At 45.3% G+C, this 72,089-nt stretch overlaps 2 protein-coding genes, 1 non-coding gene and 1 pseudogene across 7 annotated transcripts; 1 reads left to right on the forward strand and 3 right to left on the reverse strand.

The window, feature by feature from the left end:
• The first annotated feature begins 23,115 nt into the window (after window positions 1–23,115).
• On the forward strand, window positions 23,116–33,485 carry LOC125551377 (vacuolar protein sorting-associated protein 9A-like). 5 transcript variants are annotated; one of them, XM_048714578.1, is made up of 8 exons: window positions 23,116–23,316; window positions 23,385–23,532; window positions 23,636–23,806; window positions 23,995–24,174; window positions 24,892–25,171; window positions 25,428–26,117; window positions 32,277–32,351; window positions 33,061–33,485. In XM_048714578.1, the coding sequence occupies exons 1-6, from the start codon at window positions 23,216–23,218 to the stop codon at window positions 25,601–25,603; spliced, it is 1,056 nt and encodes a 351-aa protein (XP_048570535.1). In that variant the 5' UTR covers window positions 23,116–23,215; the 3' UTR covers window positions 25,604–26,117; window positions 32,277–32,351; window positions 33,061–33,485. The 5 variants fall into 5 exon arrangements, with proteins under 5 accessions (XP_048570535.1, XP_048570534.1, XP_048570533.1 ...); XM_048714577.1 differs by having other exon boundaries at window positions 32,324–32,351; XM_048714576.1 differs by lacking the exon at window positions 32,277–32,351.
• LOC125551378 lies at window positions 26,124–27,877 on the reverse strand (annotated as a pseudogene).
• Window positions 33,486–40,687: 7,202 nt separating the features above from the next.
• Window positions 40,688–40,769, reverse strand: TRNAS-AGA. The gene has a single exon. It is a non-coding gene; the product is annotated as a tRNA-Ser (tRNA).
• A 505-nt stretch (window positions 40,770–41,274) lies between these two features.
• Window positions 41,275–43,144, reverse strand: LOC125553782 (11-beta-hydroxysteroid dehydrogenase B-like). Its single transcript, XM_048717487.1, has 4 exons — window positions 42,659–43,144; window positions 42,383–42,575; window positions 42,088–42,305; window positions 41,275–42,007 (listed from the first exon to the last, which is right to left on the reverse strand). Exons 1-4 carry the CDS (start codon window positions 42,842–42,844, stop codon window positions 41,441–41,443), a joined length of 1,164 nt encoding a protein of 387 aa, XP_048573444.1. The 5' UTR covers window positions 42,845–43,144; the 3' UTR covers window positions 41,275–41,440.
• Between the last annotated feature and the right edge of the window lie 28,945 nt (window positions 43,145–72,089).

Genomic DNA, 72,089 nt, shown 5'->3' on the forward strand with positions numbered 1-72,089 from the left:
GTGTAGGATTTGAGTTGAGCATCACATGGAAGTTTTTCCTTAGTATTTCCTCGACCCCCTTTAATAGTATGGTGTTTCCTGTGACTCAAGAAAGAGAAAATTAAATTACAAAAACAAAAGTCCTCATGCTCCATGTTCCTCGAATGAATACCAAGTCTTCATGGTCACACCAATTTCTTCACTTTCAAAATCTTCAGAAAGTCTTCAGAAATCGAAGGTCTTCAGTCAAAGAACTTCATATTTAGGGGTCGACTTTCACTGTAAATATCAAACTCCTCATAGACTTATAGACCTGTGTACACTCACAAACGCATCAGTCCCTTAACCTATAAGTCTTCAATACACCAAAATCACTAAGGGGCACTAGATGCACTTACAATCTCCCCCTTTTTGGTGATTGATGACAATATAGGTTAAGTTTTCAATGGGGATAAACATATGAAGTGTAAATACTGGAATTGAGGAATTTGATTGCAACATATAGAAGAACTCCCCCTAAAGATGTGCATAGTGAGGAATTTGCTTTTGAAGCATGATACGTCTCCAACGTATCTATAATTTTTTATTGTTCCATGCTATATTATATTCTGTTTTGGACATTATTGGGCTTTATTATACACTTTTATATTATTTTTGGGACTAACCTATTAACCGGAGGCCCAGCCCAGAATTGCTGTTTTTTTGCCTATTTTAGGGTTCTGCAGAAAAAGAATATCAAACGGAGTCCAAACGGAATGAAACCTTCGGGAACGTGATTTTTGGAACGAACATGACCCAAAGGACTTGGACCCTACGTCAAGACATCAACTAGGAGGCCACGAGGTAGGGGGGCGCGCCTACCCCCCTGGGCACGCCCTCCACCCTCGTGGGCCCCTGTTGCTCCACCGACGTACTCCTTCCTCCTATAATACCTACGTACCCCCAAACTACGAGATATGGAGCCAAAACCCTAATTCCACCACCGTAACTTTCTGTATCCATGAGATCCCATCTTGGGGCCTGTTCCAGAGCTCCGCCGGAGGGGGCATCGATCATGGAGGGCTTCTACATCAACACCATAGCCCTTCCGATGAAGTGTGAGTAGTATACCTCAGACCTACGGGTCCATAGTTATTAGCTAGATGGCTTCTTCTCTCTTTTTGGATCTCAATACAAAGTTCTCCCCCTCTCTTGTGGAGATCTATTCGATGTAATCTTCTTCTGCGGTGTGTTTGTTGAGACCGATGAATTGTGGGTTTATGATCAAGTTTATATATGAACAATATTTGAATATTCTCTGAATTCTTTTATGTATGATTGGTTATCTTTGCAAGTCTCTTCAAATTATCAGTTTGGTTTGGCCTACTAGATTGATCTTTCTTGCAATGGGAGAAGTGCTTAGCTTTTGGTTCAATCTTGCGTTGTCCTTTCCCAGTGACAGTAGGGGCAGCAAGGCACGTATTGTATTGTTTCCATCGAGGATAACAAAATGGGGTTTATTTCATATTGCATGAGTTTATCCCTCTACATCATGTCATCTTTCTTAAAGCGTTACTTTGTTCTCTTGAACTTAATACTCTAGATGCATGCTGGATAGCGGTCGATGTGTGGAGTAATAGTACTAGATGCAGGCAGGAGTCGGTCTACTTGTTTAGGACGTGATGCCTATATACATGATCATACCTAGATATTCTCATAATATGATGTAACGCCCTCGATGCGGCTATATCTCCTACTTGTCGAAGCACGACTTAGAGGCATCACTGCATTGAAAGAAATGTCGCAAGTAAGGTAATCTTCACAACAACCCATGTAAATAGATAAAAGGGGAAAAGGTACATAGTTGGCTTACACTCGCCACGTCACACAAATACATGAATAACATTACAATCATCCAATACACTCATGGTCCGACTACGGTACCAAAATAAAAGATCTGCCCCCACATGCGACACGGTCCCCGATCTCCCCAACTGGGCACCACTACTGATCATCTGGGAAAGACACATAGTAACAACAAGAGTCTTCATTGAACTCCAACTTGAGCTCAAGTGCATCGTTTGGAACGGTAACATCGGTCCCTGCATCTGGTTTGGAAGTAATCTGTGAGTCACAGGGACTCAGCAATCTCGCACCCTCGCGATCAAGACTATTTAAGCTTATAGGTAAGGCAAGGTAATATGTGGAGATGCAGCAAGCGACTAGCATATATGGTGGCTAACATACGCAAAAGAGAGTGAGAAGAGAAGGCAAAAGCATGGTCGAACAACTAATGATCAAGAAGTGATCCTAGAACAACCTTCGTCAAGCATTACTCCAACATCGTGTTCACTTCCCGGACTCCGCCGAGAAGAGACCATCACGGTTACACACGCGGTTGATTCATTTTAATTAAGTTAAGTTTCATGTTATCTACAACCGGACATTAACAAATTCCCATCTGCCCATAACCGCGGGCGCGGCTTTCGAAAGTTCAAATCCCTGCAGGGGAGTCCCAACTTAGCCCATCACAAGTTCTCACGGTCAACAAAGATATTCCTTCTAGCGGGAAGACCCGATCAGACTCGGCATCCCGGTTACAAGACATCCTCGACAATGGTAAAACATGTCCAGCAACACCGCCCGAATGTGCCGACAAATCCCGATAGGAGCTGCACATATCTCGTTCTCAGGGCACACTCAGATAAGCAATCCGTACAACTAAAACCAGCCCTCGAGTTTCCTTGAGGTGGCGCTGCAAGGGGCTCTAGTTTGGACCAGCACTCAGAGGAGCACTGGCCCCAGGGGGGTTAAATAAAGATGACCCTTGGGCTCCAGAAACCCAAGGAAAAAAGAGGCTCGGTGGCAAATGGTAAAACCAATGTTGGGCATTGCTGGAGGAGTTTTATTCAAGGCGAACTGTCAAGGGGTTCCCATTATAACCCAACCGCGTAAGGAACGCAAAATCCGGGAACGTAACTCCGATATGATGGAAACTAGGGCGGCAAGAGTGGAACAAAACACTAGGCAAAAGGCCGAGCATTCCACCCTTTACCAAGTATATATATGCATTAAGATAACAATATAATATAGTGATATCCCAATAATAAACAATGTCCCAACAAGGAACGATCTCCAATCTTCACATGCAACTAGCAACGCCATAAGAGGGCTGAGAAAAGCGGTAACATAGCCAATCAATAGGTTTCTAGGACATGTAGGGTTAGAGGTTTGACATGGAAATTTGGGAGGCATGATAAGCAAGTGGTAGGCATCGTAGCTGTAAGTGCATCTAGTGCCACCCCTAGTTGGTTTTGGAGTATTGACGACAAACCTAGCTGAGGGACTAATGTGTTTGTGAGAATTGCAGGAAAACACAGGTAGAAGTCCCTCATTGATTCGGTTTACTACCAGAGATGACCCCTAAAAATGTACGAAGACATTGAAGACAATGGTGGTTTATGAAGATATTCATATTGAAGACAATGACATGAGAAGACTCCATATGAAGCTTTTGGAACTCGAAGACCTAGATCCTTCGTAGTTTTATTTCATTCATGTTGTGTCATAGGAACCACCGTACTGTTAAGTGGGGTCGAAGAGAACCAGTCAGAATGACTGAAGTGATGCCTAATTCAAATCCTATGTCTTCGAGCGAAGCCTATGAGAGAAAATCTTGTCCAGAGTCAGACAAGTCAGCTTTACTTGTAGCCCAAGTAAAGTTGCCGTGTGAGTTCGAAATCCGACCGTTGGTACACGTGTCAGTTCCTTAGTGACCCAGGGTCATTTTGGACAGATCAGGTCGGGTTGCCAAGTGGCTATAAATAGTCCACCCCCCACAACCTTAAACGGTTGGCTGCTCAGATTTCAGTGCACGGCTTTTGTCGTTTGAGAGCAACCCACCTCGAAGCCTTTGAAAGAAAAATTCCCAGTGAGGAGAAAAGCCCTAACCACCCAGAGCCAGAGTAAATTGGGCATCACTTAAGTCTTCGTGTCTGTGTGATTTGAAGACTTATTACACTTGAGGACTGTCCATCCTCCAGACGGTTAGGCGTCGCGTTCAGAGCATCCAAGAGAAATTGTGGATTGCCAGTGAACGAAGTCTGTGAAGGTTTGGGAGTCTACCTTGAAGACTTACCTGAGTGATTGGGCGAGGTCTGTGTGACCTTAGCTCAAGGAGAAAACGGTGAGGACTGGGTGTCTTGGACTAAGTGTCCTTGACTGGGTGTCCGGGACTGTGTGTCCTTTGGTTTAAATACCTAGCCGCTCCAACCAGACGTACAGTTGTCACAGCAACTGGAACTGGTCCAACAAATCATTGTCTTCAACGTGTCACTGGTTTCATCTTCACTTCCTTTCGCTTACAGTTATTCATTGTGAAGCCATTGCATGCTTGCTTTATCTTTTGTCTTCACAACATGAATGTATGATCTGTTCGGCTTCATAACTTCTTCCTACCTGATCCTTATTACACTGAAGCTGTTTGTCACTGCGCTTTCACTCTATTGAATACATGACCATGGCTGGACTAGTGTAATCTAACTTCCGCTGCATAGTAATAGGCATAATCTTCACTGTTTGTCTTCATAACTCTCACGTTTTGAAGACTTTCATAAAAATCGCCTATTCACCCCCCCTCTATTCGATATAACGCACTTTCAATTGGTATCAGAGCAAGGTGCTCCCTTGTTCTATGTGATTCGGTTTAACCACCTGGAGTTTTAGCTATGTCGACTGCAGGGATAATCAAAGTCTCCGCTGCTTGTCCCGTCTTCGATGGAACTGAATATCCCTACTGGAAGAATAAGATGCGCATGCATCTTGAAGCCATTGACGTCGACCTATGGTATGTCGTCGAAAACGGCGTTCCCAAGACTGGAGAAGGTGTCACTGCTGCTGATGTCAAGAAGTTCGTTCAACTGGACTCTATTGCCAAGAATATCATCTGTGGTCATCTGACCAAAGGACAGTATGGCCGTGTGAGTGCCTTGAAGACATCCAAACTGGTCTGGGATTGGCTCTCCAAAGTTAATGAAGGCATATCAACCCAGAGAGATCAAAGAATCAGTGTCCTTCGCAATCTCTTCAACCGCTTCAAACGAAATGACAATGAGAATGTCCAGCACACCTTTGATCGGCTCACTGACATCACAAATGAGCTTCAAGCCCTCGGCGCTACTGAGATCACCAAACATGAAATCGTCAAGACGCTGCTGAGATCACTTGATAGTTCGTTTGACATTCTGGCCCTGATGATTCAAGAACGTCCTGATTTCAAGACACTCGATCCGTCTGACATACTTGAGAGGCTCAACACACATGAGTTTCAGCTTTCTGAGAAAAGAGATATCTACGGTCCAAACTATGGGCGAACTCGTGCCTTGAAGGCAAAAGCTGTCTCCTCATCTGAAGAAGAATCTGACTGCAGTTCTGATGATCCTGAAGACATTGGAAGAGAACTTGCAATGCTAGTGAAGAAGTTTCAAAAATTCACCAGGAAGAAAGGCTTCAGAAAATCTTCACGATCAAGCTCAAGGAATGATGAAGCTTCTGCTCATGACTACAAGAAGAAAACATGTCACAAGTGCAAGAAAACTGGGCACTTCATCTCTGAGTGTCCACAGTGGGACAATGAGAACAGAAGGAAGAAGAAGAGCAAGGAATATGATTCTGACGACAAGAAGAAGAAGAAATACTCAAAGTCTTCTTCCAAAACTTCATCAAGGTCTTCATCACGCAAGAAGAGCTCATCTGGCAAGGCACATGAGTTTGTTGGAAAGGAGATGGATTCAGAGGAGGAGTCCGCATCTGAGGAGGCAGAGGTGGAGTCTGAGGAGGAGTCTGATTCTGGCATTGCGAGTCTGGCTACAGCATACGTCGCCAAGTCCATCTTCAATACTGAAGACAATGACTGCATCACCGACACCGACGCAAATGACAAGAACGACTCCACTCCTACCTACTGCTTCATGGCACGCGGTGCCAAGGTAAACACACGCACAACTCGCTATGAAACATCTAGTGACGATGACTCTGAATGTGATTCAAAACCTAGCTACAAAACACTTGCTAAAATTGCAACTGAACAACAGAAAGCAATGGAACATATTCAAAAATTGTTAGACAGAAGCGATGATCTGTTGGGTGCTGAAATGACTCGATCTGAATCCTTAATTGAAGACATAAAAAACCTTCACGTTAAGTATCAGGAACTTGAAGATCGTCATGATACTCTCTCAACAACTCATGAAAAGCTTCCCTATGATTATCTTCAAAGGAAGCAAGAACTTGAGAAATTGAGGGTGGATCATGAAGATCTTCAAAAGGAAAACGAGTCACTTCGCGCTGAACAGATCAGTCCTGCTCAGGAAGGATTTGAACCACCATGTCTTAAATGCATTGAGCGTGATAATGCTGCTTCTGTTGCTGAATGTTCCACTGCTACTACTGTTTCAATATCTTCAAATGTTGATGTGGTAACTAACCCCTCTGCTGAGGATACCACTGCTATTGCTGATGAGAATGCTAGGTTGAAGACATTGCTTGAAACAGGGATGTACAAAAGTCTGAAAGGGCATCAGACATTATGTGATGTCCTTAAGAAGCAGATTCTGAACCGAAACCCTAGGAAAGAGGGTGTTGGGTTCGTGAGGAAAATTAATGCAGATGGGTCTTACTGGAAACCTGAGCAGTACCCCAAAACCACATGGGTTGCTGCAAAGGAATCCTCAGCAGATCCATCCAATCTGTCTGGCTTCACTTGTGCTAACCCAATTATCATTGATGAATCCTTTGATGCAAACTATAAACTGTTTAAGAATCAGAATGATGAAGTGTTTGCCAGGTACATTGGTACTAACTGCAGGAATGGACCGCCTATGAAGAAGATCTGGGTCCCGAAAACATGTCTGGAAAATCTTCCTGTGAATGTCTTCATGACACCTCACTTGAAGAAGACAAACCTCAGACCAAAGGCTTCATATGGTCCAAATGCTTCATACAAACAGGGGACTCACCTGAGTCGCACTAACGCAAATGTTTTGCAGGGGAACCATACTCAGGCATATGAATATGAGTGGTTCATCGAACCGTCATGTTCATATGACCAAAAATTATTCTGCTTATTCCTATGAGTATTATTGTCCACCTGCTAGACTGTTTGCTAAGGTTTCAAAGCCAAAATTCTCAGATGCTGCTCTTAGACTCATAGCTTCTAAGCCACCCTTGAAGATGTGGGTGGTTAAGAAAGCTTAACTTTTTTTTGCAGGGAAAGGTCTCCAGCACAAAAACAAAATCTTCTGATGCTATTGCTGGGGACCATAAAAATCTTGTGGGGCGCAAGATAAAATGCCCAAATGGCATCATTATGTACTTCGTTCCTGAATCGCATGCTACTCTCCCCATTAGTCCTAATCTGGATCTAAGTTTTCATAACCCACTGGTTCGTCAAATGTTTATGCTTCACAACACTCTTCGTGAAGCCTATCCCCCTAACTGCACTGTAGGGTACGATACCAGCGACTTCAAAGTCTTCAGAATGGATTATTGATAGTGGGTGTACAAATCACATGACTGGCAGAAGAAGCCTTCTTATGGACTCAACTTTACGTCCATCCGACAAGAGCCACATTACATTCGCTGACACTGGTAAAAGTAAGGTATTGGGTCTAGGTAGAGTTGCAATCTCAAAGGATCAACACATGGATAAAGTCATGCTTGTTGAATCCCTTGGCTTCAACTTAATGTCTGTCTCAATGCTTTGCGATTTGAATATGATTGTAATGTTTGGCAAATATCGCTGCCTGGTGCTAATGGAATCTGACAAATCTCTAGTGTTTGAAGGGTATAGGAAAGGTGATTTGTATGTGGTAGATTTCTCAGCAGGACCACAACTTGCAGTATGTCTTCTTGCTAAAGCTTCAGAATGCTGGCTTTGGCATCGAAGGCTTGGGCATGCTGGCATGAGGAACCTCCACACCCTTGCGAAGAAAAAGCACGTCATAGGCATCGAAGGCGTCAAGTTCAATAAAGATCACTTATGCGGTGCCTGTGAAGCAGGGAAGATGACAAGGGCAAAACATCCTTCGAAGACAGTCATGACTACTACACAACCCTTTGAACTGCTTCACATGGATCTTTTCGGTCCCACTCACTACTCAACTTTTACTACTTCTGCATGCCTCTATGGCTTCGTAATTGTTGATGATTATTCTAGATATACTTGGGTGCACATAATCCTTTACAAGACTGAAGTGCAGGATGTCTTCAGACGCTTCGCAAATCGAGCTATGAACAATTTTGGCGCCAAGATAAAGCACATCAGAAGTGACAATGGCACTGAATTCAAGAACACTAGTCTTGATACATATCTGGACACCTTGGGCATCACACATGAATTCTCAGCTCCATACACGCCACAGCAGAATGGCGTCGTCGAACGCAAGAACAGAACACTCATTGAGATGGCCAGAACAATGCTAGATGAATACAAGACTCCAAGAAAATTCTGGACTGAAGCCATTGATACTGCATGCCATACAATCAATCGTGTTTATCTTCACAAGCTCCTAAACAAGACATCTTATGAACTCCTAACTGGCAAGAAGCCAAATGTCAGTTACTTCAGAGTATTTGGCGCAAAATGCTGGATCAAGGACCCACACCACACCTCAAAGTTTGGACCAAAAGCACATGAGGGCTTCATGCTTGGATATGGAAAGGATTCGCACTCCTACAGAGTCTTCAATCTCTTCCACTACAAAGTGGTTGAAACAGTGGATGTGCGGTTTGATGAAACCAATGGATCACAAAGAGAGCAATTGCCAAATGTGCTAGATGAAGTTCCAGCAAATGAATCAATCAAGCTTATGGGAACTGGAGAAATTGTACCTTCTGAAACTCAACCTGAAGAAGAACTTATCATCTCAGCACCTGATCCACATGAAGACAATGCTCAGCCTGAAGATATACCTTCAAATGACCACATAGATCAGCAAGAGCAAAGTCTTCGCCCCACACACCCTCGTGTTGCAAATGAAGTACAAATTGACAAAATACTGGACAGCATCAATGCACCTGGTCCACTCACTCGTTCAAGGGCAACTCAGCTAACAAACTTCTGTGGGCATTTCGCATTCGTCTCAATATCAGAACCCAAGAAAGTTGAAGAAGCCTTCATGGAACCTGAATGGATTCAAGCTATGCAAGAAGAGCTTCACCAGTTTGAGCTGAATAATGTATGGGAACTGGTTAAGCGTCCTGATCCACGGAAGCACAACATAATAGGCACCAAATGGATATACCGCAACAAACAAGATGAGCATGGTCAAGTTGTCAGAAACAAAGCTCGTCTAGTTGCTCAAGGATATACTCAAGTGGAGGGCATTGACTTCGATGAAACATTTGCTCCTGTGGCTAGGCTTGAAGCCATACGCATACTGCTGGCCTATGCAAATCATCATAACATACTTCTCTATCAGATGGATGTGAAAAGTGCCTTTCTCAATGGCAAGATTGAAGAAGAAGTGTATGTTGCACAACCACCTGGCTTTGAAAATCCAAAACATCCTGATATGGTATACAAGCTCAACAAGGCACTGTATGGCCTCAAACAAGCCCCTAGGGCCTGGTATGATACACTCAAGTACTTTCTGAAAAGCAAAGGCTTCATACCTGGTTCCCTGGATCCCACTCTTTTCACGAAGACATATGATGGTGAACTGTTTGTGTGCCAAATATATGTGGATGACATTATCTTCGGCTGCACCAATCAGAAGTATAGTGAAGAGTTTGGATACATGATGCAAGAGCAATATCATATGTCCATGATGGGGGAGCTGAAGTTCTTTCTCGGTCTTCAAATACGGCAACAACGCAACGGCATCTTCATATCTCAAGAGAAATATCTTAAAGAGTGCCTGAAGAAGTTCGGTATGCAAGACTGCAAAGGCTTCACAACACCAATGCCAGCCAAGCATCATTTGGGTCCCGACGACAATGGTAAAGAGTTCGATCAAAAGGTATACCGCTCCATGATTGGGTCTTTGCTTTATTTATGTGCATCTAGGCCAGATATCATGCTTAGTGTTTGCATGTGTGCTCGATTTCAAGCGACACCAAAGGAGTCGCATCACTTAGCTGTGAAGCGAATTCTTCGATATTTGGCTCACACCCCAACTCTAGGGTTATGGTATCCAAAGGGCTCAGAGTTTGATTTAGTTGGATTTTCGGATGCTGATTATGCTGGTGACAAAGTTGATCGCAAGTCTACATCAGGCACATGTCACTTTCTGGGACGATCACTTGTATGTTGGTCTTCAAAGAAGCAGAACTGTGTATCACTCTCCACTGCTGAATCTGAATACATTGCTGCTGGATCTTGCTGCGCTCAGCTTCTGTGGATGAAGCAAACACTCAAGGATTATGGCATTCATCTGAAGCAAGTGCCACTTTACTGCGACAACGAAAGCGCCATCAAGATTGCCAACAACCCAGTTCAGCACTCGAAGACAAAGCACATTGAAATTCGTCATCACTTTCTCAGAGATCATGTTGTGAAGGAAGACATTGATATCATACACGTCAACACTGAAGAGCAATTGGCAGATATCTTCACAAAGCCCTTGGATGAGAAGAGATTTTGCAAGTTACGGTGTGAGCTAAATATCTTGGAATCCTCAAATGTCCTGTGATCAGGCACACATCCTAACACTTAAGCATATTGATGACTTAGATGTGCAACACACGAAGTAGCGTATATCTTCAAACAATGAAGACATACATTCTAAGTGTGAATACATTAATGTGGAATTTGACTTCGGAGCGCCACGATAATTGTGCGCCGTGTCTGGGTCTAGTACTTCCTATACGGTGGGTAACGCCACCACCAAACGTTCCATTTTGAAGTGTTTCTCTCATGGCGTTACCTCTCAATGTCTTCACAATTGGTTTGGTTTCATTCTCAATATGTCTTCATGATTATCTTCACTGCGTTGATTATATGGATATATATGTACTGATGTTCTGTCCTCTACAACATTCACTTATAGCTATGTCTTCTTGGTTGAATCTTTTGAACTAAGTGAATGTGATCGGACCCTAACCTCTCTATGCTTTCTATCTCAAACTCTATCTCTCCAAGTCATATGCATTCTGTTGAAACTGTCAAATGTCTTCACTGTGTCCTTGTCAGCTGAAGACATAGTGACAACCATAAAAGTCTGTTTTTAATGCTCATTCCTCCACATAAGATCCGGAGAAGAAGGAACGACCGCCCGACAATTTAGGCGTGCGTGGGACATGGAACAAATCCCAATCTTTCTCTAACTGGCCACGCGTGCCTCAAATGCGAACCGCCAGGGGTACCTGCGTAATAGCGCAGTGCCGCCTCTATCCCTATAAATACACGATTCACTGCGGTCATTATCTCCTTCTTCCACCCTCGCACGAACCCTAGCGCCACCGCTAGCACTCGACGACGCCGGCGACGAAGCGCTTCACTGCCGCAACCTCTCCGACGCCGTTTTCACGCCGACAGCGGACATCGCTCTCTCCGCCGTCGCCGTAGGTGTCTTCCGTCGCCAAGTTAGGGCACGGAGGATCGAACTGGCCTCAAATCTCACTTCGTCTAGCAGTTCCAAGTGTGGTAAATAAAACCTCTTTTTACAGCTTCTTTTGATCCTACAGTTCAGTCACTTTCTGCCATAAGAAGTTTCTCTTCACACCAGTTAAATCTCTCGCTGCATGTCATAACATGCCTAGTATATTCACTTGTGCTTCATAAAGTAGTTAGATTCCTCACTTGTACTGATCTATGGGTTCGTACAAATCTGGAACCAACTTCTTATCTATAAGTGAATGTCTTCGCATAATGAGGTCAATGTCTTCTAAACCGATTTATCTTCAAAATCTTCTGAGAATGCATATGACCTCTTCCCCTTCCCTCGCACCTTAATGCTGTCACAGGTACATGTCCGTGGGAGAATCCTTTGGTTCTCATAGTCTGCATTCATTTGCAGAGTACTTGCAGCATCACATCAACTCGCCTGAAGCCAGTTCTTGCAAAAGGAAGCCTTTGAAGCCTTTGAACATCTTGAAGCCTTCCAAGTTATTCATGGCTTCAGAAACAGCAACAAGGAAGGGAGGCAGACAGCGACGTGGTGAAACGTCCAAAGATCTGCCTGATGAATTGGTAGAGATGTACAAAACTGATCCTGAAGAAAGCTATGGTCAGCGCAAGACACGAATCCAATGGATTCGAAGATATTGGGCAGAGCAATGGTTCCACTACCGCTTCGTCACTCAGGAATATGCGGAGAAGTGCGCCATCAAGAGACCGTGAGGAGATGTATTATACAAAAATCTCGTACCCAGGTCCAGAGACGAAGCCATTGCTCAAGGCTTCTATCCATGCATGGTGAGAGGACCACAGCCAGCTGAGGCACATCCGTCATCACTTCTCTGGTGCCGCGATGATAATCTCTTCAAGCACAACTTTCAGTTTGCACAACAGTCAGCGAAGATAAACAAGAAGAAATTTGGGCTTGACTTCAACCCTGGTCCCTCCTCACCAAGGGCAGATGGCACACGCAACGCCGATCCCAATATCATCGGGCCGTATGCCAATCTTGCAGGCCTCATCACTCGCATCCTAGTCCAAGGGACTGCTGTGAATGACCCTCCAGCAGATACTGAGTCAGATGACGCCCCTGCTGCTCTGAAGCCAAAGCAGAAGAAGCCAAAAGCTCCAAAAGCTTCAAAGCCAGCCGCTTCTCCCAAGATCACAAGAGTGAAGCCTTTAGCAACTGCACCTCCTGAAGCCAGTGTGCAGTCAGAAGGCTTATCACGAGTGTCTAAGCCCCAAAAAGCCAAGAAGCCTCAGCCACACACAGGCAAAGAGCTCACAGCTGCTGACATTCTGCGCTGCGAAGCCATTGATCTCTCAAGCGATGAAGATCTTGGAGATGATGCTCTTGAGCAGCTCATCAAGAGCAAGGAGGAGGCTGAAATCTTCAACAATCTGCCTCTGTTTGATGTCGCCATCATCCACAACTTCATCGATGAATGGTTTGACACACCAGACATAAGCTTCAATGATCTGCAGCTACCCATAGGCCTCAGCGTTGCCTTTCAAGGTGCAATCGCTTCAGAACTTGCAATAGCCCAGCGAATTGTAGAACTGAAGCAGAAAATTGATCATGAAAAGGCTCAGTTCAAGAAGCACGTGGCCAAGCTCAGTGTGCAAGAAGTGAAAAACTTCAAGATCATGTTGCACGAGCTGAAAGAAAACTTCCTGAAGACGCGTGCCGAAGCTCAAGGCTCGCGAGAACGCATGAAGACTTTGGCTGATAGCTGCGTGCAAGCCTACAATGAGGCAGAAAAGTGCAAGGCGCTTGGGCGTCCCGGCATTGACCCCAGGATGGCCGCGAAGAAGAAAAAGAAGGCGGCTGTGCCCGAACCTGAAGCGCCAAGGTCAGAACCTGATGCTCCGATTGTCTTCCCTGCTGCAACGACTGGCTTGAAGCCAAAGAGTCGATCAACCGCCTCACAGCACAAGAAGACACGGACTGCAGAGGCTAAAGCTAAGAAGATAAAACATTCTGAAGCCTCTCCTTCTGAACCCATCATCAAGAAGCGCAAGACCAAGAAATCTCGGGTTGCTCCCACAGAGCCCCTGATAGTTGAACCACTCTGCGTCCGCTATCCTGACGCAGATCGTCAGATGACAGTGCATGAGCCTGCTTACATAGAGGCTCCGCACGCTGAAGACATTCCAGCAGCCAACCCCAATGCTGCTGAAGACATTGGTCCCCAAGACAATGTGCAAGGTGATGCAGCCCTTCCTCAGCTTGAGGCAATCGAACAGATCAGTATTGGTCGTCCATTGACGCCAATCACACAAGATGCGTCGTGGGCAGATCGCCCACAGGAGGAAGATGAGCCCCAACCCACTGCAACTCCACCGGCGCCTACACTCCATAGGCTTCGCAGAGGGCCAAGGGCTCAGGCTGCTGAAGACATTCCGGCTGCATCAGCCGAAGAGCAAGCTGAAATACCACAAGCTCCAACTCCCTCACACCAACAAGAAGCAGTTCTCAAGGAGAACGAGCCTGAAGCTGAAAATGTTGAGGCTGCCACAAACAACGCCGAAGCAAATGTGGAGCCCTCCCCAACAACAGCTTCAGAAGACACCGAAGCTACTGCTCCTGAACATTCTGTGCCTGAGTCTGCTGCCGGACCACAATTCAACTATCATATTGCACACAGGCCCCAGGTCCAGAAGCCGATCCCACGACTACCAAGGTTCCCAGGTCCTGCATCAGCTCCTGGTTCCTTCAACATCAACGGCTTCAGGGCAGATAACACGTTTTTCGACCGCTCCAAGAACCCTTATTCAAGGGAACGGATTGTATCAGATAGGTTCTGGAGCCATCAACAGTGCAGCTATTATTCATGCATCCTCTACAACCAAGGCCGCATCTTTCCTCACAAGCGCCTTGAGGTTGAAGCTGTTGCAGGTCTGCCTGGTCTGGAAGAAGCACTGGATTGCTTCAAGCAAGTGGGGTTGCTGCCATTTATCACTGACGAAGAGCACTGGAACGAAGAGCTTCTGCTCCAGTTCTATGCCACTTTGCATATCAAAGGCTATAACAGAGATCCGAAGACATGGATCCTGGAGTGGATGACAGGCAATATCCATCATGAAGCCAATGCTTTCGACCTAATTGAGCTTACCGGCCTTCCCACTCCTGGCGAATTCTTTGAAGAAGGGTGCCAACTCCATGCTGAAGCCATTGAGAGCATATTTCAGCGTCCTGAGCCAGATATGAGTCAGATGCTCTCAATGATGAAGCCATTTCCTCCAAATGCACCCTATCCAACTAGGTTCTTCGTTGAAGACTTAGAGTACCTGCCCAGAACAATATATCACATCATAAGGCGGACTCTCTGGCCAGTTAAGGGACACTCTCGATATGCAACGATTGATGGTGCAATGAAGACTCTCATCTTCTGCATTCTTCATGGCAAATGCTTCAATGCACAGGATCTCTTCATCCGTCAATTTGCAGCGTCTGCTTCAGAACTGTTTGGATTAAAGTTTTATGCTCCTTGGGTTATGAGGCTGATCAAGCTTCACTCTGCAATCTCCTATCAACCCTCAACCCGCAATCATAGGATATTTTTGCCAGATGTGGACACATCTGCTGAAGCAATATATCCAGAGCCGGCCAAGTAACCACTAAGTCTTCAGAATGCAGAACACCAGAGCTTCACTCAAAATATTGAAGGTGTTGAAGCTCTCTCCCGAGTGTATCCAATGGCTGGCACCACACGTGCCCCTGCATCAACTGAAGCCACCAACAGCACAGCTGCAAAGAGACCCAAGAAGCGCGCTCGTGCACTCAATGACAGAGAGCTTCTTGTGGCTCTTCACCAAAAGCAAGATAGGCATCACGACTGGCTCAAGAGGCAGATGAGAAGCATCATGCAAGACGTCAATCGCCTCAGAAATATGGCAACCAAGAATGCATTTGTCACACACGAGACCTGTCGCCGCACTTGGAAGGGCCTCACCATGATGTGCCCTGAAGCTGAACTGCATGAGGATGGCTTCACAGAGCACTTCAAATTTGACTCCACGCCTCCAAGAAGAGCGGTGATGCACAGCACACCATCACTTGAAGAGTCAGAGTTCTCTTCTTCTGCTGCCACCGTGTCTGCCCGGATTATTGAAGAAGAAGACGACGCGACATCATCTCCACCTGCTTCAACGCGCGTCGAATCTGCACCAAGCTCGTCTGCACCACCGCCAAACAACTCCACCAACCCTGCTGCGCCTGGGAACGCGTAGAAACCTCTATGTCTTCAAACCTTTTTGGTCATCACTGACAAAAGGGGGAGAAGCATATGATGGTTATAGTCTTCAAGCGGGTCACTATGGGCGGGTGCCACTATATTTTGCTACATTTTGCTTCGTGCTTACAACTCCCGTTTTTGCTACATTTGTTTCTTTGAGTTGTAACACTTAGCCTTGATGGCCGTCTGCTACCTGCTTGTCACTCCGTTATGCGAAGATAAATTCCGCATGTGCGAAGATAAATTCCGCACTCATCTCTTACTGCAGACGTCCATTTTCCATTATGCATGACATTATCTTCATATACTTTCACATGCATAGTGGATTGTCATCATAAGTTGAAGTGGATCTCCACAAGTACAACCTGCCATGTGCATTTGCATTCAAAAGGCAAATTACTTATATGCACATCTTCAGGGGGAGCCCTTGCAACTTATGAAGACAAATTCCTTTACTATTTCACAAATTATGTTCCCCGTTGAAAACTTCAACTAGTTTGTCATCAATCACCAAAAAGGGGGAGATTGTAAGTGCATCTAGTGCCCCTAGTTGGTTTTGGAGTATTGACGACAAACCTAGTTGAGGGACTAATGTGTTTGTGAGAATTGTAGGAAAACACAGGTAGAAGTCCATCATTGATTCGGTTGTACTACCAGAGATGACCCCTAAAAATGTACGAAGACATTGAAGACAATGGTGGTTTATGAAGATATTCATATTGAAGACAATGACATGAGAAGACTCCCTATGAAGCTTTTGAAACTCGAAGACCTAGATCCTTCGTAGTTTTATTTCATTCATGTTGTGTCATAGGAACCACCGTACTGTTAAGTGGGGTCGAAGAGAACCAGTCAGAATGACTAAAGTGATGCCTAATTCAAATCCTATGTCTTCGAGCGAAGCCTATGAGAGAAAATCTTGTCCAGAGTCAGACAAGTCAGCTTTACTTGTAGCCCAAGTAAAGTTGCCGTGTGAGTTCGAAATCCGACCGTTGGTACACGTGTCAATTCCTTAGTGACCCAAGGTCATTTCGGACAGATCAGGTCGGGTTGCCAAGTGGCTATAAATAGTCTACCCCCCCACAACCTTAAATGGTTGGCGGCTCAAATTTCAATGCACGGCTTTTGTCGTTTGAGAGCAACCCACCTCGAAGCCTTTGAAAGAAAAATTCCCAGTGAGGAGAGAAGCCCTAACCACCCAGAGCCAGAGTAAATTGGGCATCACTTAAGTCTTCATGTCTGTGTGATTTGAAGACTTATTACACTTGAGGACTATGCATCCTCCAGACGGTTAGGCGTCGCGTTCTGAGCATCCAAGAGAAATTGTGGATTGCCAGTGAACGAAGTCTGTGAAGGTTTGGGAGTCTACCTTGAAGACTTACCAGAGTGATTGGGCGAGGTCTGTGTGACCTTAGCTCAAGGAGAAAACGGTGAGGACTGGGTGTCTTGGACTAAGTGTCCTTGACTGGGTGTCCGGGACTGTGTGTCCTTCGGTTTAAATACCTAGCCGCTCCAACCAGACGTACAGTTGTCACAGCAACTGGAACTGGTCAAACAAATCATTGTCTTCAACGCATCGCTGGTTTCATCTTCACTTCCTCTCACTTACAGTTATTCATTGTGAAGCCATTGCATGCTCGCTTTATCTCTTGTCTTCACAACATGAATGTATGATCTGTTCGGCTTCATAACTTCTTCCTACCTGATCCTTATTACACTGAAGCTGTTTGTCACTGCGCTTTCACTCTATTGAATACATGACCATGGCTGGCCTAGTGTAATCTAACTTCCGCTGCATAGTAATAGGCATAATCTTCACTGTTTGTCTTCATAACTCTCACGTTTTGAAGACTTTCATAAAAAATCGCCTATTCACCCCCCCTCTAGTCGATATAACGCACTTTCAAGTCCGAGGAGTGTCCTCACTGCTACACAGAAGGCTTACGTCTTTGATGCACCGCTCGATGTGCAAACCCCTACAACGTCATCTATGGATGTTGTGAAAACCTGATAGACACATCCCGATGACTACTTGATAGTTTAGTGCACCATACTTTACGGCTTAGAATCGGGATTCCAATGACGTTTTTGAACGCCATAAGACATATGAGATGTTCCAAGAGCTGAAATTGGGATTTCAGGCTCATGCCTGTGTTGAGAGGTGTGATACCTCTGACAAGTTCTTTTGCCAACAAGATGGAGGAGAATAGCTCAGCTAGTGAGCATGTGCTCAGAATGTCTGGGTGCTACAATCACTTAAATCAAGTGGGAGTTAAACTTCCAGATAAGATAGTGATTGATAGAGTTCTCTAGCCACTATCACTAAGCTACTAGATCTTCGTGATAAACTATGACATGCAAGGGATGGAGTTGATCCCGGAGCTGTTCGCGGTGCTTAAGACCGCAAAAGGTAGAAATCAAGAAGGAGCATCAAGTGTTGATGGTTTAACAAGACCACTGGTTTCAAGAAGGGCAAGGGCTAGAAGGGAAACTTCATGGATGGCAAACCAGTTGCCACTCCAGTGAAGGAACCCAAGGTTGAACCTAAACCCGAGACTAAGTGCTTCTATTGTAAAGGGAACGATCACTAGTAGCGGAATTACCCCAAATGCATGGCAGATAAGAAGGCTGGCAACTTCAACAAAGTATATACGTGTTATCAATGTGTACCTCACTAGTACTCCTGGTAGAACCTGGGTATTGGATACCGGTTCAGTTGCTATTATTGGTGACTTGAAGCAAAAGCTACGGACGAAACGGAGACTGGCTAAGGGCGAGGTGACGATGTGTGTTGGAAGTGTTTCCAAAGTTGATGAGATCACCATCGCACACTCCATATGCCTTCGGGATTAGTATTGAACCTAGATAAATGTTATCAGGTGTCTACGTTGAGCATGAATATGATTAGATCATGTTCATTGCAATACGGTTATTCATTTGAGTTAGGGAATAATGGTTATTCTGATTACATGAATAATACCTTTCATGGTCATGCACCCTATGTGAATGGTTCATTGAATCTCGGTCGTGGTAATACACATGTTCACGCCAAAAGATGTAGAGTTAATAATGATAGTACCACTTTCTTGTGGCACTGCCGCTCAGGTCATATTGGCGTAAGATGCATGAAGAAACTCCATGTCGATGGATGTTTGGAGTCACTTGATTTTGAATCGCTTGACACATGCGAGCCATGCCTCATGGGCAGGATGACTAAGACCCCGTTTTCAGGTACAATGAAACGGGCAAGTGACTTGTTGGAAATCATACATGCTGATACGTGTGATCCAATGAGAATTGAAGCGTGTGGTGGATATCGCTATTTTCTCATCTTCACTGACGATTTGAGTAGATATAGGTATATTTACTTAATGAAGCACAAGTCTGAAACGTTTGAAAAGTTCAAGCGATTTCAGAGTGAAGTTAAGAACCATCATAACAAGAAGATCAAATTCCTACGATCTGATCGATGAGAATTTCTGAGTTATGAGTTTGGCAATCACTTAAGACATTGTGGAATTGTTTCACGGTTGAAGCCACCTAGAACACCACAGGGTAATGGTGTGTCCGGACGTCGTAATCGAACCTTATGAGATATGGTGCGATCTATGATGTCTCTTACCGATCTACCATTTTCATTTTGAGGTTATGCGTTAAAGACAGCTGCATTCACTTTAGATAGGACACCATCTAAGTCCGTTGAGACGACATCGTGTGAACATTGGTTTGGCAAGAAACCAAAGTTGTCGTTTCATAATGTTTGGGGCTGCGATGCTTAAGGCTTCAGCCGGAGAAGCTCGAACCCAAAGCGGACAAACACATCTTCATAGGATACCCAAAGGTGAAAGTTGGGTATACCTTCTATCTCAGATCCGAGGGCAAATTGTTTGTCGCTAAGAACGGGTCCTTTCTCGAGAAGGAGTTTCTCTCGAAAGAATTGAGTGGGAGGAAGATAGAACTTGATGAGGTTGTCGAACCTTTACTTCAACCAGAGAGTGATGCAACACAGAAGGATGTTTTCTGTGGCACCTGCGTCTGTTGAATAGGAAGTTAATGATAGTGATCATGAAGCTTCGGATCAAGTTGCTATCGAACCTCGTAGGCCGACAAGGATATGTACTACTCTTGAGTGGTACGGTAATCCCGTCTCAGATATCATGTTGTTGGACAACAATGAACCTACGAGTTATGGAGAAGCGATGGTGGACCCGTATTCCGACAAATGGTTAGAAGCCATGAAATCCGAGATAGGATCCATGTATCAGAACAAAGTATGGACTTTGGTGGACTTGCCCGATGATCGGCAAGCCATTGAGATAAATGGATCTTTAAGAAGAAGACGGACGTGGGTGGTAATGTTACCGTCTATGAAGCTCGACTTGTGGGAAAGAGTTTTTTTTCACAAGTTCAAGGAGTTGACTACGATGAGAATTTCTCACCCGTAGCGATGCTTAAGTCCGTCGGAATCATGTTAGCATTAGCTGTATTTTTCGATTATGAAATCTGACAGATGGCTGTCAAAACGAGTTTTCTTACCAGTTTTCGTAAGAAAGAGTTGTATGTGATACAATCAAAGTTTTGTCTATCCTAAGGATGCTAAAAGGTATGCTGGCTCCAGCAATCCTTCTATGGACTAGAGCAAGCATCTCAGAATCGGAATATATGTTTTGATGGAGTGATCAAAGCTTTTAGGTTTATACAATGTTTGCTAGAAACTTGTATTTACAAGAAAGTGAGTGGGAGCACTACAACATTTCTGATAAGTATATGTGGATGACATATTGTAGATCCGAGATAATGTAGAATTTCTGGAAAGCATAAACGGTTGTTTGAAGAGTGTTTTTCAAAGGAAGACCTGAATAAAGCTGCTTACAAATTGGGCATCAAGATCTATAGAGATAGATCAAGACGCCTGATGATACTTTCAAAGAACGCACACCTTGACATGTTTTTGAAGGAGTTCAAAATAGATCAGTCAAAGAAGGGGTTCTTACCTGAGTTGTAAGGTGTGAAGTTGAGTAAGACTCAAAGTTTGACCACGGCAGAAGAAAGAGGAAGGACGAAGGTCGTCCCCTATGCTCTTGTCATAGGCTCTATACGGTATGCCATGCTGAGTACCGCACCTGATGTGTGCCTTGCCACATGTCTGGCAAGAGGGTACAAAGGTGATCTAGGACTGGATCACCAGATAGCGGTCAAAATTATCCTTAGAGGAATAAGGAAATGTTTCTCGACAGTTTCTCGAAGGGTTTCTGATCGTAGTGTCGCGTTAGCAGCATCATGCAGTAGTGTTTCCTTATCAAGTATCTTGGTATCCCTCTACACTATGACAAGCTAAGGAGAGACGATATTCAACCTTTGATAGATAAGATCCTTAAACAGATAGCAGGTTGGAGAGGGGAACTACTCTCTTATAAGGGTAGACTAGTACTAGTTCAGGCTTGCTTAGCAAGCATACCATTTTACCTCATGTCTTTCTTTAAATTCCCCAAGTGGGCCATTGAGCTTATCAACACTCAAATGGCAAATTGTTTGTGGAATGACTTTGAAGGAAATAGGAAGATCCATCTAGCTAATTGCAGAATGATCTGTATGAAGAAAGATTTTGGTGGTTTGGGTATCCCAAATCTTCAAGAACTCAATATTAGTTTATTGGGCTCTTGGATCAAAAGATACCATGAGGATGAAGATAAGCTATGGAAGAAGGTGATTGACCATAAATACAACACTAGGAACCCAAACATATTCAACTGCCATTCTACACCCTCATCATCCAGGTTCTGGAAAGGAGTGCTAGGGGTAGCCACAACAGTTAAGTTTGGTTTTAGATGGAAGGTTGGTGATGGGGGTAAGGTGAGATTCTGGAAAGACACTTGTTGGTACATCTCCCCTGGCAATCCAATTTTGGCCCCTGTAATGTAATCATATTTTGAAATATATTAAAGATATCTGGGATAATGGCCAGATTAAGCTCACTTTTAGAAGGAATTTTTCAGATAGCATGGTGGAGGACTGGCTCCAACTAGTGGAAATTGTGCACAGACTAGTGCTTTCTGATGAGCCTGGTGCTTTAATTTGGCAATATGAAAGTAATGGGAAATACTCCAACAGTTCTCTCTACCACATTATTAACTTTAGAGGGGTTAAACCTATTTACATCCCTGTTGTCTGGAAGTTACATGTTTCCCTAAAATTCATGTTTTTCTGTGCTTGGTTTCTCATAACAAGATCATGACTAGAGACAATCTCAGGAAAAGACAGATCATTAAACCTTTGGATTGTGTTTTTTTCTCTGAGGATGAAACTGCTCATCATCTCCTTTTTGATTGTGTAGTCACTAGGTTTGTGTGGGAAATCATTAGAGAACATTCCAAAGTAGATGTAGGAGCAGATTATTTGTTTGTTGCGAGATTTTGGCTCTCAAACAAAAAAGACCCCCCCCCTAATGTAGACTGTGCAGTAACCATGTGGTGCATATGGAAACTTAGAAATTCCGTTATCTTTAACAATGCCATATGGATCTCTGTCAAACAGGTTTTAGGGATGATGTTGAGTTTGACCAAGATCTGGGCGATACTGGTCCCGAAACAGGAGAAAGAAACCTTAGGGGACTTCTTGAGGTACTTAAAAGAGAAAGTGAAGGCGCGTCTAACCATCAAGGGTGGCTGAGCAGAGACAAGTTGCGCATTGCGAGCAGGGATTCAGAGCCGGGCTCGCGCACATCCACTCCAAACAAGCTTGCTTTGAATGCTGGGATGTTCATCCCTTCATCGGTGCTTCAGCTGACGTGATCTCCACAACCAGCTGCAACCCCTCCGCTGAATGCCAGGAAGGCTCTCAGCATCTTTGAGTTGTTCTTCACCTGATGTGGGACTCCCCCTCCCCCCTATAAACTAAGATATAATGATGCAATAAACTTTGTCGCCAGTTCCGAATCATGATTTATTGTAAAATGTTTGATCTCGTAGTAGCTCTCTGGTAGCTTTGTGACGGGAAAAGGTCTAGCTTTTCTAGGAGTAGATCTTTTTGTTTTTTTTCAGCGATCTTGCTACTATCTGAACATGTGGTTTCGTTATATTCAATATAATGGAGCCAAGGATCCAGTCCCTTTTTACCTAAAAAGAAACTCATTTGGCTCCGTATATAATTTATATTATAGAATCTCTAAAAAGACTTATGTTTAGGAATCGAGGAAGTACAATGAATCAGGCTGCAAAATAGTTACCACGCGAACACATGTGATAAGCAATTCAAAATATTGAGAAATAGGAGTAATTGTTCTTCTCCTTGTAAAAAAAAGGGAGGGCTGTGCAGAGAGTCTGCATTCTCTTCTTCTTCTCTCTCTTGCCGGCTCCGACAGAGAGACAAACTTCCAAATCTCTCTCGCTGCGGGCGGGCGGGGATGGAGAGCCCCACATCGGCGGCGTCGCGGGTGGACTTCTACGGCTTCCTCGACCGCATGCGCCGCCCGGAGGCCGCCGGCCTCTTCCGCTCCATCAAGAGGTCAGTCCCTCCCTCCCCGCTCCCCCTGGGTGGATCTGATCTAAAACCGGGAGCTTTACCCCCCGCAGCTTCCTCGCCTCCCTCTCCCTCGAGGAGCCCAGCGCCGAGGCCGACGGCGCCAGGGTCCAGGCCTTCTTCGCGGAGATGGAGGCGGCCATCCGGGGCCACCCGCTCTGGGCCGACGCCACCCACCAGGAAATCGACCACGCGCTCGAGGTCTCACAATCAGTTTCCTGTTAGCTTTTTATTCAGCTTTGGGGATCCTCGCATCGCATCGCGTTAGACGACCGGACTGATTAATTCTGTGCGCGCCAAGCAGGGCCTCGAGAAGTACATCATGACCAAGCTGTTCGACCGCACCTTTGTGGCGTCGCCGGAGGACGCCGCGGCCGACGCCGAGGTCTCGGACAAGATCGGCCTCCTGCAGCGCTTTGTCAGGCCCCATCACCTCGACATACCCAAGGTCCTCAACAACGAGGCTTCCTGGCTGGTAAGCCCATGTGCTCTGTTCTCACTGCTCATTTAAGTTTATATTACTGATGATTATATTCAGAATATACCTGTTGAGTCATGTGCCATTCAGTTGGTTCATCAGTATCTTTAGTTTTCTGATGGTAATCGTTCGAGTCATAGAACCAATGCCCAAGCTAAACGTGTTGATGCACATTGTCATTCTAGATTGCAGTTAAAGAACTACAGAAGATTAATTCCTTCAAGTCCCCGTGGGAGAAGCTTCTCTGTATGATGAGCTGTTGCCAAGTCATCAATAACTTGCTGCTAAACGTGTCCATGACAAATGACCGGACGCCATCTGGGGCTGATGAGTTCCTTCCCATTCTCATTTATATTACCATCAAGGCAAGCTTGTCGTTCTAAATGCCTATTCTTGCTCCATTGCCCTCATTCAGGCTTATAGTAATGACTGGCCGCAGAACATTGAGCCAAAAATTGGTGTTCATACTTGGCTGCTTAGGATTTATGGTGATCCTTGTGGATAGATATTCTGACATTGTAACTAGTACTATACAACTAGGCTCGCTGGTTCATTCTCTTTGTGTTTGTTCAATTATCGTTTGGTTTTCGTTGAGGTGCCAACTATTTTCCTTGTTCATCAAATTTCAGTTGACAAGAAGGCGGGAGATAAACATTGAACGGTCAATTCCCATTTAGTCATTTCTTTTAACTGTGAAAAGTAGTTCCCATTTTAGTCATTCCTTTTAACTGTGAAAAGGAGTTACTTCAGTTCCCCATTTAGCCATGTGCACACTGTGAAATAAATATGTCGTGATCTTACAATTGAAATTGATTGCAGAATCATTTCTCTTTGCTGCTGTTTGTTGTTACTTGATGTTATTTTTTTCTGCATCTTTACTTCTTTTAATTTTTTAAAATTTTATTTTCCCCTTGATTTCACTAATGAACATGAGTTCTCTACGGACGAGGGAGCATATGAGTTGCCTATGTCTTGGTGATACTTTCTGTGGTCTACTCAGGCACTCCTAAGACCCATCGCAGTTCCATGTTTTTATGTTTTACTGAATTGAGTAACTGAAGCCACCTGAAAAACTTATGCAGGCCAATCCTCCTCAGCTGCACTCAAATCTGAAGTTTGTTCAACTCTTCAGAAGAGAAACTAAGCTTGTTTCAGAAGTCGAATACTATCTCACAAACCTCATTTCAGCAAAGATGTTTATAATTAATGTTAATGGCCACTCGCTATCCATGGAAGAAAGTGAGTTTCAGAAGCATATGGAATCTGCAACACTAGGTACTCAAATGTCTGTTGCTGGCCCTAGTAGTCCACAAGGGTTAGCTACATCTACGAGGGGATTACAGAAGCAAATTGATGCAGAAGGTCTGTTCCTTACCACTTTCAGCTCATTTGAAACAGACATTTTTAGTATAAATTTGGATTTGAGCCATCAGCTTTCCCCATGAGCATAACCGTGTTGCTTCTGATGCTCATGTCCGAGAACCAGTTTACCTAGTGACTTGCATATATACTGATAGCCTTTAATTTTCATTTAGTGGCTGTGTTCTTCCATCTACTTGAGGATTTTTGATTTTTCTTTCTTTTGTTGCATAATCACAAATTTTCAGTGGACATTTAGCAGGTTCAAGATTCCCTTTCATGGACTCGGAAACTGAAAATCTGACGCCAGCAGAACTCAAGCAGTTACATGGGCTCTACAGGAAGACAGTTTCCAGATATACACTGTTGTCTAAAGCCTTAAGAAAGTTATCCATAGATGAGGATCAGCTCCTCGCATCAGTAGATGATTCATGAACTGATGCAAAGATTATTATTATTTTTGCCACTTGACCGTTTCAACAAAAAACAAGGCAGGGTGGGAGGAGGAGATTACATACGTCGTTCAAGTGTCCAAACATGGTATCAAGACCTGGAACTGCATTCATGTTAATGTTGTCCCTCGATAAATAAGCCCAAGACTGCGGAAACAATATCAGAATTCAGGATCCATGTCCAGGGGGTATCAAACAATGCGATACAAATGGATGATCATTTGGTAATTGATGGCCGGCTGAACGAGTTATCAACTCACTGGACGCTAACGATGCAGCAGGTCAGCAGCAGCTCATGGATCTGGATGTCTGGTTAGGACACTTGCCAAAGCATTGTACAACAGAATCGGGATGCAAGCTTTCATTTGAGTTTCTGAAAAGCGTTATGAAGAGCCTTCTCCTTGACTTGTTATCGCAACCCCACCAGGAGAAACAGCCACTACCTGCCAATTGTGAGCTTGGCATCAGCGACATTAAGATCATCTGCATGATAAAAGGTACTGTTGACCCAGCTTCCTGAGTACATGTTAACCAAGCAAACATCAATTCTGCCATTAGCCTGACATGGTTTTTTGCTTGTTAGTACTGATGTACAGTAGTGACAGCTGCTCTGTTGCTTTAATTATTGGTTAATTAGTTGTAGTTTGTACTGTTTTGATTTTGATTGAGAAGTTAAAACCATATGGTATGAAAAGGGGACGCATGGCTAGTCTGTTTTGTTTTCCCGAACAAATGCTTTGCTTCATTTTTATTTGATAAACAATTCAGAACATCTAATCCCATTGGCCGCTAGAAAGGGAGTGTTCAATTCTGGCCTCCCATGTCACCATGGCAGTCCTCATGGGCAAAGTGGATCCTGCCCGCTGCGACGTCGTAGACGAAGCGCGTGTTCACCTGCTGCATCATGCCGATGATGGTGATGTGCTTGCTCGGCATCACCATAAGGCAGGCGTCTTGGTGGACGAGGACGAAGAGCTGCTGTGGCCGGAGCACTAGGTCATCATCCAAGTGCAGCGTCACCGTCGGCAGGTGCTCGAAGGCGGTTCGAGTTGCGCCGCGGAAGCAGACGGGGCACTGGTCACGCTCCACTTTCGGCAGCCCCAGCCTCCTGACATGCTCTTCCACGGCATGCACTAGGAGGTCATATGCGGGCTTGATCATCACCGTCATGCCCGTCCCGGGATCGATCACGCAACCGTTCGACCACCTGCCGTCGTGCAACTTGTGGCGCTGGAACAACTCCTCGATACTGCCATTTGGCAGGATCAGGGGCAGCCCGGCGACACTGATGCCTGTGAGGCTGACGTGGTAGGGGCTGAACTTCAGGTCGGTCATGCGCATGTAGAGGATCTTGGTGCTCCTCATGTGGCCCGTGGCTGGGACGTCGGTGCCGAACCGGAGGAAGCCATGCCTGTTCGGATGCCCGGGCCCGAAGAGGCAGTAGGAGAAGCGGTCGTCGTGCCTGAGCTGGTGGAGCCGAGTCCAGATGAGTGATAGTCTCTGCTTGCCCAGGCCAAGGACGCCGGTGAGCACTTCATGGCTGTGGAACCCCATGGTGGCGCGCGCGCAGCCGATGACGACGCCATGAACCTCCGCGTCGTCCGCGAAGGCGATGGTCTCGTTGCCAAGCACGCCGCTCAAGTGCGCGCCGTCGAGGCGGGTGGCTCGAAACTCGCACTCTTCGCGCGTGGACGGCCCATCGCAGAGGGTGCTCAAGCGCCAGACACGGCGGAATGATGGCGAGGCCGCTGGGTTGAAGGGCGGCGGCACCTGTGTGAATGGGTGCGCGATCGGCATGCACTGCATCCATGTCATATGTGCGGCGGCCGTGGCCCGTCCCGACGGTGGTGGCCACGCTGTACATGAGCCCTTTGGGCCCGCAATGTGTGGCCGAAGCTTGGTGGTGGCTGCCTCGTCCAGGCACAGGAAACCGTCGCTGTCGATGTGCATGGTGCTGTTCCAGCCGGTGCTGGGGACCAGGCACAGGCTCAATCCTTCGCTGCGGCGTGGCGTGCCATTGTCAGCAGCGGCAGGATGGAGGAACGTCACAAGCAAGGTGAGCATCAGCGGGAGGAGCATGATAGCGCGCGTGTCAGGCTTCATGATTGCAGCAACGCGGTCTGTGACACTAGCTAGAGCACCTAACTTATTGGTTTGCATGCAACCAAGCCTTCCCTTCCCTTTTATACATCGAAAAGAGTTTGGCCGCATTAACTATGTAGTGAGAATCTATGTTTTCAAGGCGTCCAGGCGCTGGGGGGTGCCTCAACGCCTAGGCGCTCAAAGCGCGAGGCGAGGCGATGCCTTAGACACTTATTATTAGGCGCTAGGGGTACTAATATGGCAGCCATGAGTGGACATGTAACTGATTTATACCTTGAATTTCCTGGTTGTTGAGCCCACATAGCATCCATTCCTCCCATCTTGTTTCCCATTTCTGCCTTCCACAATAGAAATCTACATAAAGATGAACATATATCATATATGGTTAAAACTAGACTTAATTAATAGATCACCATTGGTAAAAAACAGAGAGTAAATGACAGAAAAAGTGCAAAACAAGATGACAAACATGAGTGCATTACATATTACATAAACTAGGTCCACAACACAATAAATTAGGTTCACAAGTTCACAACATAAATTAGATTCCAAACAGGCAAACACATGATCATAAGCAAGGCTGGCCACACTCAATTCTCAATAGCCATCATCGAACTCATCCATGATAGCATTTGTGTTGTCTTCGCCATCTTGGTCAGCACTAGTTGGATCTTCATCATCATCGGTCACATCAACATCATCTTGAAGAAAGTCTGAATCATCATACTCTCCATTGGGGATACTTGATTGTTGTTCTTGGTCATCCTCTTCGTCATCTTCATGAAGAAATGTTGGTGACGGAGCAGCCCTTTTGCGCTGCCTTTGGTACTGGACATTAACATTTGAGGCCCCCCTTGCCATGGTGCTAGCTCTAGGAAAGTTGCGACCTTGCAGCGACGAACTTGCACCAACAGCCTCATCAACAAGCTCCCATGAAATGTCATCGGGACACCCTCGAGCACCTTGGGGTGGAGGTATTGTTGGGTCAGCCCACTCATTGCCCCAATCAAAATCCTCAATGACTAGAGGGTCATAGTTATTGCCACCCATCTTCTCATGCCTCTTTTGAAACCTATCCAAGTTCTTCTGGTTGTATGAAACAAAGACATTGTCATTCAAGAGTCGGTGTTGTAACTGGTTCCTTTTCTTGGTATGGATCTACAAATAGCAAATAGAGTGAATAAATAAGTTGTTGAGATTACTTGCTGAAAGCCTGAAACTAACTTTCTCTTGATGAAATAAAGACAAAGAAGTTACTCACATGTTCAAATGCGCTCCAATTCCTCTCACAACCGGATGATGAAGCACAAAGACTAACAGTACGCGTTGCAACCCTTTGCAGCTCACCTGCCCGACCAGCATATGAACGCCACCAATCAACTAAAATGGTAAAATAAACACACACATGCATTAGGAGTTTGTACTTTGTACAGAAAATAACATGCTGAAATTAACTTGCTTGTTGCTGAAATTAACTTTAGTTCACTTACGAGGGTTTTTTCCGACCATGTTATCAATTGCCATCTGATTAGCAAAGGGTCCTCTCTTGTCCTCATAGTCAACGGCTTGTGCATCAATCTTGTTGCGAGTATTGGCATCAAGTACTGTTCGTGCAAGGACATCATTAAAACAACTTCTTAGCTCACCAATTAGGGCATCATCACCACTCTCAACAATAGAGAAGTATTTTCCAGGGTTCAAAAACAAAGCAGCCCCATACAATGGATGATCCATTTGATTCTCCCAACGTTTGTCAACAATGTCAATGATCTTCTTGAGCAAAGCTTGCTTGTTTTGGTGGGGAAAACCTTGATTGATCTTCTCCTTTGCAAACCTCATTAATGCTGTCATTTCTGGCATGGCAGGAATCTCATCACCATCCGCTACCCTAAGCACTCGAAGTAGTGGACCTGAAGCTCTAAGGCAGTCCTCAATTGCATGCCACCAATCTGCTGAAAGCACAATGTCTTGCACATTCAAATCGGCTGCAGTTTTCGCCAATTTGTTTCCGACCCATGCTTGACATGTAAATAGACTCCTCAATGCTTGCTTGTGCTTGACCAAACTCTTAAGAGCAAGAATGGATGTGGCAAAGCGAGTGGCCGCGGGTCTCACAAGATCCAGCCCACCCGTTGCCTTCCTCATTAGACTAAGAATTCTGCCATGCCTATAGATGAAAGTGGTGACTCGTCTACCCCGTGCAATAGGCTTCTTAAATGCCTTTAGCTTCCCTATATCTTCCAACATTAGGTCCAAGCAATGGCATGCACATGGACTCCAATATAGTGTAGGAATCCTTTTCATTAGTATCTTGCCCGCTGCCTTGTAGTTAGCACCATTGTCGGTGACAACTTGGACAACATACTCTTTACCGACATCCTCGATTCTCTTCTCTAGCAAATCTGCTATCATCCGAGCATCTTGGCATTCACTTGATGCATCAACCGACTCCAAGAAGTAAGTGCCCGCCGGGCTGTTTACAAGGAAGTTGATCAAGTGGCGTCCCCTTTTATCGGACCAGCCATCTGACATTAGTGTGCAGCCATATTGCTTCCATGCTACCTCGTGCGTCACCCTCAACTTTTTTGTTTCCTTGACACAATCCCTAAGCAATGGCTCCCGCGGCTCATGAGGAGAAGGAGGCTTGTAACCCGAGCCATATTGACAAGAGGCTTCTATTGCAATCTGGAATTGCCTAGAGCTTGCAACATTGAAAGGAATGCCACACTGGTAGAAAAACAATGCCCACTGCATACTCACATAGTGCCTCTCTTTCGGTGTTTTTGTGCTGGACTCCATGGTGCTTTGAGAGCAACTGGAGCGTCTTTCATCGACAACATCCTTAGGTTTTTTCCTAAGCATGGAAACAATTGACTTGGTTGCAACAGATTGAAACTTTTTGCCTGACATTTTTACCGCAAAGGCTTTCTTGTTCTTCTTGGCTGCTGTCCCTGAACTTGGTCTTGTAGCGAAGCCTTGAACTGCTGCTGCATTAGTGGAGCTTTGAACTGTCCCTGCTGCATCTACCTCCACTACTACATCATCATCATCATCATCTGGCTGTCCTATGTTTCTCCTATTATTTTCCAAATATTCTAACATCTCCCTCCTAAGCTATGTGGTAGCCTTTGGACAACCTGTTGCATCCCCACCAGTGCCAGCAAGATGCTCTTTGTGTCTCTTGATCCCTCCTTTAGTTATCTTGCCACAAAGATTGCACACAACATTATTGATGTTGCCAGGTTTCAACCAATACCCATAATTCCAGCCTGGATCATTTGACCTCCGTGGCCTGCGTTCTGGATCTTCCATTGGATCATAAGCATCACCACCCCCATTAGCTCCTGCATCTGCCATTGTGGGACTGCAAAGTGCAAAGTGCAAACAATTAACAATATAATAGAGGGCACAACCACGGAGAACAAACAGCTACTATTCTAATAATAAGCTAGTATAAAGAAGATCCACTAACCTGCTATTCTAATCAGCTAACAAGGACAATCAGCAACTATTTTAATCACAACTTGCAGCTAACACTACTATAATAGAGGGCAGTGGGCAGAGGGCAGAGGCACAAGCAACACATCTACACATGCATATACTAAACAGAGGGTTTAGAGGCAAGGCAGTGAGGCACAAGCAGCAGCAGCACCATCAGAAAACTTGGGCAGGTGAGGGGAAAAGAGAGGCAGAGAGGAGCCGTACCTTGGGAGAGGGCCACCGTCGGCGGAGGAGCTTGGCCGGAGAGGGGGAGGGCCGGCGGAGATGGATCTTGGCCGGAGAGGGGAAGGGCCTGCGAGGAGAGCTTGGCCGGAGAGGGAGGCCGGCGGAGGAGCGATCTGGCCGGCGCGTGAGAGGAGAGAGCTCCTCTCTCTTTTCCCCGATTTGGAAGTCAACGGTGTGTTCCCCCTCTCCTCTCCTGCCTCTGTTTACCCCCTCTCTCCCGCCAATTCTCTTCCCTCCCGCCAATTTCCTCTTTCTGGCGCACGCCAGCTGCTGGTTCCCGCTCAACTGGCCCCCACGCATGTCCAGGCGTCCAAAATCAACTAAAGCGGCGCCTTATCCGCCTAGGTACGCCTTTGGACGCCTCAACAGCACAAGGCGACGCCTTAGATTAGAAAACTTAAAGGCGACGACCGATGCCTTGACGTCCCCGAGCGCCTCTGACGCCTAAGCGTCGCCTAGGCGATGCCTTGAAAACATAGGTGAGAATCCCTTTTTTCGATTTGTATATCTCTTGTACAATTTTATGCAGAAGATACTCATGAATTAACTTATGTAGTGAGAATCCCTTTTTTTTTCCAGTTTGCATATCTCTTGTACACTTCTATGCAGAAGATACTCACGAATTAACTCATGCTAACATGAATTGAGCATGGAAGTGAAGGGCATATGCAATGCATTTGCTTTATTCTTAGTGAGTTAAATTCGTGCAGGCATAGTTCAGTGTTGAGCAAAGGATTTGACTGCATTAATTGTGTCTTGAAAATCCCTTTTTAATGTTGAGAAAGGGATTTGGCTGCACTAATTATGTATTGAAAATCCTTTTTTAGATTTGCATATCCTTGGGCTATCAACTGACAAGATTATTGAAAGGCAGGGTGGAGGGGGGTTACTCTTCTATGGTGGTAGGCTTACCTTGATTAAATCTTGCTTAGCAATTACACCTACATACCTGCTATCTGCCATTAAGTTTCTTGCTTGGGCTATTTAAGCAATTAATTCGCAGATGGCTCACTTCCTATGGGAAAGATGATCGGTATGATGGACCTAAGAAATATCATTTTGCTAATTGGGATTTGGTGACCATGAAAAAGGAGCATGGGGCCTTGAGATCCTGGCCCAACATTCGAGACACGAACATTAGTTTTCTGGCCTCTTGTATAAGTAGATATCATCTTGGTGATCACAAACTGTGAAAACAGATTATTGACCACAAGTACAATACCACCAGACCTAACGTTTTTGCCTGTCATAATATCACCCTCTCAGAAAAGGCTGATGTGGGCAGTAGGTAGCTCATAATAAAAAAATTAGAACACGTGACAACCTTGGTGAAAGAAAAAAAATATCCCCGACACTGTGTGTGTTGTGCTCTGAACAGGAAAACGTTGCACATCTTATTATTCTACTGTGAGATCTCCAGGATAATCTGGGATGAACCATCAGATATGCTTGAAAGATGAGTGGGCGAAAACAAATGCACAAGGTTGCTTGGTTGTGGATTAACAACAAATAGAATGCCGTGATAAATATGCTATCTGCTGCTGTTATAGGAAAACATGGAAACTCAGGAATGACGTTCTTTTTGAACGATGCTTGTGCTCTGGTTTGCAGGTCGTCTGGCATTGCCTCTCTTGGCCGGTGAAAAGATGGCGCCCACGATATGCCCTTCTGAGGACCTAGGCTCCCTGGACAGCTCACTGACTGATCGAGCTGGACAAGAAAGTAAGGGAATCCCCAACACTAAGACGGTGAAAGATGAGAAGGACCTCGACGGAGTGGTCAAGAACTGTGATCGCCATGGCCAAGTTGCCGCGGAAGCTTGTGCGTTGAAGAGTGGAAGGAGCTGTTAAAGCTTTTTCTTTGGCTTTTCTTTCGGCAGTTGGCCTATTTTTGCTCTGGAGCTGTCTTGCATTTTTTCCTTCTCCCGATGCTGCGCTGGCAGTATGTATCCTGGGACCATATGTTGAATACTCTGTTTCATTTTCCAGTGAAAGGTGGAACAGGGCTGTGGGCATTTTGATCCTCCTTTTTTTTTACTGAAGAGCAGCAAGATCCTCTTCATGCACCAAACGACTGGCAAGCAGTTCAGTGTGGTAAACAATCCAAACATTCTTTTTAATAAAAGAGCTATGAATTGCACAAGAGAAGCAGACAGGCAGGAAACACGAGGATTCTAAGGCTGAGACAGCTGCCAAGGAGTTGGTGACGGAGTTGACTCCGACCATGGTTGAAAATCAAAAGCGAGGCAATGAAGAGGATAAGAAAGTCAATGATTATATGGTAATAAAGATAAGGAGAATGGTACAAACCATCTGTAGGACATGGGGTATCTGCTACCAAGCTCAAATGCCCCCTGATGAGTAGTAAAAATCTAAAAATACACTATTTTTTTGTGATAAACTTTGACAAATGTCTTTTATGCTCGCAAAATTTCAGCACGAAATGACATTTCTAGAAGTCGTGAAAAAAAACAAAATATATACTCCAAAAAATGCTAGTTTTCAAAACATTTTGGAGTACTGATTTTATTTTTATTTTTTTGCCAAGACTTCAACGAATGTCATTTCGCGCTGAAATTTGTTGAGCATACAAAAGATTTTCAAAGTTTTGCTACAAAACAAATTCAGAATTTTTTTGCTATTTTTTTTATTTTACTGTTCATCGGGATGCATTTGAGATCGAAAGCAGGATAGGACTTTCGCCATCTCTATCTCTGCTATCTAGAAACAACCTAAGGTTCCCTTTCCTGCCAAATTGACCACGTGATGCCTAACCTTTCATCCAACCTTTGTCCCCAACCTTTCCATCATTTTTTCCATGGGTGGCTCTTCCTCTAGTTTTCGGTATGTGGACCACCTCCTCAGCTTATGAAAAAACAGACCAACAATGCCCATCCTCGCCTCTCGGGCTTGTGCCCGACCCTGATCCAGATCCAGGAGGTGCCCACCGCCACCAGGGGCGACCTACCTCGCACGCGCGGCCACCATGCCCCGCATCGGCCACCGCCAGTCCTACCCGCCGCCGGTGACCTGACCGACTGCCGCCGCTCCTTCCTAGCCTTCCTTTCTTCCTATCCCTAGCCACCGCAGTCCGCACCGAGTAGTGCTTGACTTCGCCAGTCTGGCCTGTTGCTGTCGCCCACCGGAGCTTCACCGCCAGCCTGGTCAATCGACATCACCCACCGGAGCGTCACCGTCGGCCTCCATCGCTCCCTCCCTCTACTCGACGTCGGTCGCTCAAGCCCTGCACAGCCACCTCGCTGCCAGCCTCCTTTCCGACGACCCTAAGCGGCTCCCCATGACCCCGAGCGCCGCTCTTTATCCACTCAACTCCCGATGCTGCCGCCAACCGCTATGATTCCGACCGACGCCGGCGTCTCCACGCCTCTATCCATCGGCACAACCACACTGTGGTCTCCATCACCGATTTCCCAACATCTCATCACCATCTACCCCTACTCGAAGTGATCACGCGTCCCCGGCCCTAACCCTAGCCGCCTGATGGGGATTGCCAACACGGCCACGTCGTGCTCTATTGAAGCACTATTGCACAACAGTGAGAGAGGGTATGTGATGACAATGATTGCACGTACGCTGCACACTTCCGCTGCTCATCCTCATCCCCGATACCATCTCCATCAGGTCAACACAAACCCAGTCGTTCAGCCATTCCTCTTCTGTCTAGTTCATGCCGCAGGTCAGCAACGTACAAATTTGGTTGTATGTCTTGTCATATTTGTACTGTTGAGTTGAGGAACGTAGTAATTTCAAAAAATTTCCTACGCACACGCAAGATCATGGTGATGCATAGCAACGAGAGGGAAGAGTGTTGTCTACGTACCCTCGTAGACCGAAGCGGAAGCGTTGACGCAACGTAGAGGAAGTAGTTGTACGTCTTCCCGGTCCAACCGATCCAAGCACCGTTACTCCGGCACCTCCGAGTTCTTGACACACGTACAGCTCGATGACGCACCCCGGGCTCCGATCCAGCAAAGCTTCGGGGAGGAGTTTCGTCAGCACGACGGCGTGGTGACGATCTTGATGTTTAACCGTCGCAGGGCTTCGCCTAAGCACCGCTACAATATGATCGAGGTGTAATATCGTGGAGGGGGGCACCGCACACGGCTAAGGAACGATCACGAAGATCAACTTGTGTGTCTAGGGTGCCCCCTGCCCCCGTATATAAAGGAGCCAAGGGGGGGTGCGGCCGGCCCTAGTAGGAGGCGCGCAGGAGGAGTCCTACTCCTACCGGGAGTAGGACTCCCCTCCCTTTCCTTGTCCAAGTAGGAGAGGGGGAAGGAAGGGAGAGAGGAGAGGAAGGAAAGGGGGGGCCGCCCCTCCCTCCTTGTCCAATTCGGACTAGGGGGAGAGGGGGCGCGCGGCCTGCCCTGGCTGCCTTTCCTCTTCTCCACTTTAGGCCCATGAGGCCCATTAACCCCCCGGGGGGTTCCGGTAACCCCCCGGTTCTTCGGTTTTATCCGAAACTTCCCCGAAACACTTTCGGTGTTCGAATATAGCCGTCCAATATATCAATCTTTATGTCTCGACCATTTCGAGACTCCTCGTTATGTCCGTGATCATATCCGGGACTCCAAACAACCTTCCGTACATCAAAATACATAAACTCATAATGAAACTGTCATCGTAACTTTAAGCGTGCGGACCCTACAGTTCAAGAACAATGTAGACATGACCGAGACACGTCTCCGGTCAATAACCAATAGCGGGACCTGGATGCCCATATTGGATCCTACATATTCTATGAAGATCTTTATCGGTCAGACCGCATAACAACATACGTTGTTCCCTTTGTCATCGGTATGTTACTTGCCCGAGATTCGATCGTTGGTATCCAATACCTAGTTCAATCTCGTTACCGGCAAGTCTCTTTACTCGTTCTGTAATACATCATCTCGCAACTAACTCATTAGTTGCAATGCTTGCAAGGCTTAAGTGATGTGCATTACCGAGAGGGCCCAGAGATACCTCTCCGACGATCGGAGTGACAAATCCTAATCTCGAAATACGTCAACCCAACATGTACCTTTGGAGACACCTGTAGAGCACCTTTATAATCACCCAGTTACGTTGTGACGTTTGGTTGCACACAAAGTGTTCCTCCGGCACACGGGAGTTACATAATCTCATAGTCATAGGAACATGTATAAGTCATGAAGAAAGCAATAGCAACATACTAAACGATCGGGTGCTAAGCTAATGGAATGGGTCATGTCAATCAGATCATTCAACTAATGATATGATCCCGTTAATCAAATAACAACTTTTTGTCCATGGTTAGGAAACATAACCATCTTTGATTAACGAGCTAGTCAAGTAGAGGCATACTATTGACACTCTGTTTGTCTATGTATTCACACATGTATTATGTTTCCGGTTAATACAATTCTAGCATGAATAATAAACTTTTATCATGATATAAGGAAATAAATAATAACTTTATTATTGCCTCTAGGGCATATTTCCTTCATGTACGAATGCCGCAACTGTACGCACTGCCGGTGCAAGATGGTTCGAGGTTTGCTGCGGGTTCGGTTGTGCACGCCAGTTCGAAACCAACACTCATAGGCTGAAAATCTGTGATTTTGGAAGCACAAACGTTCTGGTATAATCCTCGACCATCCTTGATGTTGTTGTATTTGAGCCTCCTATGAAATGTTATTTTGAGCTTAGGATACTGGAAGTGCACATCTCAAATCAGTTTCTTTATTTTCTACAGTTTTTGATGGGTCAAGATTACAACGATGTCATGTTCTACCTTAGCCAGGTGCGTTTTGATCACATTTTTCTAAAAGTGTTTTTTATTGCATGCAACTTCATTAATGCACCAAATCAAATGTATCCAGTATCGACATGTAGCTATTTGAGAGGTTTGAGATGATTGAATCTTTACTAACTCTATCCAAAACTACTGAAGTTTACTTTATCTGTCTGAAATAGAAATCCCTTGCAAGAATTCAGCTAGGCGAAAAACGAACCCAATAAATCATACATCCGTATATAGGATAATGGAGCATATTATTAGTGTTACTTAGTTCACGTCAACAATTGATAGTTTATCATTTCTCACCTGTAAACCTTAAGAACATTTGTTATATGAAATTATATGAATTGATACATCTGTAATGTATTTATTTTTTTAGCACATGGGCACGGTGAAATTAATTTGTTAACTGTTTATATTTTTATTTTACAATACAGTTGGTCATGCATCTATTTATCGGCATAATGTTATTAGATGTGCACAAGGATTGTAAATGTTTATATATTTGAAATATTTATACCTCAGTTCCAACGGACATTTACCTACTTAAATAAAAAATTGAATGAGCTTATAAGTGAATATCATTTTATCTATTACCTTTTGTTTTGATATATAATTATTTATTTTATCAGGACCAAGCAATAATGATCATGTGTAGTTAATTTACATGTTCTTTGTTGGTGGTGGTGCTGCTGTTCCGACAACTATTTAGATAGGTAATTGATCAAATGTCATTTTCATCCCAGAGAAAATTATTAAAATAATTGATATTTGTACGAAACTTGTATACTTTTGTGATATTTTTCTGTAGAAATACAAACTTGAATAATATTTTTTCCATTTATCTCAATAACAATAATGATAAATATCTATTAAAATCTTTTTAATATAGAATCTTAATGTATATCCATCAAAATAAATACACACACAATACGTCAAATTCAAATAATATCTTGTAGCAAAATTATTTTCTTTTTTGACATGATGACCCTTAAAAGAATAGTACGTACACATCCTTAGAGAAAAATAAAACAAACAGAATCACAATCCTTCCTAGGTCCATTTATGCCACTTGAGTGACCTATAGTGTATATATGTGCATGCTTGTCCATATCTCAATATTCTTAAATATCTCAGCAGAAATATGTAAAGCGTATGATTCAAAAATATCATGGTTTCTATGATGATAATGTGTGTGCCAATCTCCATGGATACATCCTTTGCAGCAACATACTCTACCACGCTAGTTAGAGCACCTATCTTGTTGGTTTGCACTCAACCAAGTGTTCACTTCCCTTTTGTACTTCAGGGTTAAATGTTGAGCAAAGGTGTGGGTGCATTAACTATGCACCGAGAATACATATTTAGATTTGCATATATCTTGTACGCTTTATGTAGAAGATACTCATGGATTAACTTATGCTAACATGAATGGAATAGTAAAGTGAAAGGTATGTACAACATTCACTTTATTCTGAGTAAGATAATTCCTGCGGACATAGCTCAATGTTGAGCTTAGGGTTTCGTTTCATTAATTGTGTATTAACAATCCTTTTTTAGATTTGCATACCCTTGCACATTTTCATGAAGAACACCAAGATTCTCTTCATGCACCAAACAACCGACGAGGGGTTCAGTGTCTACCTCGGTAGCCTCATCAGCGTCAGTCTCGCTGGGAAGCCCCTACGTGTGCCACCCGGACACGACGACGTTCCAGCTCCATAGGACACGCGCTAGCAAGCGGTCCGACGGGTGTGTGATCGAGCCGGAATGGGCCACATTGTGATGTTCCAGTCCATGTACGAGAAGGTGTAGCTGGCCATGGCGTAGCATATGGAGACACGTGAGGTGTCACACCACACAGAGGAGTCGAATAATGCTTGCAGGATGCTTACCTTTGTGTAGATATGAGACCTCGGGATGTTAATCAAGGCCATTATTTGAGGCAATGCCAACAGGTTTTGTTAACATCTTGTGCCTATACATGTTGGTCAACCAAAGAGACCTAGATTGCGAGGCCCAACTTTTCTAAACTTTGCCAGCACTCATTTTTTATGACACTGTTTGCCTGGATGTCTCGCCTAATACTTGTGTAAACTCTTTCCACTAGGAGGATAATTTTTTGATAAGTTCTCTCATGAGTGGAATGTATTTCTTATCTCTTTGTGAGATAAATACTTAATTAAACAATATGTTTCTTGTTGGTGTCACTGTTATCTTTTGTTTTGTTAACATGCTTTTGTTGTGGTGTTGGCTTTTCTTGTCTTTTTGTTAACATGGAACTATAAGTTGTTTTGCATTTTGGTTTGTTGTGGTATTGGTCATTTTTGTCTTTTTTTTAACCGGGTGTGCCCCTTTCCATTTGCATTAAACGGAAATACAATAGTGCCAGACATAACTAGGAAGAAGGGAAAGAGGGTAGCGAGTTCAACACACAGCCGAGAAACCCACCGTGCTCGTCCGCCATCGAAACGAGCACTATGGGGCGTAAAAACCTGACAACACCAACTAGTTTAATCTCATTACAAAACCGGCCACAAAAGAGCAAGTAGCTAACACTCCAGCAAAGGCGCCCGCTAAGATCGCCACGACGTAGACCAACAACCAACATCAACCAAGCGGCCAGACCCACCGCACATCGACATCAATCGCCAAGAAAGGACATCTCCAGCGTCTTCCACCGTACGTCTGGCTTCATCGCACATCACCATCAACCTAGTTGTGCTTGATCTGATCATCTCGGCCCCCTGTCATAGCTTCACTGCTTCTTCCTTCGTCTGTAGACCTGCCCAATATAGAAGAAAAAAAACAAGCCAAGAACACAATCTCAAAAGGAGATTTAATCAACTCTTTTGTCTTTTTGTTAACATGATTTTAAAATGGTTTCACATTTTTCTTCTTAGAAGAGAGAACTGTCGATTGTTCCATCATCGGTGGGTGACATTAGCATTTTTTTTTATGTCCTCCCTATCATGATTTGCTGGAAATGTACGCTCATTTAATCACCCACTTGTTTAACCACTCGATTTTCTCCGGGGGGAAATAAGTGTTAGATTGCAATTGCACCTGATATGGCATGGAGTGTCGATAGAATGGATGGAAAAAGGATCCACATACCCATTATACCGTAGCAGCATTGTTAAGTGTTTTGTACAACCTTATAAAATAGTCAAGTGACGGGAAGTAAGGCACATACATTTTCGTTCTGCTAAACTAATTTAGCATATGGTTATGTGGCTAATTAAGTCAGTTAATTGTTGTTGCTTGGAGACAGTGTCTTATCTCGTAAAAGGAGTATAGTGCATATCTCGATTTAACAATGCTTGGGGGAGTCTACTAGCTGCGCGGAGATGTAATGAGAGAGGGCAAAACAATAAGTTTGGAGACAAGACAACGCGTCCACTGATCGAGCAAGATTCAAAATTTTATCAACATAGGAAAAAGATAAAACAAAATGCGTGGTCGGCAGGATTCGAACCTGCGCGGGCAAAGCCCACATGATTTCTAGTCATGCCCGATAACCACTCCGGCACGACCACTTTGATGTCTCATTTCATCGCCATAAATACATAATCAGTGTTTAGCTGGAATAACAGTCTTCTCCACAACCTTTTCCAATAGCGAACATTCTTAACAATTGACGTGCACACAGGTCCCAAAATATCTGTAACCTCTGAAATTTGAAGCTATTTTTAGGGAAACTGAAATTGGATAAAAATGAGTTAAAATCAAGTGGATTTTGATAGCTTGAAACACATGTAGCGCTAGTTCTTTCGAAAATTCGAATCTGAGCCCGAGCTTATCTGCACCTGCGCTCACGAAAAAAATCAAAATAAATACTAGAAAAATTCAAAAAATTTCAAAAAAAAAATAGGGTGATAGACAATTTGATGCATCAAATTGTCTATCACCCTAATTTTTTTTGAAATTTTTTGAATTTTTCTAAATTTTTTATGAATTTTTTTGACCGGGTGCAGATGCACCCGGGCACCGAAACGCCGCTCTCATAGTTCTTTGCATGATTGTGCAGCGGCACAAATTTATCTGGCAGAATGATGGAACCACTTTTAAGCATGCATGTCATCTCATGTCATACACACGGAGTTCATATTTATTTGTTGAAGCGCCATCAAAATCAGTTCAGACTGACATAGATACAGAACACAAATAGCATATGCAGCGGTACTACAAATGGCTCCGTGATCTCATCTCACTCTAGCTTGTGTAGCTGCGCCGCCGCGGGCCTCCGACCAGCCACCGCGGCCGGGTACTCGATCAGCGGGCGGACGGGCGGAGCCGGGAGCGCAGCGGTCGGCGCGCCCACAGGGGCAACGACAAGCGCACGGCGCCCAGTGCCGGCGACCGTCGACGGAGCGGGCGCGGTCGACAGCAGCAGGCGGAACGTCCAGCCGAGCACGTCGGGCGCGAAGGCGCGGAAGACGTGGAACACGTCGTACCAGCCGGGCCGCCGCACCCGGGCGTCCCCGCGGCACGCGCCGTCCACCACCGCCCGCGCGTACTCCTCCACCGCCAGCCCTCCCGGCGCCGGCAGCGGCGGCGTCGTGTCCGCCTTGGTCCACTGCTGCGCCGGCGCCTGCGCCTGCGTCTGGTCCGCCGCCCCCGCGCCTTCCTCGAGCGCGAACCTGCTGGTGCCGATGCCGGTGCCGGCGCCGGGCTCGCCGCCGATCCAGCCGTGCGTGGCGACCGTGATCCCCACCTCGTCCTTCACCTCGTACCGCAGCGTCTCGTAGAAGTCGACCACGGCCGCCTTCGCCGCCTGAGAAGCACACGATGTATGAAATACTCCAGCGAGATCACTAGTGGTAAGTTCATCGATCCGGGGAGGGGCGGGCTTACGGAGTAGAGGCTCATCCGGGGCATGGGCAGCCAGGTGTCGACGGAGGCGTTGACGACGACGCGGCCGTGGCTCTGGCGCAGGTACGGCAGTGCGGCGTAGGTCGGGTACACGTTCCCCCAGAAGTTGATGTCCATGAGGTGGGGGAACGCCGCCGTGTCGCCGGCCTCCTCGAAGAGGAAGTCGTGGCCCAGGCTCACCGTGTTCACCAGATGATCCACTACGGACAGTCAGATACTCAGATTTACCACTCTGAAGCAGAGCATGGAAGGGATTGATTGTATGCTATGCACTCACGCTGCCCGAAGTAGCTGATGGTGTCGGCGACGAGGCGGCCGCAGTCGTCCTCCCGGACGACGTCGGCGGCGACGACGAGCACCTGGCCGGCGCCCAGGGCGCGCGCGTTCTCCCGGACCGCGAACAGACGGTGCTCCCTCCGCGCCACCAGCACCAGGTTCGCGCCCCGCCGCGCGTACTCGTACGCCACTTGCTGCTCCGCACACACCATGAGCAATCGCCATCAACGTTCACCGGAGCTAGGCAGCACGCAGCATGACCATGCAGTGCACGTACCTCGCCGATGGCAGAGGAGGCGCCGGTGACGAGGACGACCTTGCCGCGCATGTCCTCCTTGGTGAGCGCCTTGACGGCCCACTCGAGGGCGCGCAGGAAGGCGAGCGTGGGCCACGCGAAGGCCAGCATCACCATGCTCGCCGGCGGCACCACCAGGTCCATCAGCGCGGTCAGCACCCGCTCCATCTCTCCACACCCCTCCTCGGTCGCCGGCCGGTGTACGTTTGTCCTCTCCTCGGCGGCCGAGCCGAGCCGAGCAGAGCAGGGCGGCAAGAGAAACTAGTCTAGCAAGGAAGAGGCAGAGAGACAGGGAGTGACGATCGCCGTGTCTGATGAGGTCTAATGAGGCGGGCGGATAAGGAGGGAGGGCCGTGCGTGCATGGGTGGCAGCTGCCGCCATGCACACGAGCTTGGCGCCACGCGGGGAGGGGAGGAGGCAAGCTTTGGCAGCATCCTTCCCCCTCACCGCCACGAGGGCAGGGCAGGTATACCGTGTCGTGAACCCGTGACCACAGCAAACTAAATTAGCTCGGCAGAGTTAGGTGCACGCAACTGTTTCATAAAAAAAGGTTTGTCTAGATCTCAGTCGACTGAGACTTCATCTGTACAAACCAGGCCTGCTTTGTTTATTGAACTTTTTGCATGTTTGTGCTGCTACGGGCTGGCTTTGTACTTTTACTGGGCTTTTATCTCATCTTTTCCTCTGTGATCTGTTGCTTTGTTGTCAGATTTTTTTCCTCTTTTTGTAGTTGGGATGTACGACTGCAAATATAATATGTATTTTGCTATCCAGCTACAACCTCAACGAGTGAGGTAAATTTTTTGTTCAAATCATAGCATTATTTTTTGCCGGAAAAAATCTTGTATATGCAATACGATGCATGCTTGTAGTGTTTTTTATATGGTCATGTAACTTATTGTCATTTTTTCATGATACAAAGTATTTGAACACAAAGAAAAGATATTGAAGAAAATAATAATAGTTTTGTGCTTGCTATTGCTTGCCCGCGAGCTATGAAGTTGTTGCCTGTTGTTGTCAAAGTACAGAAGGACAAAGGTCAAACACATAGGTATATACATCATTTTTGTTACACGAACAATTTTTTAAAAAGTGTGTGAGCATTTTCTAAAAATTACATGAGCATTTTTAAGAACCGTGAACAACTTTCAATTTTACGGACAGTTTAAAAGAAATATGAAACGTGTTTTCAAATATGGACAATTTTTTAAATGCATGAACATTTACTAAGAATTGCATGAAAAATTCTAGAAAATTGTTCGTCGCATATTGAAAAAAATGTTCACCGCATATTCGAAAAGTGCTCACTAATTATTAAAAAAAACTTAAACATGTATTTTTAAAATATTCATATACACACAAGGAAATGTATTTCTACTAATGGGAAATTAAAATCATATTAAAGGGGAAAAGGAGCAAATTAACTGCAAGTGTCCCTCTCCCGCCGCCCTCTGGCAAAACAAGCGTCGGTTGCAATTGAGGGCAACACTTGCAGTTGCGTGCCTAGCGTCAGACATGCAACTACCCCCGCCCCCTCTCCCGCCGCCCACCGACAAAACAAAGGTTAGTTGCAGTCGGGTGTGTTGACATGCAGTTTCACTTGAGGGCGACACTTGCAGTTGCATGCCTAGTGTCAAACATGCAACTCCCCCCTCTCTCGCCACCCTCCGACGAAACAAAGGACAATTGAAGTCGGATGGGTAGACATACAATTGCAGTCGGGGGCGAAACTTGCAGTTGCGTGCCTACGGTCATACATGCAAGTGCCCCCCCTCCCCCCCTCCAGATGTCCTCCGACATAAGAAAACAAATTAGTTGCAATCGGGTGGGTAGATATGCAGTTGCAGTCAAGGACAACACTTGCAGTTGCATGCCTAGTCTGAGGCATGCAACTACCCCCCTCCTGCCGCCCATCGATAGAACAAAAGTCAACTGCAGTCGCTTGTGTGGACATGCAGTTGCAGTTGAAGGCGACATTTGCAATTGCATGCTTAGTGACAAACACGCAACTACTCCTCCCCTCTCCCACTGTTCTCCAACAAAACAAATGTTAGTTCGAGGGCAACACTTGTAGTTGCATGCCTAGTGTGAGGCATGCAACTTTACGGTGTACGCCTGTGAAAAAGAAAAGAAAAACACATAGCATATAAACACAATAAAAATTTGTTTTTGGGTAATACACGAAGAAACAAAGTAAAAAAAAATATAGACAGGATACAAATAAGCAAATAAAATAAAAGTCATGTAGAAAAGGCAACCACATCTCAGAATTAAAAAAATAAGACAACAACATGTGAGAATAAAAATTGTTCATGCGGTGTCAAAATGTATGTTCCTAAAAAATATAAATGTTCCATTTTTCCTAAACAAGAATGATTAAAAAATTGAAAATGGAAATACAAGTACACATGTATACTGTATACATAAACATAGAGTCATCTGCCGATTAACTTTCTTCTTCTGCGTGTTCAAAAAAAAAAGTCTTCTTCTGTACATACATGGTGCACACAACCAGCAAAAAAAGAAGAAGAAAAAACATACAAAGATTTACATGGGACGACTATGAGAATATAAAAATAGACAAGCACAAAAGAAAGGGCCGCAAGCCACATCCCACAACCCACGTAGCGGAAGGCCTAGTGTGTTTTGAAAAGGAAGAACACATCAGCGATTGAAACAGGTGGATAAAACTGGCGACTGAGTTTTAGCGTTCCCCAAAAAAACAAGTGGCCGTGGAGTTTCTAATCTCGAGCTCAATAAATGAACAGTAATTTAAAAAAAACAGAACAAATTTTATAATATTTGATTTTTTTGCAATATGTTTGGAGGGCATGCATAAATTCAGCACGAAATCACACTAGTCAGTAAAACCAAACAAAATCGATGCTCTGAAAATGTTAGTTTCAAACACATTTTGGAGCTGTGATTTTTTTTCACGACTTTCACCAATGTAATTTCGTAATGAAACTTTGCATGCACTTCAAACATTCCTTAAAGTTTGATCTCGAGATTAGGAAGGTAGTTTTGAAAACAAGCCTTCTTATTTTGACATCAAAAGAAAAACAAGTCATGTGACTATTGCGCCATGAGACTTGATTTGGTTTAAACACAACTGAAGTACTCCCTCTATAAACAATATAAGACCTTTACATTAGATTACAGAGAGAGTACATCTTATCATAGATTAGATAATTATTATAAAAAAGTAGCCAGTACCATGGAAAGACAACTAGTCACAGAACAACCACAATACAAAATACATTGAAAATCATAGTAGCTTTTTCTTCCTTTGATTGTAGGCAGTTGATGATTGAAAATTGCATTGAACCAACATTAATAAAAAGATACACCTACATACGCCCTCTCCATATCATACTTTGAAGACCACGATAGCCACTCACCACTTGAAACGGGATCTACAAATCACCGAAGAAACATTCGTTGGAGCGTCACACCGCACAGTATAGGCTTGCAATCCGTCATCACCAGTCCAGAAGGCCGAAGAAACCAGACCATGCCGCAGAACAGAAAGAAATAAAATGTCGAAGTCGCCGCACCAGTAGGTTGTCAAATGTTCTCTGTGATTGACACACCAACTGCCAGTAGCTGAGCCAGGAAAAAAAATAGGGATCAGGGCGGGCTACAAGCTAATTGAAAAGGCTAAAAATCACAACCGGATATTTGGATACTCCCTGTTTATAAGTTGGACACAATTTTTTAGGTCTTTGATTTGACTAGAGAAATATGTGTTATATGCCACAAAAAATAGATCTTCAGATTTTTCGCCATACGAAGTTTCTAAGCATATTTTTTGTGGCACATTACAAATTTTTTATCAGTCACAAACTGAAGACTTGAAAAATCCGTGCCCAACTTATATAAGCACTAAACCAAATAACTATAAATTTGCAATAGTTACCAAGTCAAACAACAGATATTGTGTTGTCCATACACATAATTTCAATAAAAAATAAAATTAGATACGACAAGTATCTAATTAATAATCAGTGATACTCACAAGTAAAATTCTAGTCATAGATGTTTACTTCATATCTTGTAATTAATATTGTTCAGGCACTAGTTAATAATTAGTATTGTTCAGGCACTGAGCCTGTCTTCCACCTCCGACTGCAGAAACTGATCCATGTGTTTCGTGACCTAATGACCGAATCCCACAACCTGGTAATGGACCAACAGAAAAGAGTTGCACATTCTGAAGTCTCTTGTTCTACTAGTGCCATCGTAACGCCCAATTATTCCTAGTAGATTCAAGCTCATCAATTCGGTTTCGATCCAGGTGCTAGGTGCACTCAATGGGCCGAGCGGAGGCCCCAGGACCGGCCCCGCCTCCACCGGCCTGCCAAGTAGTTCTTCTTTCGGACACTTCTTTATCCATTGATTTTGGTAATTTGCCAGTAACGTTTCTCATGTTTTTATGATTTTGAATATGGAAGATTTTGGAATATTTTGTTTCAACATCACTCGATGCCTCCTGCGCCATGACGACGTTGAAGTGTGCATTCGCATGCTCCATGGTGAAAGCCGACATGGACTGGTACGGGCGGGGGCGCTAGCTCGTCGTTGGACTCCTCTTCCATCATCGGGTCATTGTCGCTCATTTCCGGCGAGCTCGCCGGCCTCTAACCATCGCGCACGACGGGCCTGCCAGCCGGCCGCGAAGCCAAACAACTTATGATTCTGCTCCGTCAAGAGGCTCTTCCATATCGCTCTAGATCTCGCGGTCATGGCGGAGGTGATGCGCGGAGGAGGAATGCAAGCGAACATGGTGTGGTGTGGATCATGTCGAGCGTGGCCACGTATAAATAGTGGACACCAATCAGTCCAAGCAGCGGGCGCCTTAATGCCGACAGGTGGACGGACAGGCAGTTGATTTGAATGCGATAGATAGTCGTTTTGTCATGTCTCTTCGGCATTGAACAGATGTGGAGATAGGGACGCAGCGATCTCTGTCGGCGTGCGGCTTCTATGCCGGCTCAAGTGACGGTCGCTTCGATCTGAGCCGGCATGAACGCGGCATGGTGAGCGGAGGCACGAGGGCAAGGCCGCAAGAGATGTTTTTGGGCGGGATCGGGACGTCAGACGCGTACCTGGTGGTGGTCTGGACGCCCACAAACTTTCATGTGGTTTGTGTCTAGTTTGCCGGATTTCAGACAATCGGATGCGTCCTCGGAGCAATGGGGTATTGCGTTTGATGGCATAGTGCATCCAGACAACTTGATCCAGACATTTACGGATGTTTTGAGGATTCATGTTGGAGATGCCATAACGAGTTTTTCTGATCAATAAGATGGATAGGAAAATACATTCTTGACTTCACCCTCCGAACTTTTGAGCCGCATCTCAATTTTGGTTACCTCAGATATGGAAGCGCGGAAGCCCAATTAGAATCTCTTCATGGAGTTTAACAATGATATGATCATCGTACCGTCGTTGACCCGTGAAATGAGAAACAACAATAACACGGAAACGTGCGGTACGTTTCTGTCCACTGAGAACTAAGCTCAGAATATTTGCAGATGCATTTCAGTAATGTCATGATCTAACTGATGAAATTGCCATGGTGTGTAAAATATATTTTGGCATGGTCTAACTAATAAAATTGTCATGGTGTAAATAATGAAATTGTCATGCTACCAGCAGCAAACTATCATGGTCTAGATAATTAAGTTGTCATGTTACCTGCAATAAAACTATCATGGTGTAATTTTCAAAATTGTCATGGTTAAATAAAAAAATGGTGTATAAACTATATCTGCCATAGACACATGGCAAGTTTGGAGTGATGCATGAAATAAAATTGCTAGGTAGTTTGGGGTCTAAAAACTGTTGCAAAAAAATAATCAAAACAATTGCAGTGATGACCATTTGTATCTAGTGCAAAAGATTGCTAGTACATTTTTTTTGTAAATTTTCCATGTACCCAAAAACAATATTTTGCATATTTTCCACCCCTAGTAATACAGAGAAAAAAAAGAGAGGAATTGGGGTTTGATCCTAGGTCTCATGAGTGGATGGTTCGGAACGCGGAGCTTTCACTGAACCTTCATCCGTGTCATACTGGATCCAACCACAAAAGATCATATTCTAAGTTTTCACTTTGAAGAACAAGTCTAAGCATATCCGAGCAACGTCTTCAACAAGGTAACAACACACAAACATCGCCATTGCCTAGGCATAATCAACTCAAGGCACACATAGGATTTTCACAACGGAGCTCAAGATGGGGTACTAGAGAAGCACCACCAAAACAATGTCAATCATGTGTTAGTCGCCACCACTTTCCACGATCCGAGCAGCCATATGCGCTGAAATTTTTGGAGGAATTTCTAGCCTAAGTTTCTATTTTTCACCTCTATTGTGCTTTGAATATATAAAAGAATAGAAAATTAATGGGTAAAGTTTGCATGGTCAAACAAATAATATTGCCTTGCTATAAAAAAATTGTCATGGTTTAAATTAAATTTTGGATTGTTTCAAAATATGAAAATTGCCATGGTGAAAAAAGTGTCATGGTCACAAAGGTTTTCCATGATCCGAAACTGAATTTGCCATGGTCCATGTACTAACTTGCCGTGATCCATAACTAAGTTTGCCATGATGCGCAAACTATCTACCATGATTAAAAAAAGAGAAATTTTGCATGTTGCGAAAAGAAAGAAATTTGCTACAATAAAAGAGAGTCATCTACGATGTCAAATTTTGTGTAATTTTGTCATGATGGCAAAAGTAGTGTAAAATCACCATGATACATACAAACCAAATATACATGATGCTCGAAGAAAGCAACAATTTAATTGGCATGATCCAAACAATAAAAATTGTCATGGTAAGATTAAAATTTGCCATGTTCACAGAAAAAAATCCATGATCTGAAACTAAATTTGCCATGTTCACAAAAAAAATCCACAATCTAAAACTAAATTTGCCAGGGTCCACAAACTTATCATGGCAAATGTTGTTCGCGCAGCTAAGTTTGAATTAGAGATTGCTTACCATGGAAAATTTAAAGATCTCTAATACATGGCAAATTTAGAGAACGTAGTACATTGACATGGCAAACGATCTCTAAAATTCATGGCGAAACTAGAAAATAAATGTCATAGTAATTTAGAATTTTTGGTCTCTAAGTGGTGGCAAATTAAGAAAAAACATAGTATATTGACATGTCGGCAGCGCCAAGGCACAAACACAAAGAAAAATCCTAATAACAGGTAAGGGAGTTGGTCCTTGTGGGAGGATAATCTTGTTGTCAATGTGGACCACTGATCCACAGATGTACGGGTGAGATTCAACTCGACAGGAAATGTGGCCCGTCATGCGGTAACCCTGCAGAGGAGGCAAATTGAAACAAGCTCTGATCAGTATCATAATGTGCTCAAACTTAAAGAGTCATTGTCTGAGTAAAGATTGTTGTCGTTCAGTACATGCCAGCTGTAAGCAGAGAGAAGTACAGAAGTAGTCGTCCAAAAGAATTTAACTTCAGGTAACATATAAACTATCTTTTTGCCACTGAATACAGATGCAAAATAAGGGCATAATCAATACGGAGGATTGCGTAGGAACGAATCCTTCGGAGTGTCAAGAGTGAGAGAGCCCAGGCTCGGGCAGAGGAGAGGTGATGGTTTGGGCCTTTGGGGCAGAGTTCTGGGGCGCTAGAAGAGGAAAGAACCATGGCGGAGCACGGGAAGTCGAGGGCCGTACCCAGTGACGAAGTAGGGAGTATCTCGATGAAGCTGGGAGGAACGAAAGCTGACTGAGAAGGAGGCCTCAGTGCCGGTGATTCCTGGGTTGAAGGCAGATCTGGGGCAAGCCCCAGGTGGACGGCGGAGCAGCAAATTAATGTGGCTGCACGCGATGCTTGACCAAGGCTTGGGATAGTGGCTTAGCTGCACTGTAACCTGTAATCCTTGTCTTGTAACTTCGCTAGTACTCCCTCCGTCCCGAATTAGTCGTCTTGGATTTGTCCATATATGGATGTATCTAAACATCCATATCTAGACACATTTTCGTGTTAGATACATCTGTGTCTAGAAAATTGTAAGACAAGTACTCCCTCTGTAAAATAATACAAGATCTTTTACATCACTAAAGTAGGGATCTAATAGATCTTATATTAGTTTATAGAGGGAGTAATTTGGGATGAAGGTAATATTAGACTATTAGTACAGCTCGGCTGGAGCTTCCTTAGTCAATTAGTGTATGCAGCTCAATTTGCCTTTTTGCATGTACTGGCAGCTGCTAGACTGCAGGGTCGGTTTAGCACTAGCAACCGACTTGCCTTGTACTCTATATATACCTTAGAGCAGCAAGCCAGCAATACAGGGCGCAACTTCAAGAAATTAAACTATCCTGTGTTCAGCCCTAGCTCCCCTCTGCTTCTCAACTTCCGCCTATTTCTAACAAGCAGCTGGGGTAGCAGATCAATCTCATCAGAGTCGGCAACGAGGGGGAGTGCTGTTATTCATGATCTCCCTCCAAGGCGACCGCAACTTGACTCTGCCGCAGGGGCAGGCAAGGAGAGTTGTAAGAAATCTGAGAAGGAAGTCACCTCTCCCATCTGTTGCTCCTGTGAAGAGAGGAGCAACAGATGGGAGAGGTGGCATGGAGGTGAAGGGCAAGAAAAAGGTTTGCTCGCCTACCAAAAAGGCAACCATGGCTGGAGCGGCATCAGGACAAACTGGCCAAATGAGGCGCAAATGTGTGAAAAAGCCCTGGCCTCAGGAGGCGGGACAGGGAGTACCCATAAAAGAAAAGCGGACTCCTACCTCCAGGAAAAGTAGTGCGAGGAAGGTGTGGGTGCCGGTCCAACAAGGTACTGTTGTGGGTGGAAAGGACGGAAGTTTTTGGAGGAGTGAAGAGACAACGAACTGTTGAAGGGAGTGACTCTGCGGACCTAACTGAGAAAACAACGGAGCCTGCTAAGGAGGAGCAGTCCCAGCGGGCTCAGTGAGGATCTTACCTTGGAACTGTCAGGGTTTGGGGGTTGACCCCAACTGTGGGAGAATTAAGGGGCATAGTTTGATCCTTCAACCACGGGCTGGTGTTTCTATGTGAAACCAAAAAAAAAAAAAAGAACCGACGATGGAGAGACTAAGGTTGAGTTTGGGTTTTCAGAATGGTTATGCGGTGAATTCTAATGGAAAAGGACGAGGTTTGGCTCTGTGGTGGCGGGACGGAGTCTCTGTGGAATTCAAGCCGTACTCGCACACACATAGACATATATATTCAGGAGCAGGGAATAAAGTGGCGGTTCTCAGGGATTTATGGAGAACCTAAAGCATAACTCCCTGACAAAACAAGGAGTATCATTCGGTACCTCTGTGCACAGTCTGACTTACCTTGGCTGTGTGCAGGAGATTTTAATGAGGTTCGAAAGGCTTCAGTAGCAGCGAGGTCGAAACGATAAAAATCCCACTCAAATAGGAAGATTTAGAGAATGTGCGGACGTATGTGGGTGTCAAAACCTTGGCTATTCAGGATATCATTTCACTTGGAATAACAAGCATGATAACGAGGAGACTCTGGGAACGCTGCTCTCTTTGATTGCTTCCATGAGATTTTTTTTTAAATGGCAGTTATCCTGCATTCATTAAGAAAAGAGTTGCTCAATTAATTAAGGAAAACCGAGCGAAAACCAGATTGCCCGGTTAATCATGGAGAACGGGGCGAAAACCATCACAACCGCTGAGCGGTACACATAAAAACCCCACACACACCACTACAAGAAAGGCCTCGACGAGACAGCATGCAAGTGTCATCGTCATCACTCCTCCCCTAGAGGCGTCATCGCCATCCCTACACTCTGAGCAAACGACTCCAACTTCGGCGCCGTAGGCGATCGTTGACCCAACCCACACTGCAAAGGCCATGAGGGCTTGCATGAAGATCTGCACCAAAACTCAGCGACTCACGACCAGACCGCGCAGATCCGGCCAAACCCTTGATCCGCGCGGGAGGGGTGCAGTAGCAAAGCAATGATGCCTCCAGGAAGGTAAACGACGGGCACAACTCTCACACCACCTCAGTTGCACATCATCCCGCACCGGCCTCAGCAATCCCACCGACCATCACCACCATCGAAGCTGCCATCGACGAAGTAGAAGCACCGAGATCAGCCGCAGCCAACTGCACCTCGCAGAGACCACCGGCGGCCAACCTCCAGAACGAGGCACCAGATCCAACAATGATCATCTGGACGCAGAGCCACCGGACACAACCCAAGCCGATGTACCCTCCCGAGCACCATGCCGACAAGGAACACGGGAGCGCTGCCCGAAGCCAAGAACCACCATCGTTCCGGACCACAGCCAAGCAACAGCAGCACCGACACACCCCATGCGCGCCAACGCGGCCGCCGGGGACTAGATCTGGAACACCCGCGCACCTAAGGCGCCCTTCCTCGGCATTCCAGGCCTCCTACTCGCGCCCCTCGCGACCAAAGCCGCAGCCCGAGCGCCACAAAGGCCAACCCGAGCCCCTCTGCCATGCCCCCCCCCCGGCCTCCACCACGCCGGAGCAGGTGACCAGCAGGCCACATCTCCGCACTAGGCTGCAGGCCCCTCCACGCGCCGCCACACGCCCTCCCACGAGGACAAGTGCAGCCACGCCACCACCGCCCGCACAGCAAAAAAACCACACGCCACCCCGTCCCATGTTACGTCGCCGCGTCGCCTTTTTCTCCCTTGGCACGCCGCCGCCGCCACGGATCTGCAGATCCCAGCCGGAACCGCCGCATCCCGACCAACCTGCCACTCGTGGTGGCCCGCCGCATCAGCCACCTGCCCGCGCCAGATCTGGGCTCGGGCCCCAGACCCGCGCCCTCCATGCTGCAACGCCAAGGGAGCGCGCCGCATCACCCCCACCACCGCATTCCCGAGGCCGCCGCCCCGGCCTACCCACACCGGTGAGCCGCCATCGCCACCCCCAGTCGAGCGTGACGGTCACCAACGCCACGACAAAGAGCCTCCCCTGGCACCATTTGGCGGCGGGGGCCCGCCGCCATCGCGGCGAAAGGAGCCGGCGGCAGCGGCGACGAGGAGCACAAGGGAGGGGGAACTTGGTGAGGTGGCGGTTTCGCCCCAGGTGCCACCTGGGTGCGACACGGGGGGAGAATTAAAAGATAATTCCAGATCCTTCCGTGAGATTCCAGTGAAGCATATAGCTATTGAAGGATCATATCGCATGGCTTTACTAATTGAGTTGAAAGTAGAAACTAGGGAGGGGAAGAAGTAACAGACAACCCTTCCAATAGGGAGAGATGTGGGGGCGCCATGAATCTTATATGGAGATGTTCTCTTGAGCGTGAACTAATAGTGACAAAGGAGAGCATGGAGTCTGAGGACTGTGGGGGCGGCTTCAAAGCATTTCCAACCATATGCAAGAGTGGGGTAGGGAGTTTTTTGGTTCAGTAGGGGGTGAGCTAAAGGTATCGAGCCAGCAACCGGTGGAGGTAAAGCAGGAGAGTCCACTGGTTGAGAATGCAGATCTTATAGAAGTTCAAGAGGCTTGCATGCATGAATTTTGGTAAAGTTCCTCTGTAGGTCAAGCTACATGGAACCTTTTATCTTCAGCCCTTCAACATTGCTTTGAGATCCGTACTCTCCAACTAACTTGCAACAAGAAGATTTCTCTTTTTTGTTTCTCTCAAATGAAAGAACATATGGACTTCAAACTTTGCAGATCAAACAAACTTTACAACTTCAACGTGTGAAAAAACTTTCAGATTTTTTGGACCAACATAAATATACAAAATGAGGATTTGTTTGATTAAAAAAAATAAATTTTAGTGTTTTAAATGCATGAAAAAATCTGAAAGTTTTTTCCCACATAGTAATTAGAATGTTTTGTTGTCCTGCAAAGTTTGAAGTCTATACGTTGTTTTGTTTGAAAGAAACAAAAATGACAAATGTGCCTGCACGGATCTTGATGCAAAAATGGATGGCTAAGATAAGGGGTACCATGTAGCTCAAGCTACACAAAACCACACATGAATTTTGGTGAGAAAAGAGGTGATGTACAGGCAGAGATCAAGACGAGTGGCTCAATGCGGATGATGGCAACACGAAAAACTTTCAAGCTAGAGCCTCCCATTGGAAGAGGAAGAATACAATAAAATCTCTGCTGAGTGGTGACTATAGATGGAAGGAGAATTAGTATGGATGAAGACATGAGAAGAATAGCTAGGGAGTTCTACACGGATCTGTACACCTCCGAAGGGGTGGTACAAACCAGTTTTATTTTGCCACGGGAATGACAATTATGATAATTTTCAAAAACTAAGAGTGGTAGAAGTGAAATATCAAAATCTAGAGTGGCATAAGGAAAATTGGCAAAATCTAGAGTGGCAAAAACAAAATTTTCCCTTATCTCTAACGAAATGGCGACTAGTACAACGCTATTCCAGATGAGTCCCACAAGGCTCTAGGAGACTGGGACCCGACGGCCTCCCGGCGTTATCATCTCAGAAGCATTGTGGGGAGTTAGGGAAGGAGGTATGTGGTTCAATAAGGGACTTTTTCGAAGGAGGAGCTTACCCAACAGAGCTAAATGACACAATCCTAGTTTTGGTTTCGAGAGTCTCAGGGGCGGAACTATTTCATTTTCGACCATCAGCCTTTGAAATGTTCTCTACAAAATAGCATTGAAATTGCTGGCAAACAGGCTGAAGAAGGTTCACCCCATTCTTATCTCAGAAGAGCAGAATGCCTTCATTCTAGGTCGCTAATTACTGGCAATGTCTTTACTGCCTACATGTGTTTACACTATCCTGTGCCAGAACCAAAAGAAAAAAGCTTTGTGCTCTTAAAGTAGATTTGATGAAGGCGTACGACAAAGTCGAATTGGGCTATCTGCAAAGTGTACTCAGCCATATAGGATTTTCGGAAAGGTGGATTGAGATGGTTATGCAATCTGTCACTTCAGTAAGGTATGAGGTCTAAAAAAACATGAAGGGAAAATCGTTGCAGATGACAGTCTAGTGTTCCTGGAAGCAACACAAGAAAGCCTGCTGACCTTGCGTCCGTAGTGCAGATTTCTCAGAAGTGCGAAATGAGCTCTCGTCAAAAGGTGAACCTTCGGAAATGCTCCACTATCTTTCGAGTTCAGGAATCAAGTGGAAATAAAAGCCACGCTGCAGGATATTAGCGCTATTGGAAATGAATCATCAATGAAAGGTATTTGGGATTGCCAACAATGGTGGGTAAATCCAAAAATGATGCATTCCAACATATTCTAGAAGAGAAAAGAGCTTGGGGAAAGGTGCTGGGCTGTGAGGGCCTAGCTAGGACTCTGAAAAGCAGGGAAAGAATTCTTGTGAAGCCAGTATTGCAGCCTGTTCCAGCATTTACTATGAGCTGTTTTACATTCACAAAATCTCTGTGCAAACATCGTTTCTGTTATATCAGGATTTTGGTGGGGCTCAAGCAAGGCACAACATCAATCAAGAATTCTATTCTGACAAGATAGGGCTGGATAATTCTGACCTGTCCGTATACTCTATGTGCTAGAGCCCTAAAAGCTAGATACTTCAAGCATACGAGTTCCCTCTGAGGCAGGAAAAAAACCCAAGAAATGTCTCTGACATGGAGGAGCATTTTGCATGGGCGTTGTCTGCTGCAAAAAGGGTTAATCTGGCGCATAGTAAATGGGGAGAATCTGAAGGTGTGGCAGGATAACTGATACCAAGGAGTGGTAGCAGAAGGCCCCTTGGATGTAAATGTGATACAAGTGTGACAAGGGTTTCTGAGTTACTGTTGCCAGACTCAAAGGAACTGAATGCTACTTGGTTAGGGAGATCTTTTACGAACCTGGCGCAAATAATTTTTTGCAGACTAATGTGGGCAAATGGGAGGGTCGGGATTTCTTGGCGTGGAACTGGAACACAAATGGAATTTTCTCTGCTAAGTAGGGATGAATATTTCATAATCAGTATGGACAACGAGGGTCGATATTCATCTAACCTTAAAAACCATAAAGGCTGGTTGAAACTGTGGAGTGTGAATGCTCCTAAAAAATGAAGATCCATGCTTGGCTTGTCACCCTTTGAAGTGTGGCTGTGGGCGCAGAACTGGCCAGGAGGAAAATAAATTTAATGTGAGGTGCCCTTAGAAATGAATCATTTGCTCATTGTTTTTGGGCCATGGCCTGTGGGTATGTCAAAGAAGTTTGGAAGGAACTGGAGGTCTGGAGCAACTGTACTATAAGAAATGGGCAAGGTTAAGCACTTGATGCACAGAAGTAGAAAATTAAATGCACCGGATGCAAACCAACTTTCCTATGCTGTCGGGACGACTTAAGCCTATTTATCAGAACACTCTATAAGCTGTGGCAAGCTAGGGGCGCTGCATGCAGAGGTGAGCCCATAATAAACCCCAAAGATGTGGCCAGGAGAGTCCATATTATATTTAGAAGGAATGGAAGCAGCTCAATCCTCCAGCTCCTACCTCACACTCATGTGATAAAGAAAAGAATTGGGGTCTGCCTCCACAAGGGTGGATGAAAATTTAATGTGGATGGGGATCTAGACAACAAGGGAGGAGTGGAAAGAGCAGGGGTAGTAATCAGGCAAGATAATGGTGCGTTTGCTGCAGGTAAATGTTCCAGGTTCCCCAAGGAGTTTATGATCCCTCTTCTGGCAGAGCTACTGGAGGCGAAGAAAGGAGTTCTTTTGGCGAGGCAACAGGGCATTGGAAAGGTGATGCTGGAGATGGATTGCTTGGACGCAGTGAGGAAACCGAAGAACGCTGGGCTGAACCGATCAGTATATGGAGTGCTGGTCCAAGACCTGAAGGCTCGGTGCTCTTTGTTTTCTGAATTCAGTGTGGAATGGTGTATTAGAGAAGCTAATGTTTGTAACTCATGCTTTAGCAAAGGCTGGTTGTAATGTACTAGTTGACTCACGTGCGTGGATTGGGTTCCACCATTGATCTTAGAGTTGTTGTTATGTAAATACTTGGTGAATGATTAATAAATGATAAAGCAGCTGTTCTAAAAAAAGAAGCTTGCATAAATAAAAAGCACAACTAAGAAAAGGAAGCCTGCACAAAAAATCTAATTGTTTATCACCAACTACACCATTCAGCTCCTATTTGATATGAGGGTTTGTCTGCACAAATTAACAGGTAAGCATATTTAACTAATAACTGGAATACATATGCTCCAGACTTTATAATTTGCATCTCAATGCAAACACCTAGATATTCTGTACAAAATGAAACAACCCATGGCTTGACAGACCCAGGTCTGACAAAACTTATCAAGATTAACTAACAATTATATTCTTGCTGAATCAAGGAGAGCATGCTATTCATGAATCATGAACATACTCACCGGAGCTAAGATAGACATAGAACTCCACAGATGAATTAGCCCTGGAGATGTCAAATAGTTTATTGCTTCTATAGTAACTTTTTGATGCCTTATGTGACAGCTTCACAATCATTCTTTTAAGCATTGGCGCACATCTGAATATCAGTTTCAAGACATCAAGCTCATGACAGTCTCCTTGGAAGCCGTTGATCTCCACTTCTTCGAGAGCAGTCAAGGAGATAGTTTGGGATTTCCAGCCCATGGGCTGACGACATCTACAATCTTATGAACATATTTGTTTCGCCTAAAACCAAACATTACACGTGAATTACTACAGAATGTATCATTGGGGTATGCCATTAAGAGCAGAATATTACCGCTGGTCCCAGCAGGATGACCTTAAGCTTCTGCATAGCACTACAAATTTGATTCATCCCTAGGAGATGAAACACGGGTGCTCCATAAACACGCCCCTTTCTTGTGATATGTAGCTCCAAAACACAGAAGTTGGCAATCATATGCTTCTCAATCTCATGCGTAAAGGTGCCCGCTTCGCCGTAAAGAAAATACCGACCCTGAAAAAGCAATTTGGCAGGATATATATCATTAACAAATTTAGTTTAGTTTGAGCTTGAGCTTGCAGTAGACTGAGCAGGAGAAAGTACGAACGATTTGAGGATGAATGCGCAGCGAGAGGAGTTGTCCTTGTGTGTCTGCCGTCCGTAGCAACACCTCGTCTAGTCGCCAAATACCAAACAAAACAGAGTCTTTGGTATAGCAGCAGCGCCATAAGACCTTGTCGAGCATTGGTGCCAAGACGGAGATGCTGAGCCCTGAGGAGACGAAGGACATGGTCAATCGCTTGAGCATGGGGGCAACAATGTTGATATGCTCTGCCAATCCCGTCTCGCTGTCCACGACAAGCTCCTGCAGCGACGCAGAGTGGAGGCTCAGGACACCCTCTTGGAAGAAGAAGCCGCCAACCCGGAGCGTGCGCAGGCTGGGGCAGCAGGGGATGAAGGAGCCGAAGTCGAGGTCGGGGTGGCAGCACAGCAGGGACAGCTTCTCGAGCGCGAGGAACTCGACGCGGGCGGGCACGAGGAGGACGGAGAAAATGTCCATTGAGAAGCTAGAAGCAAGGTCGGTTTTTTTTGGCTAATTATTATTTCGTTTTTATGTTTGAACTTGGTCAAGTTCAAATTTTATGCTTTCGGAAATAACCAAAATTTTGGGGCAATGCGGGTGTTGAGCAAAATTATAAATTTTTAAAATTAATTATGGCGCTAAGGAACTTTATGGAATTTTTGTACTACCGCTTTATTAGTATGGACTAAAAGCGTGCCATTTTTGGTTAATTATTAGATTTTCCAAGCAACTAAAAACTTGTACTTTAGACAACAATAATATCCTTTAGACTAGTCGTTGGATCGATCACTCATATTCCACTTCCTTAATTTTGTTTCTTTCCTCGTTCATCTGGATGTCTTTTTGGCCCCTACGCGGGTGTCAAGTCGGGGGCCAAATTTGGTCCAGACATCCCCCCCCCCCCCAAACGCGGATCACCAAATTGGATAGGATTGGTTCAGATGTCTGACATCCCAACCGGGCTCATGTCGTGGAAGCTCTTGGGGAGTTTTGACGTCCATCAAGTTAGACTTTCACTAGTAGAAAAAGGGTCAATCGTGAAGCACATTAGTGCCGGTTTGTATTTGAGCCGGCACTAATGTATACATTAGTGCCGGTTCCAACGGCTAGCCGGGCCGCTTTCATTAGTACCGGTTCGTGGCGAACCTTTAGCACCGGTTCGTGCCACGAACCGGTACTAATGAGAGTGGTGGCAGGATGTTGTCAGACAGGCGCCCCTCCAGCCCCTTTAATACCGGTTCTTGGCACGAACCGGTACTAAAGGTCGTCCTATATAAACCCTTCGTCCACCAGCACTCTGTTCTTCCCCCTTTCCCCTCTCCGGCCCTCTCCTCTGTTCTTCCCTTCTTCCTCTCGAGTTCATCACAAAATTTACCCAAAATTTGTCAAGATTTGAAGGCCCTCATCCATTCAAATGATCACAAAGGTTAGCAACTTTGTCCTTTCATCTCTCATTGCTAGATTAGCTCTTGCATTGGTTTATATAGTGATTAATTTGTGAGTTTAGTAATTTGGGAGGATATATATATATATATGTGCTAGTATTTGATTTATATGCAATTTGAGGTCAAAAATAACACTTAGTTTGCATATGTAGGTGTGGTTTACTTAGTGCCTTCTAAATCTCCATCGTAGCCACCGTCGATCGCCCGCACCGTCCCGTCGCCGGCACCACCTTGTGGTGAGCCTCTTGTTCATGAAATTTTATATAAAAATTGATGTGTGTGATTTGGATATATAGTTACTCGTATAATTATCTTACCCGTACGTTGTTTGTTATACATATAGTGCCATGGTTTTGATATCCGTCCCCGTCGGCCCTAGTCCTTGTTATGATTCGGATGTGGTATGTATATTCTCTTTTAAAACTAGTTGCATTTCGTGTTTATGACAAATTATGCCCATCAAGTTGACATAGAAATTTTTTCTAGGAGGTATCTGAACCTGAAATTCCAACCGACCCTATTGCCGAGAGGTTAAATTTAGTTGAAAGAGAAAACGAGTACTTGAAAGAAAAATTGAAAAGAATTGAGGGGGAGAAGATGGAATTGGAGTTGCATGTTGCCGATGTCGTCGATGATCACAAGATCAAGATGAAGAAAATGCGCTTGAAGATTAGAAAGATTAGAAAATATGCCATCGATAGTGAGGCTTGGTATCATTATGCTGTTGGATTCATTGTTACCTTAATTGCGATCTTGATCGTATTTGTTGTTGCATTTAAATGCTTTAGCTAGAGAGTTATTTGTTTGTTGCATTTAAGTGTTGTATGAACTTTATGTATGAACTTGTATTAATTTGGTCTATTCGGTGTTGTGTAATGAAGATGAGCCGGCAATGGATGTACGATGACCGATGCTCTCCCCAGTTCGTTGAGGGCGTGCGTACTTTTCTGCTTGCGGCTGAGGCAAACAAGCGGGCGGATGGTTTTATGCCTTGTCCATGTGCTCGCTGTAAGAATGGTCACAATTACTCTACGTCGAGAACCATTCACGTCCACCTGTTTAAGACCGGTTTCATGCCCCATTATAATGTTTGGACCAAGCACGGAGAAAGAGGGGTTATGATGGAAGACAATGAAGAAGAGGACGACGACAGCTATCCTGGCCATGGGTTCCCTGAATACGATGATACAACAATGAGGGAAGAAGCTGAGCCGGTAATGCGGGAAGAAGCTGAGCCGGCAATGCGGGAAGAAGCTGAAGAAGAGGCATCAGATGAGCCCGTTGATGATCTAGGTCGGGCCATTGCCGATGCAAAGAGAAACTGCGCAAGTGATTTGGAGAAGAAGAAGTTGCAGCGCATGTTAGAGGATCACAAAAAATTGTTGTACCTGAATTGCGTAGGTGACAAGAAAAAGCTGGGCACCACACTGGAATTGCTGCAATGGAAGGCAGAGAATGGTGTATCTGACAAGGGATTTGGAAATTTGCTGGTAATGATAAAGGATATGCTTCCAAAGGACAACGAATTGCCCGAGAGTACGTACGAAGCAAAGAAGGTTGTCTGCCCTCTAGGGTTAGAGGTGCAGAAGATACATGCATGCCCTAATGATTGCATCCTCTACCGTGGTGAGTACGAGGATTTGAACGCTTGCCCGATATGTGGTGCATTGCGCTATAAGATCTGCCGCGATGACCCTGGTGATGTCGAGGGCCGGCGCCCCAGGAAGAAGATTCCTGCCAAGGTGATGTGGTATGCTCCTATAATACCACGGTTGAAACGTTTGTTTCAAAACAAAGAGCATGCCAAGGCGATGCGATGGCACAGAGAAGACCGTAAGAAAGACGGAAAGTTGAGAGTACCCGCTGACGGATCGCAGTGGAGAAAAATCGAAAGAAAGTACGGGAAGGAGTTTGCAGATGACGCAAGGAGCGTATGGTTTGGTCTAAGCGCAGATGGCATTAATCCTTTTGGGGAGCAGAGCAGCAACCATAGCACCTGGCCTGTGACTCTATGTTTGTATAACCTTCCTCCTTGGTTGTGCATGAAGCGGAAGTTCATTATGATGCCAGTGCTCATCCAAGGCCCTAAGCAACTTGGCAACGACATTGATGTGTACCTAAGGCCATTAGTTGAAGAACTCTTACAACTGTGGAATGGAACAGGTGTACGTGCGTGGGATGAGCACATGGGGGAAGAATTTGACCTAAAGGCGTTGTTGTTCGTGACCATCAATGATTGGCCTGCTCTCAGTAACCTTTCAGGACAGGCAAACAAGGGATACTGCGCATGCACGCACTGTTTGGACGATACCGACAGTATATATTTGGCTAATTGTAAGAAGAATGTGTACCTAGGACATTGTCGATTTCTTCCGAGCAGGCATCCCGTAAGAAAGAAAGGCAAGCATTTCAAAGGTGAGGCAGATCACCGGACGAAGCCTCGCCACCGTACTGGTGCTGATGTAGATGATATGGTCAAGGATTTGAAGGTGGTGTTTGGAAAGGGTCCTGGTGGACAACCTGTTCCGAATGACGCTGACGGACGCGCACCCATGTGGAAGAAGAAATCTATATTTTGGGACCTGCCCTATTGGAAAGACCTCGAGGTCCGCTCCGCAATCGACGTGATGCACGTGACGAAGAATCTTTGTGTGACCCTGCTTGGCTTCTTGGGCGTGTATGGGAAGACAAAAGATACACCTGAGGCACGGGAGGACCAGCAACGTATGCACGGAAAAGACGGCATACATCAGGGTCATGCAAGCTACGCTCTTACCAAAGAAGAGAAGGAAATCTTTTTTGAATGCCTGCTCAGTATTAAGGTACCGTCTGGCTTCTCGTCGAATATAAAGGGAATAATAAACATGGCAGAGAAAAAGTTCCAGAACCTAAAGTCTCATGACTGCCACGTGATTATGACGCAACTGCTTCCGGTTGCATTGAGGGGGCTTCTATCGGAAAATGTTCGATTAGCCATTGTGAAGCTATGTGCATTTCTCAATGCAATCTCTCAGAAGGTAATCGATCCAGAAATCATACCAAGGTTACAGAATGATTTGGTGCAATGTCTTGTCAGTTTCGAGTTGGTGTTCCCACCATCCTTCTTCAACATTATGACGCACGTCCTAGTTCACCTATGCGAAGAGATTAACGTTTTGGGTCCTGTATTTCTACACAATATGTTCCCCTTTGAGAGGTTCATGGGAGTCTTAAAGAAATATGTTCATAACCGTGCTAGGTCAGAAGGAAGCATCTCCAAGGGCCGTCAAAATGAGGAGGTCATTGAGTTTTGTATTGACTTTATTCCTGACCTTAAGCCGATTGGTGTTCCTGAATCGCGGCATAAGGGCAGACTGGATGGAAAAGGCACGCTGGGAGGGGAACAAATAATATGTATGGACGGACATTCTCTCACTGAAGCACTCTACACAGTTCTACAGAATTCCGCCTTGGTGGCTCCGTATATGGATGAACACAAGAATTTGCTACGCTCCAAACACCCGGAGCGGTCTGATGACTGGATTACACGTGAACAAACCAGGAGTTTCGCCAGCTGGTTGCAAGCACGTACCATGCATGACACCTCTATTGAAGATGACCTGTACTTGCTGTCCCAGTTACCATCTTCGAATATAATGACTTTCAAAGGGTACGAGATAAATGGTAATACATTTTACACGATCGCCTAAGATAAGAAGAGCACCAACCAAAACAGTGGTGTCCGCTTTGATGCAGAAACCAAGACGGGAAAGGAAACATATTATGGTTATATACAGGACATATGGGAACTTGATATCGACGTGGTTTGAAGGTCCCTTTGTTTCGGTGCAAATGGGTCAATATGACACGAGGCGGGGTAACGGAGGACTCGCAGTACAGAATGACAACAGTGGATCTCAACAATCTTGCGTATGCAGACGAACCATTCGTCCTAGCCAATGATGTGGCACAGGTTTTCTATGTGAAGGACATGTCTACCAAGCCAAGAAAAAGAAAAGATAAGGAAGCGAATGCATCGTACGATGAGTCAAAGCGGCACATAGTTCTTTCTGGGAAGAGAAACATCGTGGAAGTGGATGACAAGACAGACAAGTCAGAAGATTATGAAAAGTTTGATGAAATTGCTCCATTCACAGTGAATATTGACCCGAGCATCCCGTTAAATGATGAAGATTTTCCATGGCTACGACGCAAAGGGACACACGCGAAGAAAAAGTTTCACACCCAAAGATCTGGGATGTGATCGGCTTAGCTATCATCACTTTCTTCTGTGTTTCACACCCAGGAGGGAATCTCTGTAATAGTTAGGGTAGCTAGTTATGTGTTTTGGCATTTGAAACGCGAAGAAATTTTATGTGCAAGCAAATTCTTTCATGCATTTATTGATTTTTTCAGCTAAATGACCCTGAAATTGAAAAGCATTTCAAATGAACTCAGAAAAGGATGAAAGTTGGCATGGTATCATAATTTCACCCACATAGCATGTGCAAAAAAGTAGAGAGGGTTACCGCAAACACTGGATGTACTTCGTGTACAAAATGGACAATCTGTTTCGAAGTATCAGGGTTTCGGACGAAAACTCATCCGTTACAAAGGCATTTCATTTTTAAATAACTTAAGCATTACCAAATTGAATATAATGATAAAACACACTAATATTAAACAATAGAAAAAAGAATCACTGGAAAATGTATTTTTAAAGTTAAGTTATTCACAAACTAGTGATTCACACAAATTTCAAATAATTCAAAATTTAAACTATTCAAATTTAAAAACTACCGGCACTAACTGAAAGTTTCTAAAAACTATCAAAAATATTCACAAAGAAACTCTAAATACAGCAAAAAACAACTAAAAATAAATAAAACAAAATAAATAAAGCAGAAAAGAAAAAACTAAATGAAAAAAGCCCACCTACCGGGCCACAGCGGCCTGCATACGACTAGAAACCCAACCTGTTGTTGGGCCAGGATGCAGGCCCGCAAGCCCAATAGGCCCCACAGGGCAGAGTAGCAGAGGTAGGCCCAGAAGGCCTGCTTTAGAGAGGAGCTCGAGACAGCAGCGGCGGCGGGGCTTATAAGCAGGTGTGAGCGCCCTTCGGCTAGCGAGGTGGGACTAAACTTTTGCGCCCCTCGCCTGGCAGCGCACCCCCTTTAGTACCGGGTCGTGGCACCAACCGGTACTAAAGGGGGGGCCTTTAGTACCGGTTGGAGCCAGGAACCGGTACTAAAGGGGGGTGCTCCCCCCCCCCCGCTTGGCCTGGCCAAAACAGGCCTTTAGTACCGGTTGGTGGCTCCAACCGGTACTAAAGGTGTCCCCTATATAAGAAACACTTCGAAAATTTTCAGTTTCTCATCTCCCACTTCTCTCTGCCGCCGTCCCGTCCCGCGCCGTCGCCGCCCCCGTCCTCGTCGCGCCGTCCCCGTCGACTCCGCGACGCCCCCGTCCTCGTCGCGTCGTCCCCGTCGACTCCGCGGCACCCCCGTCGTCGTCCCGGTCGCCGATCCCCTCGCTTCGCCGTCGCCGTCGCCTTTGGATCGACCTCGCCCTCGCCGTCGCCGTCGCCTCGACCTTGCCCACGCGCGCTGTGAGCCCCTCCCCCGGCCCCTCTCCTCCCTCCAATCGATCGTAGCGCACACCGGCGCCGGTGCCGGCGCCGACCGTAGCGCACACACACGCGCGCGCGCCCACACACACACACACACACACACACTACACACACACTAGACGCGCACACACACACAATTTTTCTGTTTTTAGCTTTGTTTTCTGTTTTTCTGTTTTTCATACAAAGTTTTAGATGAATTAATTAGATTAGATTAATGTCAAATAGTATGTAGAAATGTTAGTTATAATATATATAATGTCAAATGCTATAGAAATGTTAGTTATATAGAAATGTTAGAAATTTTGGAAATGTTAGTTTTAGCTAGCTAGATGAATTAGATTAATTTCAAATTGTTAGACGATGATCGATGTTTTTTTAGTTTCTTATATTTTTAGTTATAAAATTTAGAATTTGCATATATGAAATCATCACAATCCATCATTTAAAAAATGTTACTTTACTTTTGCGGCATATAGTATTTTGTTGTCGACGATGCCCGGCCCGCATCCTCGCCGTCGACACGTCCGCGACGACGTCCTGCTTCAGAGGACCCATGTCCGAGACTGGGCTCCGCCGGGCTGGCACTGGGAGGTGCTACCTTCAGGGGCGCGACGCTTGGTGAGGAACCCGGCCCCGGGTCCCGTCGTTGACCCTCATCTCCTTTGGTGGCATTCACGTGGGCCACTTTCGGTGCGGAGGGAGCCGGCCCTGCCGGAGGTGGTACGTCGCCGTGTCAGGGAGGAGGACGAGCACGTCCATCGCTACATGGCTGCTATGGACGTCAGGTTCTCCAATACCTGGCAGGTTCTTTGGGAAGATCACCCGAGCTATGATCCAGTGATGGTTCCTTCTCTTTGGGTGTCCACCGCCCGCACCTCAGGAACCGCGAGTGGCCTAGATTACTCTGTACTATTCGATCTTTATTAGCTTGCTAGCTAGCTAGCTAGTGATGTATTCAATATTATATCTATTATTCGAGATGATGTATTCGAGATTATATCTATTATTCGAGACGATGTATTCGAGATTATATCTATTATTCGAGATTATACTAAATTGTTTTATATTTCTTTTGGCATAGTTAAATAAATGCTATGGCGGGCAATACCGACAGAGAGAGAGAACAGACCATGCTCGATATCATACGCGGGCCAGATGATGATCAGAATGAAGAAGATTTTGACGGCTCCGAATTTCTAAACAACACCGGAGAGGGTGATATGATATTCGATCGCGACGACCGAGAAGATGAAGTCATGAACTACGACGAAGAACATGTTGATCCTGAAACAACAAACACCGGCGAGGTATATATATTTATATAAGCAGGAATCTGGTGATCATCGCATGTTTTAAATGAGTTGAAGATATATTAACGAATCGATATCTTTCTTCTTTCAGCCATCCGGATCGAGCAAATCTTCAGGCAAAAGGACGAAACGAGGCCCGAACAAAAAGTTGAAGGAGGGCGTAAAGTACAATATCGAGGCAATCAGACCTAATGGCGAACCATTAGCGCCTAAGAAGATTGCGGACAAGTTCGTTCGTCAGTGCGGAGTTCTTGTGAAGGACCAACTCCCGATCTCCCTTCAAGAATGGAGAAAGCCAGCAAATCCACGTCCAGATGTTACTTTTGTCGACGAGAATCAAAAAAATCTGCTTTGGGATACTCTCATGGAACATTTCACCCTACCAGATAATTTCACAGAAGCAGACGTGCGGAAAGTCAAGGACGCTGCTTTTAGGAAGATGGCGGTTGCATTCAAGAACCACAAGAGAATGACGTGGGAGAAGTACGTCAAGGGAGGAAGGAAGACTCCAGTATTCGAGGGGATACTAGAGAATCAAAGTGCTCATTGGGACGATTTCGTGAAATTCAAGGATTCAGAATTAGCTAAGGAACGGTCGAGAATAAACAAGAAGAATGCCGAAAAAAAGGATAAGTTCCATAAGCTGGGGTCAGGTGGCTACGCGGTGGCAATGCCTAAGTGGGATAAGTCTGAGAAAGAGATGGAGGATGCAGGTGTCACTCCGGTTAGTAAGAGCTGGCCCCCCAGGTGCAGGACTTGGTTCTATGCGCATGGGGGGGAGTTGGACCCGAAGACAGGCAATGTTTCGACGAAGGCATGTCTGAACGGAGCCGACGATGCGCTACTTGTTGCAATAGAAGAGGCTCGATCGGGGGTGTTCCAGCCCAACAGAGAGAACGACGAGCTTACGCGTGCCCTGGGAAATCCTGAACACCCAGGAAGAACACGAGGCAAGGGCGCTATTCCGTGGTATGAGGGGTTTTCGGACTGGAACGCTGACTACAGAACCCATGCGAGAAAGAAGATTGCGGAGGAGAAGAAGGGAAGATGGAGGAGGAGCAAAGGAAGCTCGACTATGAACGCCTTCAAGGCCTAGAAGCAAGTCAAGCGGAATTGGCAGCTAAATTCCAGCGGCAGCAGGAGTAGATCGACTCACTTAGCCAGCAAAGGGGGTTTCAGCAGCTGCAGCAGCTAGCGGATGATCCAACATTGGATACCACCGCCCCATCCATGCCGAGAAGCAGCGTGGGTTCCGCCCCGGGCGACGCAGTAGTGCTGGATAGATACCCCGTGGATGACATCACGGAGAACACTAACTGCGAGCTACACTTCAAAATGAAGAACATATCCATGAAGGTGGCGGACGCCGTTGCTTTTTCAAATTCCCCCGAGGCAACCTTCCATTGCAACCCGATTCCAGCGGGCTATGCTCGTGTCTTGATTGATGAGGTGGTGGAGCAATATTTGGGGCTAGATCTTGACATTCCTGGAGGTGATGAGGAGCACACACTCAGAGATGCCAAACATCGTATCATCCTATGGAGAAAGGATTGCATCATTTTTCGAAGGCCACCGACACCGCGTCACCCGACTCCTCGTCGAAGTCCGCCACCGAGTCAGCAGACTCCCGCTCCTCCAAATCCACCAACGCGTGAGGCCACTCCTCCTCCTCCAAGTCCGGCAAAGTGTCAAGCCACTCCTCCTCCAAGTCCGACACAGCGTCAGACGTCCACTCCTCCTCCAAGTCCGGCACAACCTTAGGCCACTCCTCCTCCAAGTCCGGCACAGCTTCAGGCCACTCCTCCTCGTCCAACTCAGCCCCGTCAGCCGTCTCCACCGCCTCAGCAATCGCAGAAGAGACACCCCGCAGCTATGGTGCGTAGCGGTACCATTCGAGGTCATAGTACAGGAAGTACAGGCGGAGGCAAGCGATATAAATATGGTCCAAACCTCACTAGTCCTCTTCCTGTGAGGGCTTACGACAGGACCGAGGAGCAAACCAATGCCATAGTGCGGGCAGAAGTCGACGCCCATTTTGGACCGAAACCGCCACCGCCGCCAAGGGAGAAAGTGCCTGTGGAAGTAGTTGACCACTTCATTCGTATGGCTCAACCACCAGCTCCTAAGCCTGTTGACACAGACTATGAGCGCCACATCAGGAAGTTACATCGACAACGTCTACAGAAGGAGGCGAGCTCGAGCTCGAGCAAACAACAAGCAGCTGTCGAAAAATGCGGGAAAACCATTGCCCAGCTGGGAGAACAGGCGGCGCAATCGACCCCCCCCCCCCGCTTGTTGTGCCGACAACACGTGACAGTACGCGCGCCCAATATTATTGTGGCCAAACAGTTTACGTTCCCGAGGTGGGCGATGTGGTAATAACCCAGGAGCATATAATGCAGGCTGAAGAACTCAAGATCACTGTTGGACAACTCCTCGAGATCGAGGACATGCCTGTGATTACAGAGGAGGAAATAAAACGGAAATATGTCCGGGGCCAACCTTTGGTCAAGCCAGAAGATGTCAAGAAGCTCCCAACGAGAATGTATGAATTGCATCAATGGTACATGGACATTACCAAGAGATCCGATCGAGAGTCCCTCATGGTGTATGTCAAGAAGGATCAATACTACCATGAGAAAGCTGTGGCCGTTGAGTATTCTGAACTGTTTCATTTATACAATCAAGACGCACTCGACAAATCTATCGTCAGTTGCTATTGTCTGTAAGTGATTTCTTTCTGTAATTTAAGTCTCAAGCTAGCTGTAGTGATCCTTTTGATCAATCATTACCTGTAATTATCCTCACTATATTCTTTTCTGTGGTATTATGCAGGATGAAGATGTATGAAATGAGAAAAGGTGGACGCTATGGCATTGGGTTCATTGACCCAAACACCGTTAATCAATACACATGGAAAATGAGCAAGTATTATGAAAAGCAGGTAGAGGACAGCATGCTAGAGTTCTTGAAGCACCTCAAATACAATGAAGATATACTACTTCCTTACAACTTCGAGTGAGTCACACTTTCTTGTACTACAAATTCTCTGTTTTTGCCTACTAGCTAGCTACATGTTTTTGCTTACATATGCCCGCTTAATTAAGACATGCAAACGTGTGTGCATGCAGATTTGACTGGATCTTGTGTATCATTAAAGTTGACGTCGGAACAGTTGAAATACTGGACTCGCTACTCAAAGCAAATAGTGACTACAACATCTTGTATGGGATAGTCAACAGGTAATTTCAATCATTATTAACTATATATCTCGGCCTATTTAGTTCGTCATTTCATGATATGAACTATTTAATAACCCCTTTATTCATTTTCTTTGTCGGCGGGCAGGGCTTGGGCAAGGTTCATCAGCGTCACGGAAGGCGAATGGAAACCACAGCTGAAATGGTTTCGATCCAAGGTAAGTAATTAAGTAGTACTAGCTAGCTAGCTGCCATCTCTTTAATTATCATGCTTGATTAATTATTATCTGATCAAATTAAATTCCATTCTCGTAATAAAGGCCCTGAAGCAGGCGCAGGGGACTAATCTGTGTGCATACTGCGTTTGCGAGAACATTCGCATGATGGCGTCCGAAAGGAGCAGATCTCAAAGACAGGAATGGGTACGCTTGTCAGAACACTATTCACAATTTTTACACCATTATCGATATCTAGTCACACAACTAATACACATGCATATTGATCTCCTTCTTAACAGTTCAAAGAGGTGCGGGACAAGCTCCTAGAAACGGAGCGCGTAGAAGCACTTCAAGAGGAAATAGCGGGATTTTTGCTCCACCAGGTCATAAATCCGAAGGGAGAATACTATTACCCGCTACCGCCCCATCGAACATGTCATGAACCACTTCCAATTGTCATCGTGCTCCGAAGGCACCAATTAAGCTAATGCCACTGGCTCCGAAGGCAACATGCATATGTAGGAGAAATTGTATATAGTTATACATGTGTGTATGTGTAAATTAATATGATGGTTTGTGAGACATTGATGATATATATATATATATATATATATGATTGGTTCTACTAGAAATTCTATTTATATATGCATAACGTGTACAATGTGTAGTACCGTAAAATACCAGCAAACGAAAAAGAATTAAAATGGAAAACACAAAATTAAATGAAAAAGAAATCATAAAATCAAAAATCCCCCAAACATTTTAGTACCGGTTGGTGTTACCAACCGGTACTAAAGGGCTCCCGGCCCCCGGAGCTGGCTCGTGCCACGTGGTTGCCCTTTAGCACCGGTTCGTGCTGAACCGGTACTAAAGGGAGGGGGGGCTTTAGTGCCGAAATGTTAGTGCCGGTTCCGAAACCGGCACTAAAGGACCTTACGAACCGGTGCTATTGCCCTGTTCTGCACTAGTGTTTGATACCTTGAACACAACTAGAAACTCTATCAACGTAAAAAAAACCTCAACATCGTATTCAAGCTAGTTTCACTAGCCTTCCATCCACCCGCATTCACGGCACATGCTTTCTGAGAAGCCTACTTCGGCTTTAAAGCCGGCCTACCCCCCCACCCCCCACCCCCCGGGCCATCATCACACTCATCCTCTTCCAAAGTCATCACCATACAGCACACCTCCATCGTTTGCCGCAATGGGCAAAAACACCGAGGTAGAGAAAATCCATGCGTGTTGACAATTTTTAAAATTCTAAACTTTTTTGTAATTTATATGGAAAATTACCAAACAGGGACATTTTCAAAAAAATGAAGAAATTTGAAAAGGTGTGAACATTTTTTTAAATTTCTAAACAATTATTGCAATAAAAATAACTTGAAAAATTAAAAAACTAAAATTAAAGAAAATAAAAGGGAAAATAGAAAAAGGAAAAAGGAAAGGAAATGAAAAGAGATAAAAGAAAAAGAAACAGAAAATGAACGTTAGGACCAGCCTAACAGGGGCCCGACGGGAGCTATACCGTCGCCTAGTTGGGCATGTTTTCTCTCTTTTCTCTTTTTTTCCTTTTTCTTCTCTTATTCCAATATAATTCCTTTCTCTTTTTGAACTTTATTATTATTTTTAAAACATGTTAAAAAATGAAATATTTTT

This window comes from Triticum urartu, chromosome 4 (genome assembly GCF_003073215.2).
Source record: "Triticum urartu cultivar G1812 chromosome 4, Tu2.1, whole genome shotgun sequence".
In the NCBI taxonomy this organism is placed as follows: domain Eukaryota; kingdom Viridiplantae; phylum Streptophyta; class Magnoliopsida; order Poales; family Poaceae; genus Triticum; species Triticum urartu.

Excerpts from the sequence above, each read along its gene's own strand:
- LOC125553782 (XM_048717487.1), bottom strand. The coding sequence starts at position 42,844 with ATGGAGCGGGTGCTGACCGCGCTGATGGACCTGGTGGTGCCGCCGGCG. Across the intron at positions 42,576-42,658 it reads CCTCCTCTGCCATCGGCGAG|CAAGTGGCGTACGAGTACGC; the intron begins GTACGTGCACTG and ends TGTGCGGAGCAG. Across the intron at positions 42,306-42,382 it reads CATCAGCTACTTCGGGCAGC|TGGATCATCTGGTGAACACG; the intron begins GTGAGTGCATAG and ends GACTGTCCGTAG.
- LOC125551377 (XM_048714578.1), top strand. The coding sequence starts at position 23,216 with ATGGAGAGCCCCACATCGGCGGCGTCGCGGGTGGACTTCTACGGCTTC. Across the intron at positions 23,317-23,384 it reads CTCTTCCGCTCCATCAAGAG|CTTCCTCGCCTCCCTCTCCC; the intron begins GTCAGTCCCTCC and ends TACCCCCCGCAG. Across the intron at positions 24,175-24,891 it reads TCATTTATATTACCATCAAG|GCCAATCCTCCTCAGCTGCA; the intron begins GCAAGCTTGTCG and ends AAACTTATGCAG.